Source organism: Equus caballus, chromosome 15, assembly GCF_041296265.1.
Source record: "Equus caballus isolate H_3958 breed thoroughbred chromosome 15, TB-T2T, whole genome shotgun sequence".
NCBI classification, from domain to species: Eukaryota; Metazoa; Chordata; class Mammalia; order Perissodactyla; family Equidae; genus Equus; species Equus caballus.
The window spans coordinates 72008912-72080350 of NC_091698.1; the positions used below are offsets into that span (position 1 = coordinate 72008912).

At 47.4% G+C, this 71439-nt stretch overlaps 2 long non-coding RNA genes across 2 annotated transcripts; both read right to left on the reverse strand.

The window, feature by feature from the left end:
• Positions 1-17547: 17547 nt before the first annotated feature.
• Positions 17548-20215, reverse strand: LOC111768221 (uncharacterized). The gene is made up of 3 exons (XR_002800402.2): positions 19774-20215; positions 18574-18773; positions 17548-17874 (listed from the first exon to the last, which is right to left on the reverse strand). It is a non-coding gene; the product is annotated as an uncharacterized lncRNA (long non-coding RNA).
• Positions 20216-43870: 23655 nt separating this feature from the next.
• Positions 43871-51733, reverse strand: LOC138917752 (uncharacterized). The gene is made up of 2 exons (XR_011426196.1): positions 51034-51733; positions 43871-44341 (listed from the first exon to the last, which is right to left on the reverse strand). It is a non-coding gene; the product is annotated as an uncharacterized lncRNA (long non-coding RNA).
• Positions 51734-71439: the final 19706 nt, after the last annotated feature.

Below are 71439 nucleotides of genomic sequence, written 5' to 3' on the forward strand. Positions count from 1 at the left end.
CAGACTGAGGAGTTTCCAGAAGGGTGAAAATGGCAGTGTGTGACCCAGCCAAGATAAGTCACATGGGTGGCAGAGCCAGAGTATAGATGCTCCTTGATTTATCAACTACTGGGGTGGAAAACAAGAGCAGGTGAGTGAAAGTAGGCAGGGAGCCACCCAAATTGGCTTCTTTCTCCCCCTCTCCTCTTCCTCTTTTGGGCTTGGCTTGGGGGTGAAAGGGGAGGACCACTACCAGCTTGGGAGGATCCAAGAAAGAAAGTCAATGTCCTGGTCACTTTGGCTTTTCCATTCCAATTTGAATATATTAAAATACAACCTTCCAGCTGTGCAAATCCCCAGGCCATTGAAATAAAAGGTTTTAAACTTTAACCATTAAAGATTTAACTAGCCAATAAATCTAAGTATGTGGGGGGTTGTTACCAAATGTTTATTACATTGCTCTTGCTTTTAACTTAAGAGCAAATGCCAAGTGTGGACTTCTATGAAAAGACATTCCCTTATGGTCAAAACTGATGTCAGCCCCCAACCAAAAAAGCAAGAGACCACTGTCTCCAGAAGGGTCCATTCACTTTTCTCTCAAATCCCTTTAGGAGTCAAAATGGCTATATCAGTTTTACAAACCAATTTGCTCGCTGCAAAAAGGGCCTGTAATAGCCTCTCGTTGCCATGGTCGGAACATGACTGACTAAATTAATCCAAAAGTCTACTTTCAGTTTGAGCATCTTGGTGCCAACTCTTCCAGAACCAGAGTTTATAAAGGCACAAAGGGGATATAGCTTCATTGAAGAAATTCACAAGATCTTTCCCATTTGGTATCTTCTGGGTGAGTCAGGCAATCAGCATCTTGGATCATAGTGCTTAGTTTTGCCGTTTTTACCTTTAAGGCAAGCAAGAGAGCTGCCCAGTAGTGAAATATGGCTTTTAATTTACACAGATGTAAACGTATAGAACTTAACAATCATATTCACCCTGGACTTAAAAAATGAATAGAAGCCAGATAAATCTTGGCCATTAAGAAAAAAAAAAAAAGATCTGACGTACATGTTGAGTTATACCAGCCAACATGGGGACAGAGCCACATTCCAGATGTGCTATTTTCCTGCCCATTGACAGTTGTCCAACCCACCCCAGCAGTAAAAAAGTCCTGAAGTGGATTTCTAAATCTGGCTGAGACTCCCTCTTGCCCAAGAGGCCTGCTGGGTGGGTCCTCTGGGTTTCATTTCTTGCAGAACAAACCAGCGAGCTCTGTTTGTGGGAAATACATGGTAAATCCTGGCCTTTGCTTACGAAAACTTCCCTCTGGAGCATTTTTCACTTCTAAACAGGAGGTGAATAAAGTTGATAAGCAGTTGTATTTTTTTAAAAGTGATTTTACTTTTAGCTTGAAGAGGTTTAGCTCAAGATTTTTAGCTCTGTGAGGTCTTATCCTCTGCTCCCTGAATTTTGAGCCGGAGTAGGATGACAATGGTGAAGCACTTGCTTTTCCCCAGCCAGTCCAAATTGCAGGGGACACTGACATTTGCCTTTTGACTAGAAACCCACCCCCATCTCCCTGGCTTCATCTGAAGAAGGGACATTGACTGATTCGAGGGTTCTCTTTCTGCTCACGTGATCTCTTCTTCCTCCACTACCTCCGTTCCATTGCAACTGCCTAGAAGGAAGGGTGAATTTCAGGGACCTGGGGTGCAGAAGTGTATCCCCTGGAGGTCTCCAGCAGTGTGGGTATGGTAGGGAAGGCTAATCTCGATACATTTGAAAGCCTCCTCAAGGAACTGGGAGGTTGGAGGCACTCGAGAAATTATGTCCAATCAGACTGGAATAGAAGGGAAGCGCTGGCTGATTTGCTGGGAATCCCCTTGAGTCTGGGAAACAAATCCAGAAACTCCCAAGACCTGATTCAACTTCAGAAGTTGGAAGAGCTAGCGTCATCCCTCAGGGGGCTGAGGTGGACTGTCTGCTGTCTGAGGCTTCTAAGTGGCAAGGATCACCAACCCATGTGGAAAGCAAAGGATATGTCACACCAGCCTCTCCCTGGGGCACTTCCAAATCAACTTTGCTGTCCCTCTGCCTTCTCTGATTTTCAGATCCCAACCTGTTAAACCTGGAAAAGAGAGAGCAAGAGAGAAACTTCTCAACTCTTATTAGAATGTTTTGCTTTCTGAATGACAAGCCGCTTTGGAAGGAAAATTTTTATTTGGATTCCTTATACCTGTGCAATTGTACGTGGCAGCCTTGTTTTGGGGGGTGTAATTTCGGTGTTGATGGAGAAGAGGAACCCATACTTCTTCCCAGAAGGAATACAGTTGCTTAGAATATATTCATTTCATTCATTCATTGATCGGTATATTAGCTTACCCATTCATTCCATAAAAATTGCTGGATGCCTTCTATGAGTCTCTGCCAGGCGTTTGGTTCAGAGCGGTAGGCAGAACAGGACCCAATGCCTGAGTACAGTCCGCCAGAGCCCTCTGGGAAGAGGACAGTGACCCTTGACCCTATCTCCAGGGATTACTGAGTAGGACCCCCTCCTCCGTGGGTGTTCAAAAACAGGAGAGTCTTGTACTCATTAGAAGTGCAAGACTTTACACGTGGAAAGAAGACCAGTCTTTACACGTGGCTTTTGTTGTCTCCCGGAGCTCCTCGTGGTGCTAAGTCAGATCTCCCCACCGTCCACAAGCCCCAACTCCATGGTCTCCTCCACATTCACGTCCTGTTTCTAGGGAAGGCAGGCAATATTGACTATGCTTTCCAGCTAACTTCCTCCCCCTCTGCTCCTACCAGTGCCCTCCCACTCACTGTCCCAGCCTGGCTGTCAAAACCGATCCCTCCCTTTTCCCTCCTGATCCCTCTGCTCCCACCTTCTTCAGAACCCCCCTGAAGCATGAAATTCCTGTCTCTTGAACCTGTTCAGTCTCTTGTCCCTACTAGGACTTCCAAGGCTCATCCCTGTGCTGGGGGCCTTCCCCTCCCAGACTCTCCATAGGCTGCAACCTTGGACCTGAGGGAGGGGACAGACTCCATCTGCACAGGTGGGGACCATTCTCCTTCCTGCCAAGACATTGCCCCAAACACACTTCCTTTCTTCTTCTTTTTCTTTTTCCCTTCTGAAAATAGCCATTTAAAAAGGTTGAAATGGGCTTCATGAGGTTTAAGGGGTTTATTAGTTTTAAAAACCATGTTCTCTGCTTGGAGGGAGGGGAAGCAGCCGCCTTCTTTGCACATGACGTCAATCCACAGGCGTCTGTAATTTACATTTTTTTAACTCAAATGTTCAGAAATAATGGAAAGGCTGCTTGAAAAAAGCAGATGAAATAAAAAACTGAGGGAAATGTGTATTATACAAAAACCAGACCCATGAGCCTGAGGCGAGACACCCCGATGACCTGGGGAGCTGATTAATGAGGCAAACCAAAGCAGCCCAGGTGAGCGTAGCCGCCCTGATTTCTTCACAGTCACTGACGCCCATGTGCTGGCATTTCATTTCCCACGCACGACTTCACGGATGGTTTTCATTCGTAAATTTTAGAACCACTGATGTTTCTGCCCTAGGAGAAAAGAATCCTGAGCTGTGCAAATTGGCAGGTGGGGGAATGTGGAGGAAAGGAGTTGGGGGCATGGAGACGGGGACCCTCCTGGCTCCTAGCCTCTCTTTCTCTTACTCCATTCAGTCCCTTCTTTATTCCCTGTCCCCTCCTCATTCTCTGAGAAAAAGGAGAGGAAGATCAGATGGTGAGACCACAGTAAGATGGATTAACAGTTTTACTTTCTGATAATTTTCTAATATAATCATTTCATTAAAATGAAGGAACCCAATTCCCAGTTGCAAATCAAATACCTGTTTACAAAATAACTTATTCTATTTCTGCATATAGTTTTTTCTAGGTATTACGTCTCTGAACCCTATGTCGTTTAATATTCCTTTGATAAATATTTTAAGCACATACCATCTGCCAACGATGGTTTTAGGCTTTGGGGATCCAAGGAGACCAAAACAGACATGGTCTTTGCTGCCTGTGTTGGTGGGGGCAGCAGGTTGGACAAAGCCGTCAGTGTAGGGTGCTGAGGTCTCTGATAGCAGAAGTACCAGGGGTCACAGTAGCACCTGTGGGAGTGGAGGGTTAGGGATGGGGATCAGAAAGCTTCCGGGGGGGGGGGGGGAATTGACTTCAGGTGCCTGAGAGAAGGAGTAGGACTTAACCAGGTAAAGAGGCTCTGGAGAGGATTCCAGGTGGACAGGGGACTGTGTGCCTGGCCCAGAGGCAGAGGATCTTGAATGTAAGTTCTGTTGAGTGGTGGGACAGTGACTGGCAGGAGATGGACCCTGACGGGCACTCAGGGACTTGACCATGCAGCCTCTTTCCAAGTTGCTTAGACGTAATTCTATGGGCAATGAGAAGCCTTTGAAGGGTTTGAGCAGGAGAGTTTGCATCTCTCTGAATTACTTCCATACAGTGACGGAAGTGGCCTTAGGAATTGTTTAGTCCCACTCTCCTTTTTTAGATGATGAAGTTGACGCCCAGAGAGAGAAATACCACTACTTCTCTTACTACTGTTGTTACCAGTTGGTATTTATTGACAATAGCGCTGTGCTAAATGATTTACCTGCCTCTGATCCCTCATCCTCACAACAACCCTCTGGGGGAAGTATTAGTAATATCTCCATTTTACAGATAAGGAAACTGAGGCCCAGAAAGATGAAGTCTTCCTAAGGCTTGCCTAAGATCACTCAGCTAACAAGTGTTTGAAGCCAGTATTTGCACCATCTCTGTCTGACTTCACAATCTTAACTGTACACTCTACTTTCCCAAGGTTCCATAATTAATAGTGGGGCTGGAATTTAAACACAGACCTCCCAATGTCAGTCTGCGTAGTGTGCCAGCTGCTCATGGCATACACCAGGTCCACCTGCTTTCTTAAGAGGTGGGCAACAGACCTCGTGTCATCTTCTTGGCTTCTGTTGACCATGTCTCTGCTGACACTGTGTACTCCTTTGCCATAGTGACTCTGAATATGCCCATTTTATATCCTATTCTTCATATATCTCCTTGTATGTATTTCAAGAAGTTTATAACACTGATGCAGTCATTGTTGGTGTTTCAAGGAGGACAAGAGCTAAACTCCGAGAAAGTGGGGTGGGGAGGAGTTCTGAGCAGTGGGGTGGACTATCTGTGGGATTCCCAATCCATTGGCCTAAGGTGGCAGGGCTGCGGTGGCAGGGCTACCACCCTCCAGCTCCAGTTGGTGAGCTGGCCTGTCCTTCTTGAGGTCAGCAGTCCTCAGTCCAAGGACCTCCCAGGGCTGGCCACTGTAGGGCCAGCTGTCCCCTGGGACTGTCACCTTCAGATTCTATATAGGGTTCATGGCTGCCAGATCTGGTGAAGTCCCAGCCACTTGTCATTGCTTCCCATCTAATGACCTCCTGGCCTGGCCACATCTCAGCTAATTTCTGCAATTAGGGAAGCTTGTTTTCAGAGGCTGAAACAGGAACTTTTTCTGAATTAGCTTTTATGGTTCAGAGCCTTTAATTTGAGATTTAAAAAACATCATAGCTCACCCAAACCAAATAAACTGCAGCTAATGAAATTCGCAGAAGTTCTTGGAGAATGCTTCTCACTGGTGCTCCTGCGTGATTTATTGACAGCTGGTTGTAAAAACAATCTTATTAAAGGTCATAATGTTGGGTAAAAGAAAAAAAGCCCTTTAATTTATAGCATAATTAGGCTTCCTCCAATAGCTCCGCTGCCAGGGCTGTCACTTAGGGCTCCGAGGAAGCACTTGGTGTTTTTCATTATATCACAGCGAAGGAGATCCATGCTCCTAGAGGGCCCTCTGACTTTCTCTTTATGGCCCTTTTATTGCTGCTAAAATAGTCAAAACAGGGGGTTGATTAGAGCTGACTGATGCCTACTGATTATGGGAACACCTCTTGTCAGGGGAGGGAGAAAAGTGGGAGGAGGTTCAAGACTTCAGGACGTGCCTCCGACAGAAAGGGACAAGGAACGGCCTTGAAACATGCGCAGCAAGTGTGACCAGGCTTCTGGGCTCTTCCCCAGACACTTGTGGATTGAAGGCTGACCCCAGGCAGGCGGGGCTGGGGTGATAAAAGGCATGTGGAAGGTGCTAATGCCTCGAGGAAGAGGACAATCTCAGGACAGGATGTGTTTGGGAATAAGAACCTAAAAACGCTAATGGGTCCCTAGGTGGAGCGTAGTGAGGGAAGAGGCCCCAAATAGTAGAAGGTCTTGCCTGCGGAAGGAAAAGAGGAGACTCGGGGCTTGTGTACTATGGTGGGGGTGGGGGAGGCGGGCATGTCCTGTTCTCTCATTTCCATGAGCCCCTGGCATTGTACTCTGGAGCCAGCTCTCCAGGGCTGTGCTTGTGCAGTGGGGCACCTAGGAGTGGTTGGGGAGTCATGTGAAGCCAGCACAGCATCAAGGATGTGTGTTGATGGTTAAACCCGACCAGAGATGCCCTCACCCCCACCCCAATCATTTCTGCTTCCCCAAATCTGAGGTTCTTGTTCGGGGCAGGAACTGAGAGCTGCAGCTCTGACCAGAGGACACCGGGCCCCAGCCAGACCCCTCACCAGCCTTCTTTCCAGCTCCAAGCCCTGATCTCCCACTGTCAGGCTGAGGGAACCACGGGTCCTGGAGCTGCCTTAGCTCTGCGAGCTGTGCATGTGCAGAGGACGGACTGTCCTTCCACCAGTGTGTGGTGTGGCCCTTGTGAAGGGAAAGTGGTGTGAGGCTCTGCAGTTATGCTGGCATTCAGTCTGGGCCCTGGCTGTGGCCTGGAGCTGGCCTTGCACCAGAAAGGTTGGGTGACTATGTGGGGTTTTAGCAGCCTCAGGGATTCGTCTGCTTTTTCTGAGTCTGCTTTGCTGTCTGTTCTGCCACATGTTGGAGTGAGTGCTCCAGGGTTCATCCTAGGCTGCCTTGTCTCGTCTTGTCTCGTCTCCTCCCATCCCATCAAGTCTCGTCCCCTCAAGTCTCATCAAGTCTCATAAAATCTCTCTCTTCTCTTCTGAGTTTTATCAACCACTCAGGTTGATCCACCATCCTGCATGTGACTGGTGGGTACATCTCAGTCTCCTGCCATCTGCTCAACCTTTGCAAGGCTGAGGAATCCAATTTCTGTCTCCTTGAAGCTGAAGGTCAGGCCTAGGCCTGTGGCAATCTCACCAATGGTCGCATACTTTGGGGTCTCAGCCATTCTGCCACTCTCGTCCTCTCCTTTCTCTCCCCTCTCCTTCTTCTTCTTTTGGAATTAAGTATGCAAAAGGTTTATTAGGGAGTAATGTTGTGAGAGGAAAAGGGGAGACAGGGGGCAGGGGGAGCCTTGAGACCATGATGCAGAGCGGACGAAGTCTCTACTGCATCTTTTCACAAAGTCATAGGCTTTACGCACACACAGGGGCCTGGCAGGGAAGGCTCCCCCTGTGCTGTCTGCCTGTGCTCCCCCAGGAGGGGGCAGAGTCTAGAGCTGAGCTGGGAGAACCCTGCCATAGAAACTGGCATTTTCCTGAGGGGTTCCCTTAGATTTTTTTCAATTTTAGCTCCTGTCTGAGAGAGAGAGAGAGGTCTGGGAGAGGATGACTTGCTCCTTGGAACAAAGTCTTCAGTCATGTCATTCAAGGTTCATACAGTGAACATTATTGAGCACCTACCATGTGCCAGGCACTGTGCAAGAAGCTGAGCTTACAGAAATGCACTTAGGAAGTTCCCAGGCTGAGGCAGAGGCGGGAGAGAGAGAGAGAGAGAGAGAGAGAGACATTATAAAATCAATTACATAATATGTGGTAAATGCCACGGCTGACTTAACACCAGGGGTAGAGGAGTACAAAGGAAGGAGCAGGCAACTGCCCGGTGTGTGTGTTTCTCAGTGACTGTGTGTGTGAGTGTATGCGCTTGAGTGTGTAGTCTTTGGATGTGTAAGTATATGTTGGTGTGTTGTGAGCATATGAGTATGTGAGTGGGTACATCAGTGTGAGTGGTTGTAAGTGTGAGTGAATGTATTTGTGAGTGTGCAAGCATGCGTGAGATGCTGTGGTATGGGGGTCTGTGAGCGAGTGCACACACAGTGTGTCAGTGATATGTTGTGGGACTGGCCTGGGGGGCCACTGGCAGCCTTTGCAAAGGGTGGAAGTGATGGGATGGTGCCTGCTGTGCTGTGACAGTGCCGAGCACGTGCCGGCGCACAGACGATCCGCACACATTTTCTGAGTGGACGGCTGCCTCCCCTCCCAGTGCAGGAAATAGAATCTGGTCTGTCAGCATCACTTGTAGCCTTGGTTTCTTTTCAGGAGGGTTTATCCTTTTGGACAAAGAAGGGAAACAGGAGTTTTTTCTTCTATGTATTAGCAACTGAACCTAGAGGGTAAAAGGATAAATTCTTGAAATAATTAAGTGCTGGTAACATCCTGCCCCTTTAAATGACTGTAACTCAAGTTAAGGGGTTGTAGTTAATTTTAATTCTATGGACTTTTTATACTTTCTAAATATTCTTCAATTTTTTTGATTCAGAAAAAAAGGTTATTAAAAAAGAAATCTGGCTTTTTCATGCAAACTTGTGCTGTAAGGGTGTAAAAGCTACTTGGGGTTCTGGTGTCTAGACCCGGGGATTACTTCAGACCGCTCCCCTCTGCCCCCACGCCCCGCGTGCCTGTCCCGACCTGCAGTTTCTCCGTCTGGCCTTCACTGCTCCAGCCATCCCGCCTTTGGGCTTTGTGTCTCAGCCTCGGTTATTTGTCTTGTTTCCCTTTGATTGACAGCCTGCTTTGGAGTCACATTTCCAGACTGACCCCTGCCTTTTCCAACAGAGCATAACTCTGGGACTTACCTCGGGCCTCATGCACCGAAGCTCCACTTTCCTTGCCTCACATTCAGCCCTGTGCCCTCTGGGCCACAGGTGGGGCACCTCTACCCAGCCTTCCAGGGTTGGGAGGAGGCTGGACATAAATCAGAATGAAACATGCTGGTATCTTTTTAAAAATATAGCTTCTCTTTTTGGATTCTTCCATCTTCTCTTAGAAGCTGGCAATTATTCATCATTTATAAATTGAAGATAATCCCATTTCCTGATGACTCCTGGCAGATCAGGGGTTGGGGTACAAGAGTTTCTTATGAACTTTCATCCCAGTCTGCTGTTTGTAGAGGAAATAACTAAAATGCCTCTATTTCTCAGCTATGGACTTCCAAGGTCTGGTTCTTTCCAAATAGATTTCTGTGTATCAAATCCTTTAATAATGGCAATAGACTCCTATCAGATTTTAAACCCAAAAGACAATTGTTCAAAGCATGTTTCAAGCTACAAATTGCAGACAGCTGTTGGTCAAGGCCACCAGATTGTGGGGCAACGGTGATTGTCTCCCCAAGGCCATTCCTTTCCGTCTTTCCTTTGACCTAGGGTGAGGTTGGAAGTGGAGTTGAAGTTAGGGCTGAGGGCGGCATAGGATTGATTGGAGTTGAAGTTGGTGTTTGAGTCACCTTAGTTATTTTATTTGGTGTTAGCGTTGGGTTAGATGAGGCCTGGGCTGGGATTCAGCTGCTGGTGGTGTTAGAAAGGAGGGTGAAGGACAGCGGGGATTTGGGTCAGCGTGTGCTTTACTGTTGGTGTTGGGATTAGAGCTGGGTCAGGTGCTTTGCTGAATTCTTGGAAGCTCATGGGTGGGGACTTTGTATCTGAGGGTTGCACCACAGATGAACTTTCAAGCTAGTTGGGACCAAACTTTGGTCCCACCATGGAATTTTTTTTTTTTTTTTTTTTTTTTTTTTTGAGGAAGATTAGCCCTGAGCTGACATCTGCCATTGACATCACTCTTCTGCCCCAAGTATATCCTCAAGGACAGGTCCACACCTTCCTTCTTCATGTGATTAAAGGGCACTTTTGTGCCCTCTTAGGAGGTTTTGTTTTTGTTTTTGCTGTGTTTTTTTTTGCTTGTCTCAACCCTTTATGTGCTCTTATCTTCCTGGAACTATTCATACACATCAATGTCACTTTCCTTCTAGAAACTGAGTCTGCTGGAAAGAGTTCTGGTCGGTTGTGCATTTTTAGATCTCAGGGAAGGACGTGGTCCTTCTTGCTGGAAGGCAAACCAGGGGTGATTACCAGGAAGCTAAGGAAGTATAAGCTCGCAGTCCCCACTTGTATGACTCCTTCCAAGGACCTGGGGGTGGGAACTCTAGTAGTGCATCCACGGGGTGATATGTTTTGGTAAAATACAAAAGTCGGATATTTTAATCATGATTGCTAAGATGTCTATCTCTTTCCACTCTGATTTTCTTGCCTTCACATTTTTGCTTTGGAAGAGGTGAGAGGATTTGTTGGACCCATGTAGAGGGATGCTGAGTTGGTGATGTGTTTAGTCTGGGTTTAGTGAGATGGATTTATGCAGCTTCCAGTCACTTTTGTGTGTAGTTAAATTGTTGCCAGCCTTCCGCGGTGGGAAGGGCTTCCTGGGACTTCCCAGCAGTTCACTGTGTGGAACTACCCGGCACCTTGAAGTGTGTGGCTGGAGGGCATTTCAAATTGTGAATGTGTCTTATTGCAACCCCACAAGAAATGCTTGGGTAGAGGAGGAGAAACACAGTTTGGAATGTGTGGAACCTGTGTGAGTTTCCTTGAGCTGCTGTAACAAATTACCACAAACTGGTGGTTTAAAACAACAGAAATGAATTCTCTCACGGTTCTGGAGGCCAGAAGTCTGAAATCAAGGTGTTGACAGGATGGCACTCCCTCCAAAGTTTCTAGGGAAGAGTCTTTCTTTGCCTTTTTCAGCCCCTAGCATTCCTTGGCTTGTGGCAGCATCACTCCAGCCTCTGCCTCTATCTTCACATGGCCTTCTCCTCTGTGTCCATGTCTTCTCCTTGTCTGTTTCGTATAAGGACACTTGTCATTGGATTTAGGGCTCACCTGGATAATCCAGGATGACCTAAAGATCCTTGATTTAATCATATCTGCAAAGACTCTTTTTTCCAAATAAGATGAAATTCATGGGTTCAGGAGGTTAGGACATGGATGTATCTTTTCGGGGGCCACTAGGCACTTGCTACTGAACCATAAGCTAGTTTAGGAAAATTTTTTTCATTCATCAGAAATGTAAAACCATAAGCGAGAATTTGGTTCTCATCAATGCCAAGTCAAGACGGAAATTCTATCCTGCCAGAAATATACTCAAGTGTAGATGCACACCATGTATTTTTCCTTTTTTGATGTGAAATATGATTTAATCAGAATTCCTGTGTTGGTAGAGCATAAATTTGCAGCAATGCTACAAATAGCTAGGATGCTTATCTGTAAATTTGTGTGTTTATGATAGTTGACTCGTTACTGAATCATATAAACAATATTTAAATTTCTTGGTCATTTGATGTGAAGTACTGACATCAATGAGTTAATACAAATTCATAATAAACTTCTTCAATGAGAACATCAACAAACTGGTTAATGAATATTGTCAAGTCAAAGAAAATTTAGGATGAGTCACTGTGCAAGAAAACTTGACACACCCTGAAACACTACGGCTCTTATTTGAAAGGACTTTGATAGCGGTTTTCCCAAATACGACAACAATCCTAAAAATGTATATGACATTACCAATATCAAGTTGTGAAGCTGAAAAAATTTTCTAAACCATCAATAATAGAAACCAAATTTTGATCAACCATGCTAGAGGAAAGACTGAGTTATTTTTCTATACTTTCTATAGAAAATAATACCACAAAACCTTTGACATAAGAGGAATAAATAAAAAAGTACACAACAAAAGAAATTTTTTTTCCTAAAAGTATTACAGAGGTGTGCCAGGCAGTTAATAAATATGTTATTTTTTCTGGGTTTTGTGATTGTGGAATTTATCAGGATAACATTTTTAAAAATTTTCTTGTGAATGATTTTCTTATTCTAAATAAACATACATTTTTATACCTAATTTTGCATTCATACATTGGCCGTCTTTTTCTTAAAGAGTGCCTCCATCCTCAAGTTATACCAATCTTAGGCCCATGTCTCCATTACCTCTGGGTTTGAGCTCTTCACTTTGAGTGTCTTGCTCCATCAATCAGCCTTTTTCTTTCTCATATCCTCCATCTTGCCTTCTCCCCTGGCCCACATACGTGTTCAGTTTGCTCCCAACCCGAGGACATTTCTATCTTTGCGGGTACTCTTTCAGTGGCAGTTGTCGCTCTCCTCTTGCTGCCAAAGAAAGAAAGTTGATGCCTTTGCTTTTGCTCCCTACCCTGCCATCATCCTATTAAAGCAGCTGTTTGCGGTGTCACCATCTCCTTACTAATTGCACCATTCTGAAACAGCTTTATCAGATTCAGTGGCTTGACCAGTGTGCAACAGCTCCCTCCAGTCCTCACGAGTGGTCCTGGAGCACTCTTAGATCTTTTACATTCCATTACATCGTAGATAGTCTACGTTCGGTATCATCTTCCCCAAACATCAGATCCTAGCACAGGGCCTGGCACACAGGAGGCGAGGGAAGGAGAGTGAATAAGAATCGAGTGCCAACTATGTTCCAGTCCCTGTGCTGGGCATTTTCATGTATTTCCTTTATTTTCATATACCTTTACCTAATCTTTACAGCAACCTGGGACATAGATTATACTAATGTCCCTTTTATAACCAATTGGAAAACAGAAGAACCATCTGGTTGGGAGATAGAAGTTTAAGTAACTTGCTGAAAACTTCACTATTAATTGGTAATAGAGCTGCTCTTAGACCCAAGGCTTGTCATTTCTCTTTCAAGTCCGTATTGTCTACTAAGCTTTTCTGTCTCTGGATTACTTTGGGAGCAGGGACACAATTTTTCCTCAAGTAGAATTGAACAGAGAACACCTTCCTCTTGAAGCTCTGTCTTCCATTAACTTTACTGATGCTCCACTCTCCCGATTCTTCTCTCTCTTGTTTCCTGCTGCCTTCCCTAGCTTATCCTCAAATTCTGTCCTCACCTCTCTTCTCTCCATTCTCTCTCTTGCCTATGGCATCTGGTCACGTAGCTTCAGCAGTCACTTCTGGGAGGATGACTTTGCATGTAAAATTGCTCATTGGGCTATCTGGTCTAAGGCCCAGTCTTGTTTCTACAACTGTCTACTTGATCGCTCCAGCTGGGTGTTCTGCTAGGCTTCCAGTCTCAGTGTAACCCATCATCTCCTTCTCCTCTCCAAACCATTTTTTGAATTCTCATTTTCTTTAGTCACTCATATTTTAACGTGGGGGAGGGGTGCCACCTTTGTCTTTTTACTGCTCCTTTTAGTTCATCCAAAAAACATTATTGTGTATTCGCTATGCACCCAGCACCATCCTAGGCACTGGAAATTCACTTGTGAACAAGACAGACAGAGTCCCAATCTTCAGGGAGCATATATTCTGGTCCTAGTTTGTTGATATCATTGGGTATACCCAACAGAATGCCATTTTCCACTTGCAGAGCTGTCTGTTCTGTCTGTTGGTATCTCTTTTTTTTGAGCACTTACTGCATTATGCCTTATCATGTAGGATTATGTCTTCCACCAGAAGGCAGCCTCCTTGAGGGTAGGGGTTACACTTTGCTCATTTCTAATTTTCTGTCTACCTAGCATAGTGCCTTGCCTAGAGCAGGTGCTAAATAAATGTTTGTTGAGTTAAATGTGTTTTCCGTAGGTCTCCCTTTCTTTCCATTGTTCAGTCCTTGCCTCTATACTTTGCTTCCTTCTTCTCGGTTTTGCCCTGGTGTCACTCTGTCTGTTTCTTCTCAGATTCACAGAAGGCTACCTCTAAGAGAACTTTTAGATTCCAAGTCCAATGCTTTCTATACTAGACTGATCATCAGAAATATCTGGTAGTTAAAAAAAACTATTTTTATTTAGGAAATTATATTGGGGTACATCACATAAGCAGTAAAGGTTATAAGAAAAGGATATAAGTCTTAAGTGTATGGCTGGATGGATGGACTTTTATACCCTTGTGACTACCATCCTTGTCAAAATATAGAACATTTCCCGTATGCAGAATGCTCCCTCATGCCTGTATCAAGTCAATATCAACCTCCCTAAAGATCATTGCTATTCTGATTTATCTCACAATAAATTGTTTTTGCCTGTTCTAAAAGTTCATATATATATAGCCTTTTGGGGCTGGCTCCTTTCAGCATTTTGTCTGTGAGATTCATCCATGCTGCTGTGCGTATCTGTAGTTTGTACTTTTTCATTGTTTATGGTATTCCATGGTATAAATCTAGCACTGTGTATTTATCCATTCTATTTTTGGTTGGCATTTGACTATTACAAATAAAACTGCAAGCTGGACACCCAGGAGAACGGAAACAATGGTGAGTTCCACTCCGAGTCTGAAGGCCTGAGAATCAGGAGAGCTCATGGTGTAGCTTCCAGTCTGAATGCTGCAGGCTCAAGACCCAGAGAGAGCTGATGTTTCAGTTCGAGTCCAAAGGCACAAAAGAACTGATGCCCCAGTTCAAAGCAGTCAGGAAGAGGTGTTCCCTCTCACTCAGCCTTTTTGTTCTATTCAGGTCTGCGATGAGGCCCACCCACATTAGGGAGAGCAACCTGCTTTACTCACTCTACTGATGCAAATGTTAATCTTATCCAGAAACACCCTCATAGACCCATCCAGAATAACATTTGACCAAATGTCTGGGCACCCCATGGACTAGTCAAGGTGACACCTAAAATTAGCCATGCCATATGCACTCCTTTCTGTGGGGTACGCATTTTTGTGGAGTGTACATGGTCATGGGATCAGCATACATTTAGCTTTAGTAGACACTACCAGTTTTCCAATGTGATTGTACCGATTTACACTCCCACTAGCAATGTGTTAGAGTTCTACTTGCTCTACATTCTCACACGTGGTGTAAGCAGTCTTTTTCATTTTACCCTTCATGGTGGGTGTATAGTGGTCTCAGTGATGTGCTGGAGCCAACCTGTGTGGCTTGTGGGAATCAATTGTAAACATCTCCTCCTAATTCTGCAATCCTTGATGTCACATTGATTGCTAGAAATCAGCCATGGGGGGAGTATTACAGCAAAGAAATGCTTTTATTCCTGGAAAGTTGGTTGTTAAATATTTACCAGTGTACTATGGTAGTGGTAGTAATTGACCTTTCCCTGATGGGTTATGAGTAAACATCTTTTCATATGTGTATTGGTCATTCATTTATCTTCATTTGTGAAGTGTCTGTTTGTGTCTCTTTTTTTGCCTAAAAAAATTAGGTAGTTGATTTTTTCTTTTTCTTTTTGATTTGTAGGAGTTCTTTATATATTCTGGTCTGTGTTCTTTGTAGAATATATATATTGCAAATATCTTCTCTTAGTCTATTGCTTGACTTTTCATTCTCTTTTTTTTAATGCTTTTTCTCCCCAAATGCCCCCAGTACATAGTTGTATATTTTAGTTGTGGATCCTTCTAGTTGTGGCATGTGGGACGCCGCCTCAGTGTGGCCTGATGAGTGGTGCCATGTCTGCGCCCAGGATCCGAACCAGTGAAACCCCAGGCTGCCGAAGCAGAGTGCGGGAACTCAACCACTCGACCACAGGGCCGGCCCCTCATTCTCTTTTAATAAACAGACATTTATAGTTTTAATTGAAGTGCAACATATCAGTCTTTTCTTTCATGGATAGGGTTTTTTATATGCTCTTTAAGAAATCTTTATCTACCCTAATCACTTGAATATTAAAAAATACTAATTTGGAGGTTTACTGAATCAGATTTTTGAGTGTGGCATTCAGGAATCTGTATATTTTAAAGCCCCTAGAAGTGCAGATAGCTTTTAAATGCATTAAATGTTTCTCAGCCTTATTTTTAATGAGTGAAATGCAAGTTACAACCACAATGAAATGTTACTTTTCTCATCTATCAAATGAATGTGGGTCAAAAGTTGTATAACATATGGTGTTGGCGTAAGATGTGAGGCGCTCTCATACATTGCTGGTGACTGTGTAAATAAAGACAACTCTGTAAAGAGCAATTTAGCGATATCCATGGAAACAAAAATACATGCACTTGCCCTTTGATCTGCCTGGCGGTTCTACTTCTAGGAATATACCCTATTGGTGCTCAGAAATGTGCACAAAGAAGTATGTTACAGGAATATTTACTGCAACGTTATCTGTAATAGGAAAGGATGGAAAATTACCTAAATATCTGTCAATAGACATACAATGGAATATTAAGAAGTCAGTAGAATGGAGACAGTTCTGTATGTACAAATATGTAGTGACTTACAAGTTACGTGGTTAAGTGTAAAAAGGACATCATAGAACAATGTGTTTAATTTCTTGCCAAATGTGTAAAAATGGGTAGTTTATTTTCATGCATATATATATATATATATATATATTTCTGTCTATGTGTGTGTGTATCTATACCTCATGCTGGTGAATTCAAATATACTTATTGAAGGAAAAAAGAAATTCAGCTACAATGGCAGACACTGGGGGTGTTGAGTCCTCTATATAGCTTTTCTGTACTGTTGACTTTTATGTACCGTGGGCATTTGTTGCCTTTCTTTTTTCAGAGCTCCCCAGCTGATTTGGATGGTCATCATATATCTCACGTGAGGAGACCGAGCCTGGAGAGTTTGGGCCCAAGCAGGGATTGCTCAGGACTCCTTCCCGAGAGTCTGTCAACACCCTTCTTCTCCTTCTTCCCATCCTGGCTTGGCCTCTGGCTCTCAGAACCACTTTGTCCTGCACAGTTTTTGCCTTCTGTTGGGGACGTCAAGCTATGAGCCAGACATTCCTCTGAGGGTCTCGGTGGGTGGGAGAAGCAGCCCCATGTGCTGGCCACCAGCCCCTCCTGCCCTCTCTGAGGGTGATCTATGGCTTGTCAGAGGTGTGGGTTCTCGCCATTTGCTGAATAGAAAGCTTCTTTGTTCTTGGGAGTGAAAATAACCCTAAGATAAATGTGGGGGCTGGAAGAGCTCAGGGAATGTTGGGCTCTAGCTGCCTGGAGGCTCCTCCCTGAAGCAGAGGGTCTAAGGTTGGGAGAGACAGGAGCAGGTAGATCATGGTCATGAGTCCTCTGGGGACTGTGAGCTGTGGCCCTTGGAGGGTGGCCATGGGCTCTTCTCAAATGCAACCCAGCTACCAACACCTGCCTGAAACTTACTTCCCTGGTCAGTAACCTTCCGTCAACCCATGGAAATTTCCTATCCTTCGTCACTTATTGGTTAAACAGGACCAACCTCTCCATAACTTCCTCTACTTCCTGTCACCTGGAGGCTGCCCTCTGCTCCCCTAAAAAAAACTCCCTTTTATCTTCTCTCTACTATTTGTCTTCCCATCCCCTTGCCTTCCTACTTGCCCCACGGAGCCTGCATTTAGTTTTTCTGGCTCTTGTGGAGAAAGGACAGGACCCACCTCTGCACCTGGCTGCTGCAAACCCCATAAAGTTCAGGGTATGACTCTTCCATGGACCGTAACCCCTCCCTTCCCTAATCCGGCCCAGGCAGGCCTGAGTTGGAGGACGCTGGAGCTGGCAGAAGAGGAGAATGGGGAGGGGGATTGTTGTTTTGGGATGTTAGTAATCTCAAAATAAAGTCACAGACAAGGTTTCAAGCTCTTTATTTTTCACTTTCATTCCTAAAGTTCTGGAGAAAGTATCCATTTTTAATCCAGGAACTCTGGGAGGTGGCTTAAGACCTTCCGAGGACCCCTCAGGTACAGAAACCCATGAGGGACAAGGATAAGAAGAGCATCAGAGCCTCCAGGAAAGTCAGGCGCTGTGGTCCCCTGATGCAAATCCTGGTTCTGGCTCGGAGAAGAGGAACTTGGGGGCTCAGAAGTCAGAGCCACAGAAAAGGATTTTAGAGAAATCCTCACGGGCCCTGGCCCAGCTCCTCCCTCTTGATGAGCACGTTTGTCTGCGTGAGGCCTGGTGGGAAGGGGTGGCAGGAGGTCGCAAGGAGAGAGAGGGGAAAATGGAGGGAGCCATAAGACACCATCTGTCCAACCCTCCTATTTTCTGCGTGAGAAAATAGAGGTACAGAGAAGCCCAGGACCATGTCTCCAAAATGAGGTCGGAGCAGCCCCTCTCCTGGCACTGTGCTTCTGTTTGTTCTTGCTGGCACCTTCCTGGGGCCTAATGGAGTGGGAGGTTTGAGGAACAGGCTTGGGGACTGCTTGGACCTACAGTACAAGTCATGCAAGGTGACAAGAGGTGCCCTCCCAGCTCCCCTCTGCCCTCCTCGCAGTGGGGATGGCGCCTCAGCTCTAGGGCTTTCCCAGTGTCCCACAGAGACTCCTGTACCACTGACTCCTAAAGACAGACAGTGGCTACTAGGTTTAAGATTAAGAGCATCCTCTGCCCACAACCCCCCACCCCAACACTAGATCAGCTTTGTCTCTCTTTGGCTCTCCTAGTCTGGACGGATGAGGTTCAGGATGAATCGTGGTTTTGGGTTTGTGTAAAAGAATGGAAGACAAAAAGGGATAGGAATGGCAATGACCACATATTGAATCCTAAGTGCCAGACCTTGAACCTGTGCCATCTTACTTCAGGCTCACAATAGCTCTTTAGAGTAGATATGATCGCTCTCATTTCATTGAGTCTTCATGAGGTTCCGTGACTTACCCAAGGTCGCCCAGCTGTGTAGCGGTGGACGGGAGGCTGTGATTCCAGCTGTGTCTGGCTGTGGGCATATGACGTGTTGCTGTCATAACCAGGCTGCCCTCATGTGTGCTGGATGCTGCCTGGCTCAGTGCACGAAGTGTGGGATGTCAATGCGAGCTTCAGGCCTGAGATAACCTCTGGGCAGGGTGTGGGGAGAGCACCTGTGGATGGAGGCTTCACAATCAATCAGAGCATTCCTGGAGGCACCAGCCAAATTCCCCAGAGACTCTTGAGGGTTGGCCTACCCCAGTGCTGACCTCTGCAGCCTCATCCCACCTGATCCTGACCCCTGGCAGGGATTGCTCAGGGTTCCTTGTGGATTCTTGATGTCTCTGGTTCTAGGCTGGTGAAGGGCTGACATTGTGCTCAGAGGCTCAATAATCTGTGAAGGTATCAGTGCATTCCCACCTCTTCCCCTGGCTTCAACCAGCACTCAACAGAATGAGTTGTAATCACATCCGTGTCATTTGCTCATACCGGGCAGAGGCATAAGGGTCGGCTGGGAGCTTCAAGTTAAACTTTTCTAGACTAATAAACTTCCTCCCATTATAACTCAACTTTCCTTGCCTTCCCCTGCCAGCCCCCCAGGCCTACACCCCCCCAGTCCCCTGCCAGCTTTCCTTTCTCTTTCACTGAGGCTGACATCACACTCACATTTTCCAAAAATTCCCCAAATTACCCACAGTCTTTTTAACTCCTGTTGTCGTCTGGAATTACACATCCTAGACGCTGCCCCTGTCATTCCCTCCCACCCTCAGCCCTGAACATCAGGACTCCCAGCTCTGGATCCTGGCTGGCAGTGAAGCAGCAAGAAGGCTCTGACCCACTTAGGAGCTCTTCCTTCACCAGGTCCAGCGGGAAAGGGACTGCTGGAAGGAAGTTCGCCTGTGGCTCCGTGTGCGTGTGTGCCTGTGTGCATGTGTGCCTGTGTGTGTGTGTGTGCGTGTGTGTGTGTGTGTGTGTGTGAAGGGGCAGGCTGGCTCTGAAAGCCTTGTTCTGTGGGGAGGGGTTGGGCCTTTCTGAAGCCCCAGTAGATGGGTCTGGAAGGCACATTGTTCAGTAGAAAAAGCCCAGAGTTTGGACTCAGAAAACCTGGTTCCAAGTTCTGGTTCTGCCCTGGATGGGTGCTGTGCTCTTGCACAGGTCACGTAGCCTGCTCACCTCAATGTTCTCTTCTGTAAATTGGGGCTCTGTATATTTTCCAAAAAAGGCCACAGCAGTATTTCCAGTGCCACATGCTCTTCCAGAACATTACAACTTTCCATTACAAGGCGGAGTCTACGTCCCCTCCAATTGAACTTGGGCAGGTCCCTGTGGCTGCTTCAACAAATAGAATATGTCACAGATGACGCAGTGTAACTTCCTGGGCTAGGTCATAAAAGGCATCTGGCTTCTGCTGGTTGGTTCTCAATCTCTCTCTCTCTTTCTCATGTTGGAACTCAGCCACAGTGCTGTGAGGAAGCCTAGGCCACATGGAGAGGGCATGTGCAGGTTCTGATCGAGAGTGCCACCTGAGGTCTCAGTCAAAAGCTAGCATCAATGGCCAGACGTGAGAGTGAGAGCCTTCAGATATTCTGACCCATAGTCTTCCGGCTGCCCTAGTGATGACGAACGGGGCAGAGAGGAAGGGCTTCCCCACGGAGCCTGCCCAAATGGCAGATTTGTGACCCAAGAAATGTTGTTGTTTTAAGTCACTAAGTTTTGGGGTGGTTTGTTACATAGCACTAGATATCTGCAACAAGATCATAAGAGCAATACTTGGCTTACAAAAGTTGTGAGGCTTAAATGAAGAGATCCATGTGGCAGTGCCTTATGGAGCCCTATAAAAGTATAACACATTGTCATCATCATTGCTGTCACAGCACTTCAATGTGTGTGTACATGACATCAACATATGTATCTATAAGGTGGCAAGAGCTGGGTTAGATGCTTTCCATATATTACTTCATTTAATCCTTATAGTGTTTCCATGCACATAACCTCCTTCCCTCTCTAATCCAGGTCGGGCAGGATTGAATTGGTTGCTGTAAGGATTAAATTAGGTTGGTATTATTATTTTCATCAATTTGCAAATGGGAAACAGAGACGCCACTAGTTTAAATTTCAGTGGAACTGGAATTTGAATCCAAGTCTGGCTTACTGCCAAGTTTTTACTCCTCTTTCTCTAGGAGCTAGACCTGGGCGTCACCTAAAGAAAATGGTGACACTAGGATATCTCAGCAGATCCTAACCTGGGAAAATCCTTCTGCTTGCTTTATCTAATTTTGTTTTCATTTCAACAGCATGTATTGAGCACCTATAATGAGACAGTGTGTTAGGTAGGCCCTGGACGCACAAGACATGGCCCCTTCTTTGAGGAGCTCATAGTGTCTGGGGGCAAATACATACTTCCTGGTTATGTAGGCTTGGGCAAGCTACTCACCATCTCTAAGCCTCAGTTTTGTCATCTGTGAAGTGGGGATAATTATAGAACGCATCTCATAGGATCATTGTGAGAATTATATGATATATAATTCTACTTAAAAGCATTATGTATATAGAAAGTGCTCAATAAATTTTAGTTTTTATAAGTATAGAAATAGAGGTTTACAATATAATGAGATATATGCCAAAATAGAGGGGGACATAAAGGGTTAGGGACGGGGAGAGGAGAAGGTAAGTAGTTCATCCCGGGGTGGGTGGGAGATGGTACAGAGAGGAGGTGACTTATGTCCTGGGATTGCAAAGGCCAGTAGAAGCAGCAGATGGTCTGTGGAAGGACAATGTTTAGTGTGTCCGGGAAAGAGAGCAGCCCCAGATGGCTGGATTGCGGGGTCCTGAGGGCAAGAGAGTTGAGGCAGTCTGGGAAGGGGCTTTGTGACTCAGCTCGTGGTGTAGCGCTGGCCAAGCTGTTCCACGGACTCAGGCAAGAGTCTTCCCACCCAGGCTGAGAGATGAGGCTTTAGTATGCAAATGCCTGGGGCGGCAGGGGGAACCCCAGGCTCCAAGGTGCAAAAGCTTGATGTGAGACTTGTTCTCGTTTTGAAGGAGGAAAGAGTTGGGGAGAACATGGGAAAGCCCAGGGTACCTAGCCCTGGGGCAGAGGGCTCAGAAGGGGATGTTGGGGTGTCAAAGAAATACTTTCACCCCTCTCAAATATCTGCTCAGGGTGGGCCCTACTGAAGCTCAGTTAAGTCAGATCAACAGAATCTGCTCTCGCCAGCAAACCACCACGCCCCCTTGCCCAGAAATGTCATCACTGATCAATGAATGGCTGCTTGGGGAAATTCACCCCAGGAGGCCCAAAGCCTGAGAGTCAACAAGGGGCTTCCTGACTGGTGCATCTGGCCCAAGGGAGAAGTCTCCATAGGAGCCTTGGGCATGCTCTGGGCTCTGTGTGTGCAGAGAACAGCTGCTTTGGTTTAAATATTAATAACGCAAAATGAAATGTGTGGGGTGCCCAGCGCACCAGAGCCCAGCCAGTGTGCGTTGCATCTAATGTCCTCCGCACTTGGGTTTGGAAAAATGTGGTCAGTGAATTTAATATACTTTTTGGCAAAGGGAAGACGACAGTTAACTTCTCTCTGGAGCCTCACTAAAGTGTTTTCTCCCTGGAAAGCAGAGGAGGTAGAGCGGTTTCTCCCAGTATGCCAGCAGGCCTGCTGCCCAAATTCTGTCAGAGACCCTCTGCTCTGCCCACCTTGACACTTGCAGGGGGCTCTGGGGGCCGGAGCATCCCACTGAGGGGAATGGAAGGGTAGTCAGACTTGTTCAAGATCCAGGAGGGCTTGTGTGGGGCGGAAACCCTAGTTTCCGCTGGCTAGGGCTCCTCCCTCCAGGATGTTCTCTTGCCGTTTCATGCCTCCTTCTTGGGTCACCCCCCTGCTGTCCATCAGAGTTGCTCACCGTGAGAATGTCGGTGCCACGGGGCTCTCATGGGGCCCCTGAGGTTGACAACTGATCCAAAGTCTCCAAGGGCCAGATGTCAGCCCCTAAGTGCTTCACTTCCTTCAACCCCACTGCAATTTTAAATCCTGAGGAGGTTCTGACATGGCCGCTATGAAAAAGGATTTCCCCTTCTGCTGCCTCCCCGCACCGTCTATTGCCAGAGCCTCTGTGGGCCTGTTCTCCCTTCCCCAACATCCTAGGCCCTGGCTTCTCTCTTGCCAAATGCCACAGCTCTCGACTGGCTTCTTGAAAAGTTAATAAATGCTTGGTGACATCACAGCCTCAGAGCTGGGAAGCCAGAGAGTGTCAGAGGCCGATGTTTCTGAGGAGAAGTCAGAGGCTCTGGGTTTGCCCAACAAAGGCGCCCTGTGCAAGCATGGTCGCGGTAATGGCCACTGCCACCACAGAACTGGAACAAAGCTGGCCACGCTCTCTCCAAAGTCTGTCTTTGGTTTTATACGACCCGATAATGTTCCCAGTTGAAGCATACCATCCAGCAGTGAGAGCAAGAAGCCCTTGCTAGTGGCCTGGTTGTGGCCCGTTCTGAGGGGCCTCCCAGGCTGGTAGGGAAAACAGTTACCCCAAGACCCCTCAGCGGGGTGAGGAATAGGCTCTGGGCTGGGCCGGAGAGAAGTAGCCCTGCCTGGGAGAGGGTGGGGGCTGCCCTTGCTCGGGCTCTGGGGCTTCAGCTGTGCCCCAGGCTCCAGCTCCCCCCAGTCCACCCGCCTTGGCGTCCGGCCCTTGGGGAAGCTGAGAGAAAGTCTCGCCTGTTCTGGATGCCGCAGGCAGGATCGGCCACAGTGATCTCCTTCATGTGTCACCGCTGGCTGTAAGCGCTGTGTTTGGTTTGGCAAAACGGCTATTTAAATAGCAGTGAAATGTGTCACTGGAAAAAAATTAGCTCATGTTTCCTTTGCCATTTCTTCATGATTTCCATTAAAAGTGTAACCACGGGTAATAAATTAACAAGATCTGTAAAAGCGACCTTAGGAAACCATGGATCCAGAATTCCTATAAACTTCTAGCCGGTGATGCTAAAAAGCAAGGCTACTTGGGGGAAGGGGGATCGGATCACCCATACTTCAGCTTCTTTGTGTCTGATTCCTACTCCCTCCCCCCAAAATGTGAAAGGCAGCCCTCCACTTCTTTCAGGGGTTGCTGTGGTTATCAGGGAAGAAAGTCTTTGCTTGGAAAACCCAGAGCCTTGGGGCACTGCTTGGCTCTTCCTGTTTCACAAAAAAAGCAAGAAAAGCAAAACTAAAAAGTTACCTCTCTATCAAAGTATAATCTTGTTCCCTGACGTGTGCCTCCCCCTGGTCCTCACCACAGTCCAGTTGTTGAATCTCAACTCCCTGTGGAAATCAGACCCTTTCCCATGGTTACTGGATAGCTTGATGTCAAACTGTAGCTCAGTTTCACAGATGGGAACACTGAGGTCACAGGAAAATATTTGCCTTGAGCACAAAACCCAATCAGTGGAAGGATGGGGGAGCCGGGAGCAGCAACTCTTTCCGATGGCTGCCATCTCCGACACACACACACACACACTCACACACACAGCAATGCTTACTTGTTTGTGCTAGGCTGAGGGGCAAAAGATGGTTGTAGGGTCCTGGAAGTCTCTCTGGAGTCAGTGGGGTAAAAAAGCTGCTCCCAAGGAAGGCAGCCCTGAGGAGTGGGTTTGGTTTGACACACAAGAGCTGTGGGGGTACCAAGGGAGTGTCCTGGCAGTGCTTTACCCAAGGGATGGGACAGTAGGGGACAGGACGGGGGGAGTGTGTTAGTGTCACACCCAAGACTGGGGAAGGGGAGAGGACCAGGAGAGGGTGTCAGTGTTACACCCAGGGCTAGAGGAGTGAGGGAGACTGAGCCAGTGTGTTTAGTGCTACACCCAGGGGCTGGGAAGTAGGGGACAGGATTGGGGAGCATGTTCAGTGTTACACACAGGGACTAGGGAGTGGGAGAGAGGACGGGAGGAGTGTGTTTAGTGTTACACACGGGAACCAAGGGAGTTGGGGAGAGGACGAAGGAGTATGTTCAGTGTCACACCCGAGGCTAGAGGAGTGGGGAGAGGAGAGGGGGAGTGTGTTCAGTATTACTCACAGGCCTGGGGGAATGTGTTAGTGTGACACACAGAGTCAGGGTAGAGAGGATGGAAGGAGTGAAGGGAAGGCAAGTGGTAACCAACTAATCTCCTTTTGCTGGCCCTCTGACCCTGTCCTTCCTCAATTATCCCTTTCACAAGAATTTCCACCCCTCTTTATTAGTCTAATGTGACTGCCCCTTGGTCTCCCGTTAGACAGAAGATGGGACGAGAAGGGGGACTTTTGTGCCATTTTCTAGGCCCCAGGTCATCCAAGCTCCAGGACATCCTCTGTCCCTGGACCCGAACTCTTCTTGCGTATTGGCCCCAGGGGTACGGAGGAGGCCATTTCCCTCTTCAGGAGTCTCTTTTCCTGGAGCCTTCCAGTGGTGTGGAATATGGAGGCTCGGAAAGCCCTTTGTCACAGTGAGATTAAAGAGGGATTTGGCGTCAACTCTTTTCCCCACAGATTTGGATTCACATTAGGACCTCTCTCTTCCTATCCCTTCTCCTACGCCCAGTTCCCAAACCTTCCATCCCCGTCCACACAGACGCTATTGTCCGTTGCCAGCACCTTTTCTCTAGGGGTGTCTGGCTTTCTCTGCTCTTTCCTCTGGGTGAGGCTCAAGTGACCAGCTCCTTGATAAGGGCAATGGTGTGCAGCCCTCTCAAACCCCCTCTGGGTCCTGGACTCCAGAGGGCCCTTCCCTTCCAGCCCGAGGCTGAGGGCTCTGCCAAGGCACCTGCTGGAGTGAAGGAGAAACATCTGCTTGTTTTATTTACATCTCATCCAGATGTTTGGGTGCCATGTCAACGCGCAGCCTGTGGACCGTCTGAATGCAGTGGCTGGAAACTGAGCTTCCCTCTGCTTGGAGCTGGGAGTCCGGGAGGGAGGGCCTCTGAAGTGAGAAGGGATGGGGCTGGGCAGCAGACACTGCCTGGGGATGGGGAGAGGCAAGACACAGAACTGGAGGCAGATCACAGCGTGGCAACAACTGGAACAAGAGTCCTCATAAACATTGGATCTGTTTACAAAGCCACCAGTGTAGGCAAGCACTTGCCAAATCGTGATTTTTAAAAATTGCTCTTTATAGTGTTTCACACCACTTACCAGATGCCGAGGAAGGGCCTACTGTGTGCTCTGCAGGCCCCTCCCAGGCTGCCTGCTGTGTCTTCCTGCTCTCTGCACACCCTTGTCCGTGGCTGTGAAGCAGAGAAAAGCAGTGGTCCCAGAGGCTCCGACCCAGAAAGCCAATTAACAATGCCGGGCAGCAAGCATAAATCACCATGCCCCCGCCCCCCCCCCCCCCACCCCCGCCTTTTCCTGGGCTCGGGGCTGGAAAGTATCAGAACTGTGCAAATACTTGGGATGTTTCTCTTTATTAGTGATAAAATATTGGACGTCAGCATACACCATTTCATGCACTGCCTCCGACAGTTGGAGCAGTAATTGTGATGAATAGGGGTCCAGGGGCAGGGCTGGAGGCGTTTAAGAAGGCTCTGTGGATTGAAAATATTAGGATTGATTAAAGGTCAAATACTTTATAAATTTATCAGAGCTGGATACATTCTTCCGAGGTGGGGGCTACCCTTGCAGCCTGATGAAAAGAACTCGACATGGTCGCATGCTCGCCCCACTCCTCCCCTCTGGCCCCACCACATTTAACCTACAAAGCTGATTAAACAAGCAGACATTTTCCTGTAATTTGTGCCCTTTTGCTTCTCCTGCCAGGAGATGAGTTCGACGCAGACATCTGTGGGCAGAAGTCTGCCCATTTCTGACTGGAAAGAGAAAGGAGACCCTTCCTCAGAGAGAAGGATGGCATCGGCTGGGGTGGAAGCTGGTCTCTGGCGGGTAGCTGGGACATCAGCCATCTTGGCAGAGCCTCCAGAGACAAGTTATCAGGAATAGCTCTGTTACTCACCCAAAGACCCTCAGGGCAAAAAGGAGGGTCTCGGCTGATTCATCCTTTCCAGGAGTGTCCGATTTCCTCTTATTAGATAAAGAGATCTTTGTAACTCTGTGACTGCCAGGACCTCTGGGTGAAATGCTGCTTTATCACTGCAGCGGCCTCACCTGCCTCCTTATGATAAGGTTCTTTGAACAAAAACGTATTGAGGAAAGAGCTATTCTGATGCCAGGGATAAGGCAGGAAACAAAATAGATGAAAAGCCCTGCCCCCATGGAGCTTATATTCTAGAGGGGAGCAAGAAAACAAATGTAAAACTTATAACTTATATGGTACATTAAATGGTAATAAGTGCCAAGGAGAAAAAGAGTTGGGGAAAGGGAGTAGGGAGGAGACTGACATCTGGGAAACGGCCAAGGAGACCTGGAGGAGGTGAGTGTGGCTACTGGAGGGAAGAGTACTGACCTGTACACGGGTTTCAATTGTGCCAGTAGGTGAGTATTTTAGCGTTGGCTGTCCATATCCTTTCCTTTTTGGGATTGGGTGTCATATAATTAAAAACATGTCCAGAAAATGAATGAGGTAGAATAGAATCTGTTCAGAGAACGAGATTGCCAAAACCCTAGACTAAGGGCTTGCATCCGAATCACTTGGAGGGCTTGTTAAAATACAGATTGCTGGACCTCACCCCCAGAGTGTCCAGTTCAGTTGGGGTTTGAGAATTTGCAATTCTAGCAAGTTCCCAGGTGATGCTGCTGCTGCTGGTGCTGATCCAGGGACCGCCCTTTGACAACCTCTGCCCTAAACCGACAGCGTGCTCTGGTTGGTCAGGTGAGGCTTCTCGGAAGAGGGAGACTGGGAGAAAAGTTTGAGAAGAAGAACAAATGGCAATTTTTCGACCTCACTCTTTAAAAACAAGGGACAGTAAAAATTAAATCAGCTAGTGGCTGCAGACGAAGGGCCAAACTGTAGATGATGGGGAAGGGTCAGTTGGTTAATGTGGAAACTGACACTCCCCCTTCCCTCCTCCAGCCTCCTGGGCTGGGACAGAGAAGGGAAGAGCTGGCAGAAAGGGTGAACACCTGCACCTGGGCAGGTGTGTTGGCTGGACTTGAGAACAAGAAAGCAGAGGGGGGAAAGTTAGAGGAGTGTTCCTCCTCCTAGACTATGATAAGCCTCATGAAGCCCTCACTGGAGGGGTGGGGAGATACCCACACCACCAAAGGCAGGTTTTCCAAAAATGTACTCCAGGTAATACACCTACCAATGGATGCTCAGAGGTGTCACCAAAAGAGGATTCTTTTGTCCAACATGTTTAGAGCACATTGGGTTAAACACATTTCTTTACTGCAGGACTTCTCAGGGCCTTTAATATGCAAATATGCATTGTGAAGCTTCCCAGAGGAGGATATAGTATTCAGTGTTTCTTAAACTCTTTTTTGACTACAGCATCTCCTTTACTTTTTCATGGAGAATCTTACGAGACCAGTGTACAGTGGGATATGCTTTGGAAAACACTGGCTCTTAGGACTAAATGGTCTCCAACTCATACTGATGGCTGAAATGAAGGAACCCTCACATAGTCAAGAACTCAGAGGACATCTCCAGCAGCCCTTTGTTCCCTTAAAGACTTCTAGGTTGCTTAGAAAGGCCTCCAGATGTGCCCAGGGTTTGATGCCCATTCTTAGGTCCCAGTGGTCCTTTGAGAGGAAATCCTGGACACTTGAGCACCTGAACTATGTGCACTTGGCTTGAGCAGGACTAGAAGACACCACCCCTCCCACAGATATTTGAATCTTGCTTAAAAACATTTCCACTAAACCAAATGTGTAGAAGCAGCATGTGCTGTGCTGGCTGAGCTGGCGGAATTGGTCAGACAGGGTGTGGGTACTGCACCGACTCTGAGCGCAGGGCTCATGCCTACGAGCAGGGCCTGCAGAGCTGAGAAGGGGAGGGGCCAGGACGCCCAGCTGTGTCTGGAGAACAGCAGCCCTGATATTTACGACTATGATGGTCCTTCTCTAGTGGACCTGCTTTGGAACATAAATAAACTTAATAGGCTTCAAATAATTGTGACAACTGAGTTTAAACCCCAGACTGTGGTCCAGGGCAATGGACGTCTCTCTCTCTCCCCTCAGCGTGATTCTGTAGAGCCAGTGCTTACTTCTGAGCATAGCAGCACCATTGACTTGGTGGGTCTTCGGTAGTGAAGAGATGGTGAGTAAGGGTGGCTTTGAGAGTGAACCAAAAGAAGGAGGTCCATTCTTGCAGAAATTCCCAGGCTGAGAAGTGATACTGACCTCGTGCAGCCCCAGCCTGATGGGGCAGATGCTGGATCCCTCTCCTTCCCTGGGAGGAAGGGTGAGTCCATCCCCTGCCCCCTTCCCAGCCATTCTCAGAAGCTGTGGCTGACACATGTAGAATTATAAATTTGGTTCAAGACACTGGCATATTTTGAATGCTTTCTATGCATGAGACATCATACTATCTCGTGGGAAAGAAAGACACTCAGATGTAATATGCAGCAAACTGGGATAAAGGGCCGTAATATAAAGTCATAAAGAAAACGAAAGAGATAACAGATGAGGTTGGTTCCTGCCGAGCAGGGACGGGACTTTCCAGGAGAGGGAGAGACCTAACGAAAGCACGGAGATGGGGGGAGTACAAGCAACGTTCAGAGAATGGCCCAGGAGAGTGAGAGAGCCAGCAGGAAAACATGTTGGAGCCAGAACTCAGAGAATCTTTCCTTTCATACTAGGGATTTGGACTTTATCAAATAAGCACTAGAAAATCAGGTTTTATTTTAATGTTTTAAAGTAATACATGCCTAGAGTAGAATCTTCAAAAGATATAAACATATATTCAGTGAAAAGTAAGTCTCCCTGTCATCCCTGATTGCCAGTGACTCAGTTCCCTTTCCAGAAGGACTGCTATCACCAGTTTCTTGTGCATTCTTTCAGAGATATTCCATACCTTTGCAAACATATATGTGAATATATCTCCCCAATACTTCTTTTTTTCTTTTGAGGAAGATTGGCCCTGAGCTAACACCTACTGTCAATCCTCCTCTTTTTACTGAGGAAGATTAGCCCTGAGCTAACATCTGTGCCCATCTTCCTCTACTTTATATGTGGGATTCCTAACACAAAATGGCTTGATAAGTGGTGTGTAGACCTGCGCCCGGGATCCAAACTGGCGAACCCCATGCCACTGAAGTGGAGCACACAAACTTAACCGCTATGCCACCAGGCCGGGCCCCTCCCCAATACTTTTGAAAAGCGAATATTAGGGGCCGGCTCCGTGGCCGAGTGGTTAAGTTCGCACGCTCTGCTGCGGCGGCCCAGGGTTCGGATCCTGGGTGCGGACATGGCACTGCTCGTCAGGCCATGTTGAGGCGGCGTCCCACATCCCACAACTAGAAGGACCTGCAATTAAGATATACAACTGTGTACAGGGGGGGTTTGGGAAGATAAAGCAGAAAAAAAAAATTAAATTAAAAAAAAAGAAAAGAAAAGTGAATATTAACATATTGCATACACTGGCCTGCACTTTGCTCGTTCTACTTAACCCTAGATCTTGGACAATTTTAGGTAAAGGACATTGTGTTTCATAGTTTATTTAATGACTCGACTGGTGGATATTTGGTGTTTCCAGTATTTTGTTACTTCAAACAATGATGCAGCAAATATCTATCCTTGTATGTAAATCATTTTGTGCATGTATCTATAAATTCATAGACATGGAATTGCTTGGTCAAAGGACATTTGCTTTTTTTTTTTGGTGAGGAAGATTGACCCTGAGCTGAAATTTGTTGCCAATCTTCCTCTTTTTGCTTGAGGAAGATTGTCCCTGAGCTAACATCTGTGCCAGTCTTCCTCTATTTTTGTATGTGGGATGCTGCCACAGCATGGCTTGATGAGCCATATGTGGGTCTGCACCTGGGATCCAAACGTGTGAACTCTGGGCTGCTGAAGCAGAGTGCACAAATTTAACCACTATGCCACTAGGCCAGCCCCAGGACATTTGCATTTTTAATATTGATAGACTTCATATGAGAAAAGTTAATGGAGGTGATGCTGGGACCAGATCTATTTTAGGAAGATCATTTTGGAGGCAATAGGATAACGGGCAGGAGGAGAAGAGACAAGTTGGGAGGGTGTTATGAATACACCAGGTGAGATATGATGAGGGCCAGAACAGAGCACTGGCTGAGGAAAGAGAGGGAAGGGGATGGTGGAAGAGACACTAGTGACTGATTAGATGTGTCCATATGGGAAGGGAGAAATCAAAGACAGTCAGGGCCAGAGCCCCATATGCGGAGGGATTAACCAAGAGATAAAAGGAGTAGCTTTGCTCAGATTCTTAAAAACCAGGAATTTGTCTGCATAGATAGGAAAGTGGAAAGCTAAGAAATTAGCACATCAGGCCTGGTAGACTAGGAAGAAGGATGAGGCTCAAAAGAAGTTAGAGGGTCCTAACGTTCCCTGGGGAGGGTTGATCAGACCCCAGTGTAGTTCCAGACAAGGAAAGGGCCAAGAGCACCAACTTCGGAGTCTTTGAGTTTAGAAGCAGCTTCGGATTGTGTTATTCAACTTAGGCTTTCTGCTGGCACCAACCTTTGCCAAAGTTCAATGGTTTAACACAATAGAGGGTTTCTAGCTCACATGACTGCCCACTGCAGGAACGGCGAGGAGGAAGGGGCTCTGCTGAGAGCAGTCATCGGGACCTAGATTCTTCCATACTCAGATTCTATCTGCCTCTAGGTCTTCAGCATCCTCTCCAGTTAGCCACTGGATAGGAAAAAAGAGAATTGCGTATCGGCAGGTGTTATGGGCCAGAATCGGAAATGACTTCTATCATTTCCACTCACTTCCTATTGGTCAGAATTGAGTTACATGGCGGCACCCAACTGCAAGGAAGCCTGGAAATGGCATCGAGCTATGTGCCCAGGAGGAAAAGGGAAATGCTGATAAACAGCTAGCTGACCTTTACCCCCAAAACTGTGTGTCCTGGGTAAGTCATTTAATATCTTAGATGCTCAGTTTTCATATCTGTAAAATGGGAATACTCATCTCATAAGTAGGATTGTTATGAAGACTAAATGAACTGACATATCTCATCCACTTAGCCTGGCATGTGGAGATGAATAAACAATCACTGTAGTGAATATTTATACATATTCTTCGTGCTTGCTCTTTGGTTGGGATCCTATGAGAGCAATTGTGGTGGTTTTCCTGTCTTTCTCTGCCCACTCCAGGTCTACACAGACAGCGGAAGACTCAGTCTGTTTATGACTGACCTGGATCATTCTGGCCCCAAAGTAGATTTGTTTTCTTGAAATAAATCATCTGTTTTGGCTGACTCCACAGATCAAATTCAGATTATTTCCAAATCTCACTATGCCTGGTCCGTGTAGACCCAGCCTCAACGTCTGCCAGACAGCTCTGCTCCTAGCATGTGCAGCCTGCAGAGTGATTGTGTTCATTCTTTCATGTTATTCCCACACTTCAGAAGTCTGGAGGGAAGCTGAATGTTTGCTGTTCTGGGATCATTTGAAGCTGGGCATGCAAAGAGTTCCGAGTCACTTTTAAGTCTGCCCGTAGGAAATCTTTCTTGGCAACCAGACAACTAGAATTAGTTATTAAAGGCATGTCAAATGAATAAAGACACCTCTGTGAGGGAAACCGCAAGAGCAGTTACTTTTTCTAATATGAATAGGAGGCTAATATCAAATCACCTTTAATTTTCTACTCTTTCTGTGCAATTTCGAAGGTAGATCAAATCTAATAATACAGATACAACAGAAAACCATTTCTGTTTTCATCTATCACAATACATATGCCCTCTGCAGATGTGTGTCTTAAAAACCAGAGTCTGGAATTTAAACGAAGACCTGCACACTGACAAGGCTGTTTCCTCCAGGAACATTCTCCCAGATGCCAAGCCTGCTTTGCCCTCACAGGCTGTAAGAAGCCAACGCATGAAACGGAATAAAGCATGGTCTTGTCTATAAACCATGAATTCCATGAGCCCAGGCCACGGCATTTGCCAAAAGGCAAGGATGGCCATGAAGACCCAGCTGTAAGGAACAGGGGAGAAAGTGGTGTGAAGGTATTTTGAAAACATGGGCCTGCTCTCCAGATGAGAGTCATTGAAGGCCCATTGAACTCTCTTTTCCATGTGGCCTAGATTTAGGGTCACTATGGATAGATTAGCAGACAGGGGAGCTGGTGACCAGCAGGAAGTTCTGTGGTTAGGAGGATCCAGAGTTTGCCACACTCTCTGGGTTCAACCCCAGTGCTGCTATGTTTTGTTGTTATAATGGGCAAGTTATTCAATTTCTCAGGGCCTCAGTTTCCTCGTCTACAGAGTAGGGACAATAATACCTATCTCACATGTTTGTTGTGAGTATTAAATGAGCTAGTTCTTACAAAGCACTTAGAACAAATGTTTGGCAAAGAGGAAGCTCTCAGTGAGTGTTGACTGTTATCGCTAGTGTTATCAACAATATTATTATTACCCAATGGGGAAAAGGATCCATGAATGATTTTATGTGTGGGTGGGTCACATAAGCCTGAGCAATATGGACTTTATATGGAAGGGAATTTGGTTGGTTGAGAGAAACCAATCCAGCCCTTTAAGTTATAGCTACCTTGGAAGCTCTTCTGTTGGGTAGACGTGACTTGAGCCTTCACGGTCAAATGGTGCCGTTTCCCCACACAGACACCCTCCTGGGCAGATAAGTCCATCCTCTGGATGCCGAGGTTCTCATCTAGGATCAACAATACAGAAACCATTTAACTGATCAAGCTCCCTGCAAGCTCATAAAAAACAACCCCCCTCAGGTGGGTCCTGTGGGACAAGGCTCCTTTGAAAGCGTGCTTATATCATGTGTTTTGGGTGTCTAAGATATTTGGGTGGCTTTTCTTAAACTAACTTTTAAGGGCCGAGGGGTCATTTTGCAGCATTTGTCCCTGGATCTAGGTGCAGGCCACTAGTGTGACCTCTCTGCCCCTTGTCCTTACCTTCAGGTTAACCCCACCCTGGTCCCTGGTAGCCTCAGGCCAGGGCTTGGCTCTCAAACGTCCTTTCCATGACACTGAAGCTGGATCTTCAGCCAGTCTTGGATCTGTGCCATGTAGCTGCCCTAGGGTGACGGAAGTCCTTTCCTTGACCAAACTCTACTCAGGCTCCTCTGAACTCTCTTCTTAACTAGGCTCTGAATTTTGGGCTTCCATGTTCGTCCCAGCACTATCCAATTTTACCAAGAATCCTTCGAAGTCAGATTAGTCAGAACCCCCCACTCTTGATATCTGATCACCCTGGATGTCTGACCAGGCTCCTCATTCTCCACCGTCCACCAGTGACGTCTGATCACCCTGGCCTGCCTTCAAGAGGAGTCCTGTTAGGTCAGTATAGCCAGAATACCCCCTTAGCCCTGATTCTTCCTCTTAGTAGTCTCCATCCGCTGACCTCCACTCTGTTCCTTGGCTATAAACTCCTACTTTTCTTTGTTGTTCTCAGAGGTGAGCCGAACCTCTCTCACCTACTACAAAACCCCGTGGTAGCAGCCCCCTCTGAATGAAGTCTGCCTGACCGTCTTTAACTAGTGTCGTGAATGATTTGTCTGTAATAGGGGTTTCTGGGTTTGTTCTGGGAGACTGAGATTGGCTGATGTCACAGGACCCCAAATTACAGGTACCAGTCGTGGGACTGGCAGGAGACCTAGCACCTCTCTGGGGCAGTTAGTAAAGTGAGACTGGGGGAAGCAGGCAGAGAATTCAAGAGAACTCTTAGCCCTTTCTGCCCTTGTTATCTCCATGTTTCATATTTTTAGGTGCAATCACTGTTTAATTAACTGGCCCATCAACAACAGTGTGGCCTCAATTAGGTGCATGATTTTCTTGATCAGAACTTCGGAATGCAAATTAACCAAGAAAAAAGTCACTTTGTCTTTTTTTTTACTTGCTTATATTCCCTCTTTGTTTCAAAAGAGAGTCTAAGGTGGCTAATTTGTCTATATAGAACTGAAAAGGAAGATAGAAGTGGAAAACTTCACTCAGCTACTGAGATATGGCCATCTGTTTGAATGTTTGCCTTTGTGAATCAAGAAAAGCAATCTGTTGACTGGACTTTTCTTTTTCAACTAATGGTGGTTCTCTAGAAACACAGCCTAAGGCCTTTGACGAGGATGGAGCCTGTGTGTATGTGGGTGTGCACGTGCATATATTTTTGTGTGGAGAGTGGTGTGAGAGCACAGACTGGTGAAGGGGAAAATGAAAGAGCAGAAGCCTAGATGCCTGCTCTGTGCCAGCGGCTTTGTTTCATTTACTTCTCATAACAGACTGATGAGGCAGATATTATTATTACATATGAAGGAACTGAGGTTAAGAAAGGCAAGAGAGTTCACCCCACCTCCAGTACCACGTAAGAGAAAGAACTGTGACCCAAACCAGTCTGCCCGACTCTGAAGGCTGGGCTCTTTCCACTTGAGAGGGGAGGGAGAGGAGAGGGAGGAAGAGAGCTGACTGGGGGTGGGGGTGGGAGTACTAAGGAGGGAAAGAGAGAAGACACCCCAGGGACAGGGTCTAAAAATTCTGGAAAGCTACAGAATGGAGTCTGAGCTAACTAACTCTTCCCCTGGCACCCCTACCTCTTGGACACCTTAAAGTCTGCAAATCTGCCCTCTCCCATCCCTGCCGGTCTTCTCTCCCTTCCTCTTCTTGCCTGATGGTGGCCTGACCTGCCAAGATGACTGTCTGGAATCTGGATCTCCTGCATCTGAAACTGGGCTCCCACGGTGTTGGTGGCGAGCTCAGGACCCTGTTTAGTGGCCACTGCCAGGGCAGGGGGCAAGTCCCCCAGTCCTTGTCCTGAGCTGGGTCACCTGTGAGAGGGTGCCCAGGGCACAGGGGTGGAGCAGGGCTCGAGGGGCTGCTCTGCCTGGGGCTGAATGCTCCCAGCAGTTCTGCCACAGCCCCCCCGCACCCATCTGCCCCCTTTCCTGTGCATCCTCGCGCAGCGCAGCACAGAGTCTTGGTGGCAGGCATTTCGTTCTCCTTCACCAGTCACCAGGGCTTGGTGAGAGTCATCCAGATGTAGCTGTGACAATGCGGCTTTCATCTTCCTCAGAGGGGACCCTATGGGAGGGGGGACCCTATGGGAGGGAAGCCCCCTCGCCCCCCACTAGCCCACAACCCTCTTCTCAGGGTGGCACACTGTCACCCAGGAGGGAAGCTTCCTCCTGATGCCACTTCCCTGGCCTGGGAGCCTTTGCAGAACCTCCCCGCCCCAGTGCTCCCGAGCAAAGAGCCAAGCCAGGGTAAGGCTGTGCATATAGGGCCTCAATTTCAGATCAGATTCACAAATTTAATTTCCTATTCCTTAATTTAATTCTGCATTTTAGTTTTGTTTTTATTATTTACATGGGTTCCCTTTAATGATTCCAAATTGCTGCTGCCCTCTAGCAGGATTTTGTCTTAGGTTAACTTCTTGAAAACCGATCAGCGTTGGAGTTTATTCCGCACTGGGTTTAGTTATTTTCTGAAACGAAGCACAATTAAATTAGAATAATGAACATGCTCTTTAGAGGATTAATTCATAATAAGCAGGCCATGTGCTACAGCTCACAGAAGAAAGGGCTTGAGGACCAAAAGCTGTTTTTTCTGCCTAAATACGAAAAGTACATTCTGCAGAGCAGAACAAATCAGCTAATGACATCCAGAGCGCTGGCCAGCCCCAGAGCGGCACGGAGCTGGCATCTCGAGTTAGCGCAATCCTCACCGATGCTGCTGCCTACCTTCCCTCCCTGAGAGGGCTGGCAGCCCGTGATTTGCCTGGCTCCTTTCTCCTCAGCACAGCTGACAGAGGACATGCTGGGCCTTCTGAGTTCTAGCCCAGGAAGCCCCAACCTCCCACAGCCTGTAGCTTCACGAGCTTCACCCTCAGAGCTTCCCAGAGCCCATTCATTCATTCATTCTTTCATTCTTTCATCCAAGGAATGTTTAACTGAGCTCCTGTTATGTACCAGGCATCCATGGATACACCCTTGGGATCCATGAGTGAAGAAAACACACAGAGACTTCTTGCCCTTCTGGAGGTTACATTCTAGCATGCAGAGACAGACAATAAACAGTAGAAATAAGAAGAAAATGATGTGGTGTGTTAGAAGGTGATGAGTGCTAAGGGGTAAGTGGGGCTGAGAGGGCTGTGTGGGTGGTTTGCCATCTTAAATATGATGGGTCAGGGTAGGCTCATGGAGAAGGTGTCAACTGAGCCAAGACTTGAAAGAGATGAGAAAGTGGGCCACTTTCAGGAGTGCCCCAGGGGTCAAGAGTATTCCAGAGGAAACAACTGGAAATAACACAGGGCAAAGCCCTAAGGTAGGAGTGTGGCTGGCGAGTGGAGGAAGGACAAGGCCAATGGGGTCTGAAAGGAGGGAGTGGGAGGTGAGTGGGACCAGATCCTCCGGGGCTTTGGCTTCTGCTCCGAGTGAATGGGGAGTCATGGCAGCGTTTGAGCAGAAGTGGGACATGATCTGATTTACACAAAAGGCTCTCGGGCTGCTGGCTGAGGATAGACTTTCTGGGGCGGGGTGGGGTAGCTGGAAGCTGGGAGACCTGTCAGGAGGCTAACAGGCGTCTAAAACTCTAGCCCCAGTTTCTTCCATACCATGTTCTCCGGACTCCCCAAAGTACTGAGAGCAGGTCTCACAGCCAGGCCTGGAGGCTAAGAGGCCCCTGTAGGGCCCTGCCTCCCAGAATAGTGGTTTGCAAGCAGTTGTGAGGCATGCCCAGAAGCATTATTCCTTGCTTTGCCCAGCAGACCCTTCTACAGCCCCTTCTCAATCCTCCCACTGACCCATGGACCAGAAGGACGGAACCTGCAATGGAAGGAGCCTTTCAGGCAGGGGCCAGCTCTGCACTGTCCCTTTGGTTGTCTCAGGCTCCTCTGAGAGGGAGATACCCTCTGAACCAGGTAACTGACAAAGTGATGTCAGAGGGCCTCTGCTGTGCAGCTGCCACAGAAACAGGGGACAGATCAAAGCAGGAGAGGACCAACATCTGTGGCAACCAGAGCAAGGAAGAGGTCCAAACAAACGGAATGAATAAATAAGCAGATGAATGATTGATGCGTGGGGGGATGAATGATTAATGAATAAATGAATGATTGATGAATAAACAAGTGCACAGCCCAGAGCCAGCTCCACCTCTCTGCTCTTTTCTTCCTTTCTCTCCTGGGAACCAAGGAGTAAAGATCCTCCCATGGCCCTCGCCTCTAGAATTCCCTGCTAGAATTGGGATCGCACTGTTTCTGATCCCAGAGGGGGCTTTGGCTCAGGAGCAGGGGCCTGTGGCTGCAGGGATGGAATGGAGGAAGGAGGGCAGAGAAATTGGAACTGGGTGGAGGATACCTGGGGTGGCCTGTAGGTTCTCAGGGAGGAGAGCTCTGAGGCTCTCAGAGGAGGGGAGGATGTGGAGGAAGAGGGTGTTTTAAAATGTAGGTTTTATTATTTTTCAGGTACGGTGAGGCCAACAGATCAGGAGATGATTGCCATTTAAAAGATGGTTTGTTATAGATCCCAAGAGAAGGGGGCATGCCACACCATGGAGGTGGCTCCATGGGGAAGCACCACAGTTGGTTAGGAGGCAGAGGGAGCGAGGGGAAATGTGGGCAAGAGCCTTTATTGTGGTTTCCACAGGAAGGAACGGCAGGCAGGGTAAGCAGCTTTAGGATTGGCCAGTTTGAATAATTTCACTGGGTTCTGGAGCATAGGGGCTGTTCCTAGTGGTCCAGTCCCGGGCCCTGGGGGGATTAGGGTAGGGGATATTGGTTTGGAGCGTAAGAGCTCAGTAAAGAAGGTGGTTGGGGGTATGGACTCTGGATTGGTTGGTTTGCACATGAAAGGCTACTGGCAGGTGAGTCTTTTACTATCTCTAGGAATTGGCTAACCCTGGGAGGGGCAGTCCCGCCAGTGTCCGCAAGGCCAATGTCAAAGCATTAAAAATAGAGAAAATAAAATACATGTTTACTTCAGAAGGAAACAGTAGAGATTTGGGTTTTCCTTTTCTTAGTCTCACGCTAGACATTCTACAGACGCTGAGCCTTGAATTAGTCTCATTTTAGGGCCTGTTAGGATAAAGAAGTCCATTTCAACTGAGTGTGTGACTCTGTCATCCCAACAGGCAGGACCATTCTGGTGACTGAAATTTTCAGATACTTCTCTCCAAGAGGCAGGCTGGCGATAACTCCAGCTCACGCCCAGGCACCTCCTCCACTACACTGGCACCCCTCCAGACACCTCTCAGAAGAGTATGTGTGTATGTTCCACTTTATTTTCTGACCTTTAATAGATAATCATAATAAAAATGGCTCCTATTTATTGAAAGCTTTACTAAGGGCTAAATGTGGGGCTATGAGCTTTGCGCTCTTTATGTCATTTAATTCTCTCGTCAACCCCAGGATGTAGGTATTTTTACCCTCATTTTACAGAGGAAACTAAGGCTCAGTGAGGCTGAGTAACTTGCTGGTAAGTAGTGGAGCCAGAACTGTGCTCAGATGGTCGTGGCCATTTGGAGCTGAAAACTGAAGGGACTTTTCCTGCAGCCTTCTTCTAACAATGCTGCTGATCTTTCACTCTTCTGATCTAGTCGTTCTTAACCCCTTGGGGGCTGCAGAGCCCTCTAGGCACAGGATTAGTGTAGAGCCTCTTCCTTGAAAATGCACATTTTGCATTTTGCACAAGTACATTTCCCAGTCAATTTCAGGGTCCACAGATCCCCTGAACTCACGAAAACCTGTTTTGGGCATTCACTTTCTGCAGCGACTGTTTTTCTTTCTCATAACCCTAGGGCACAGGGCAACCCTCAGGGCCCCAAAATCACCCCAGTAGGGAGTGGAATCAGATGGGACACGTTAATCAATGAAAGCTCACTGCATGCTCCTTCCATAATTGCATTCCTGCCTTTTCATCCTAACAGCCAGCACTTAGGGTAATTGCATTCCAATAAGGCTCCCAGGTCTGGGGCCTCTGGGGCCTGCCCTGGAACCTGTTGACACACCATCTGCTTCCAGAGGAGTTCTGGAGACCAAGACAGCCTTTTAAAATTCTTCTGTGTTGTCTTTGCTACAAGAGAGACGAAGGACTCTGTAACGGATCTTGTCCAAAATCCCACTTTCTTAACCCACTCACATCATCCCCAGAGCCAAGAAGTCTTCCTCCCGCCCAAGCTGTCTTTCCAAAGTCAAAACAGCAGCACCTGTTATTCCAAGTGGATGACCTTTGGAGACACCTGGCACCTGAGCAGGGTGGCCACCACCAGCCCAGCTGGGCAGCACTGGCTCAGGACTAAAGAACTGAAGGGCTTGAGGGCTCCCTCAGGAGCTGGGTGTTGTGCTGCCACAAACACCCTCAGAGTCACTCACTGATTCATAAGATTTATTGGAACCTCCCTAAAGGGCTCCTTCTCTTCGCAAAGAAAACCCACGATACAACGAAGTAGGGAACCCCCCAAGAAACAGGGAAGTTTCATGAATCCAGAGAGTCTTATTTCTAGAAACATAACTTCCTCTAAAGAAAATTCATGTGTTCTCCAGGCACGTAGAGGTCCATACAATTAACAGAAAAAGTGCAGGGTTCAAAGTGATTTGAGTTTCATTGTTTCCCAAATAGAGATGGCTCTTCTGCTTGCCCCCACCAAAGGAATGAGGTATAAAATGGAGAGGTCTGGTGTTTGTTATATGACTTACAGATGCCCCTTCCCCCATCACAACCCTCGAAGCTTCTTTCCTGTGGAGAAAACTCTCCTCTGGGGCTCTTCTTCCTCTCGGGTTTGAGCCCCAAGAAGCCCCCTACAAGCCCAGCTCCCTGGTGCTGCATGCTGAGGGCTGAGAGCTGATTCCCTCATTCCTGTTGAGACCTTCCTGCTCTCGCCCAGAGGAAATGGATTGTTTCAGGATGGAACTGTTCTTGCTGCAGGAGGAAGGGGAGAGGTGATGAGTATTTTTGGGTGGTTAATCCCCCCTCCAACATTATAATCCTTGTGGCTGATCTGTGGTTTAGCAGAAAGAGCATCGACTTTTCAGTGTCGTGGGCCAGTGTTTGAATCCTGGCTCTGCCAATCGAGCTGTGTGACATTGAGCAAGTCACTTCACCACCCTGCATCTCAGTTTTCTCCCTGCTGGTGGCGGAGAGGGAATCAGATTTACCTTACAAGGTTGAAATTGAAGAGACAATGTGCCACGGTGCTGGCCTTTGATACTTGATTGCCTTTGCTTCCTTCCCTACATGAAGGCGCAAACTTCTAGAGCATTTTGCAGATGTTAGAAGGTACTCTCGTTGGGTTCAGTGCTATCAGTGCTCTTGGGCTGGCCCTTCTCCCCAGCCTTGCCCCCTCCCCCATTCCATTCTTCCTTTATCCTAATCTCTCCGTCTACCTGTAGCAGATAGCCTAACCTCCAAACCATTGCTTCGGGCTTTCCCCAGAGAACCTGATGCTCACTAACTAGGTTGGTGTCCCTCCTGTGGTTCACAGCAGTGGCCAGTGCAGCCTCACAAACGGGGTCACCCGTGGACGGGTCAATTGGCCCACCCCTGCCTCTTCTAGTTTAACACAAGGGTCCTTACATCCAAGTCTGTTAGGGCTGCCATGCTCTTTTTGATGGGTGGTAAGACTGCAGACTTTTCACTGTGTGGGGTGGATCCTAAATGGGCATCAGCCTCCTGGGGATGAGCAGGAACCAGTGGGACTCCTCCTGTTGAGGGCCATGCCCACTCCCTCACTTCACTGTTACCACCGCCCTTGCCAGTGTCACCGCCCTCCTGCTCACCCTTGTCGTCGGCACCCAGCACCCAAGTCAGGACTCTCTGTGCCTCAGGAAACTAACACCCGAAGACACAGTGACCAGACTCTCAAAGAGGACCCCAGACCTACCATTTTGGGGGGATGTTTTTCATGCTTACTGGTTAAGTAAACGGAATCTTGAAATTCCCAAATCAGTTCGGGGGTGGGGTGGGGTGGGGGTGGGGAGAGAAGGGGTCAAAACAAGCCAGAGGAGATTAGGGATTTAATTAAACTGCCTGTTTGGCTAAGAGCTTTTACGTGCAAAGCTGCTTTGCATGATAATGGCAGTTTATCTGAACGAAGGAAGTTCTTTTACACTTAATTACTGTAGCCAGGCCAGAAAGCCTGGCTTCTCCTTAATTCTCCTCCCCAGGGTGGGTGGGGCAGCTTCCCTCTCAGCTTCAGCGTGCTGGCCTCTGCCAGGGACAGACCCTTAGTCATCTGTCCCAGTACGAGGCCTGTCCACTCACCAGGTGATACCTAGGTGAGTAGAGGGCCTTCGGAATGACTCAGCAAAGTCAGGTCTGGTTCGGGGTTGACCCCTGAAGGCCCCTGTAGGGCTCCCCAGCTGGCCAGGGCAGCAGAACCCCCAAACACCAAACAGGACCGACGTTCACCTGGTAGGCTCCTGCTGCTGAACAGCAGCCCTGGACTGGCAGAGGTTTGGTGGCTGTGTGTGCTGGGTCAGGGCGGGTCTGGACCAAAGGGAGACTCTCTGGCTGACTTGTGAGGCCGGCCTGAAGGTGGAAGGGCTGCATTTTAGCGTTCGGTGGTGGTAGTAACTGTTTTCCAGGTAGAAGAATAGCATTCAATGACTGGACAGGATAAAGGGAGAGGAAGATGGAGAGGTTGGTGGCGGGAGTCAGACAGCCCTGCTACAGATAACAGGAAGCCACAGGGAGATGGATAGAGACTCCAGACACAGGGGCAGGCTAGGGAAGGGTTAAAGGGCTTGGGAACTCCTGTTTCCAATCACTTGTCAGCCCGCTTGCTCTCATCCTTATCAGCAGGGATAGGGCTGCGCGGGAGAGGCTCCGACAGCTTTAGTTTCCAAGCTCTTCCCCAACTCCAAGCTCTCAGCATTCTCATTACCTTCTAAGGGCTCCCCGGCTCAGTCTAGGGGGAGGGTGGCGGGTAGGGGCTGGGAACCCAAACACATTTAATGGAGTGGAGTGTGAGTTACTAAATACAGCCCGGGGGTGGCTGGGGGCTGTAGAATCTCAGAGTAAACCTTCAGTCAAACTGCCCCTCCTCCACTCCCCCAACGTAAAGCCAGATTAGTGCAGGCTGCGTCCTCGCTCCTATTTAACTCACCATTGGCTAAAACCCTCCAAAGTTTTTCCCTTTTGCAGTTACTGCCCAGTCAGAAATCTCCATTGTTTATTTGCACAGTGACTTTTGCAACTCAAGCAAAGGACCTTTCATTTCGGGTGAAATTCATCTTGGTAGATTTGACCAATGCCAGCCTTTGGAGAGGTGTGCGGTTTTCATTTCTGCCATCTCGCTATTTACTAACCGTCCCTGTTTCAGCCATTAGGGAATTTCATAAACCTGCTTTCTATATCTTCATTTAAGTTGTTGATTTAAAAAGATGTTGCCTGGGAAAGGGCAGAGCTATTGGTCACACCAATATAGATTGTCTTCTGGAACTTGACATCAACCTGTGGTCCGTATCCTTAAAACAGCTACTAGTCTCCCAACCTGTGCTTCTCTAACTGATAATCCACCAATGTATCCAGAAGGCTACCGTGAGAAAAGATACATGCCTTTCTGAAATCCAGTACACTTGGTCCCCTGAATCTCTCTAATTTGCCATTCTAGTAACCCTGCTGAAGATGGAAATAAGATCCATGTGATATTTTGCAGTAGACAAGAAATATTTTATGAATGCAAATGTCAACATTATAACTACAATTTTGTAAGGAGCAAGCGTTGCTTGCCAGGAAGAACTGGTGTGAGTTTCAGACATGCCAGGGAGCTGGGTCTGTAAAAGAGGACTGACTGAAAGAAGAAATGGGGATCCAAAGGGGATTTGAGTTAGTCGAAAGTACGGACTGGGGCAGCACTGTGTGGAAAAGCCATGAGGTCCAGTGATTTTTGGGGTCCTGGGACTGCAAGAGCAGATCTTGGGCTGGAACCAAGATTTTCCCCTGGAGAACCAGCCACAAGGCCTTGATTTTTCTAGAAACTCCAGGCAGGTTCTGAAGACCCCAGACTATTGGAGTCTCCATGCCTCTGCTAATGCTGTTCCCTCTGGAATCCCTCTGCCTGCTGCCCACCTGGTGAACATGTGGTCGCCCTTCATTTCCACTGCAAGTCTTACATCCTCTAACAAGTCTTGCCTGCCTCCTTCTCACCTCTGATTCCAGACTTTCCATGTAGAACTCACTACTTCTCCTGCTGTGACCTTTTGTTCCCTGTATAGTTGTCTACATTTGCACTAAAAACACTTTATTGAACAGAGGAAAGAACACAGCCTTTGAAGAGCAGAAGACTTAGATTTCAGCTCTGGTTTTACTTCTTATTTTAACCTCTTTAAATCCCAATTTCCTCATCTGTAAAGTTGGGACAAGAATAAGTACTCAATAGAACTGGTATGACGATTCAATAGATAATGAACCAAAGCACTGTATTAGTTATCTTTTGCTGCATAACAAATTAACCCAAATTTAGTGGCTTAAACCAACAATCAACAGTATTGCACACAGTTTCTGTGGGTCAGGAACTTGGGAACGGCTTAGCTGAGTGGTTCTGGCTTGAGGTTTCTCCTGAAGTTGCAATGATCTGAAGACTTGTCTGAAACTGGAGGCTGTGCTTCCAAGATGAGTCACTTGGCCTTTGGCAGAGGTTTCAGTTCCTCGTTGGTCAATGGTGGGAGGCCTCAGTTCTTCTCCATGTGGACCTACCCATACGGCTTCTTGAGTGTATTTACTACATGGCAGCTGGATTTTCCTGGGGTGACTGATCTAAGAGAAAGCAAGGTGGAAGTTGTAATATCATTTATGGCCTAGCCTCGGAAGTCACACACCACTTTTTCCATAAATTCTATTAGACACGTGTCAGCCCTTTTCATTGTAGAAGGGCACTATACAAGCATGTGAATACCAGGAGGTGAGGATCATTGAGGCCCATCTTGGAGGCTGGCTATCATAAGTACTTAGCCCAAAGTTTACCAAAGCATGTCATATTGTAAGATGGAAACAACCTAAGTGTCCATTGACAGATGAATGGTTAAAGAAAATGTGGTATATATCTACAATAGAATATTATTCAGCCTTGAAAAATAAGGAAATCCTGTCACTTATGACAACGTGCATGAACATGGAGGACATTACTCTAAATGAAATAAGCCAGACATGGAAGACAAATATTGCATGATCTCATTTATATACAGAATCTAAAAAAGAAAAAAAAATGGTTGAACTCATGGTAACAGAGAGTAGAATGGTGACTACCAGAGGCTTGGTGGTGTGTAAAAAGAGCAGATATTGATCAAAGGGCACAAACTTTCACTTGTAAGATGAATGAGTTCTGGAAACTTAATGTGAAGCATGATGACTGTAGTTAATAATAATGAATTATATACTTGAAATTTGCTAAGAGAGTAAATCTCAAGCATTCTTACTACGCATGAAAACATAACTATGGGAGGTGATGGATAGTGTGTTAACTAGTTTGATTGTGGTAATTCACAGATCTGTATTCTCTACTAGAAAAATAACCTCTTGAGGATAGTGACCATGTCTTGGTTATTTGTATCCCAAGAGCCTAGAGTAGCGTCAAGCATATTGGTAGGTCCATACTAAACGTTGACGGAGAATACCTGGATGAAGGCTTGAGACAGTTGGTCTAGTGGCAGGCTCAGAGTGACTGGAGAGAGTTCACACCCAGATGTTAAGTAGAATTCTGTAACTCAACCATGTATCTGTAATTATCAACCTATATAGAATCAAGACCTGACAGTTCCTCACATTTTGATGCTTGGGTACCAAAGATGTTTGACATCAAAACAGCAGGCAGGGCAGGCAAAGTTCATATGATTTTCTTTGGAAAAGAGTCTCTGAGCAGGAATTTGGTGTGGAGCGATGATCCCAATCCTGAGATTTAAACAATGAACCCACTGCTGTTTAATTCCCCGGGCCGAGGCAGACATGGGAAACTCTTGATATTTTTGTCATACTCAAATTCCTATCTTGATGACTCCTGTGTCCTTCAAACAGGCAGAACAATCTCCCTTTCTAGGAGTCTCTGATGCACATTTTTTTTGAGCTAATTAAAAGGTGCACAGAGAGTTTCATGTCAGAGACTGGCCCGGCTACTCCTACCCTCTGAGCGGCAGAGGATCTGAGTCTGTGAGGTAATCGATACTCTGGGCAATATTGAGTTTCCAGACATCTAGCTCAAATTGTAAGCCTTGCCCCCAGCCTCTGGGCTTGAAAGTTCACCGATTGTCCTTTTCCCACAGACAGAGCCCTCTGTCCCTATGCTTGTTTGTCCCGCTTCCCAACAAGAAGCCACTCCCTTGGGGCTGCACCTCCTGGAGCCTCGGAGACAAAGACCGATGGAGGAGCAGGTGTCCTCTCAGAGATTTCCCATGTAGATCACATTCCCACTTGCCTGAGGTCCCATTTCTCCCCAGTTCCTTGAAATCTCAAACAAGTGGCTTTAATTGGCTCTTTCTTCCCTTCTTAAGGCTAGGGTAAGTGTGGCAAGAAGAGGGAAGCTCTTTTTCTGTTGGGCTGGGAAGAGCCTGGTTGCAGTGATCAATATTTCCCCCCTGGATAATAAAAAGAAGATTGATACATGAAAATTACAGATGGGACACACCAAGGGAGACAGATGATATTTGAGTTGCATCTAAACCAAACCAGGTCACCATATGGGACTCTGAAAGGAAATTAAAAATGCTTATTGATTAAAATTAAAAATACCATAATTGCAGGGCCAGCCCAGTGCCATAGTGGTTAGGTTTGTGTGCTTTGCTTTGGTGGCCTGGGGTTCATGGGTTCGGATCCTGAGTGCAGACCTACACACTGTCCATCGAGCCACGCTGTGGCGGTGTCCCGCATACAAAATAGAGGAAGATCGGCACAGATGTTAGCTCAGTGACAATCTTCCTGAAACAAAAGGAGGAAGATTGGCAACAGATGTTAGCTTGGGGCCAATCTTCCTCACCAAAAAAAAAAACCCCCAAACAAACAAAAAAACCATGATTGAGTCTGATATTATGTATCAGGGACCATTGTAATCCCAGGCAACTAGACTCTGGAATGACCTCCATCTTGAGCGAGCTTCTTTTATGCTATTTATTTTACTTTCCATAAGTATTTAACCAGAAAGAATATTTTTCATAGAGACAGCATTGAGAAATATGGCCAAGGGAGAGTTGGGGACTTGTACATATGAGGAATTCTTTGGGTGTAGGATCAAGACGATGTGACTCTATTGACTTTCAAATTCTCCCTCTGCATAGCTGTGGAAAGAATTGTGTCATTCCTGGTAGAAAACCCAGCCAAAATATTCCCTTGGAGATAAAAACATAGAATAAGAGTTTTAAGAAACATTTTTGGGGAGTCAAAAGAATGTTAATGAGATGGTTGATTAAGTTATACAAAGAAGTTGGAAGTAAAATACTTACGACCAGTTGAAATATTTAAAAAGATACTGAAAGAAAATGAGCTTTCAGAGAGGAAACAGGGAGTGGGACAGAAAGAAGCCAATAAGAGGACAGCATGGAAACCAAATTGAAGAAGCAGGAATTTTAATCAATGATTATTAGAAAAACAACCATTGTTGATTCTTTTAAAAAACAAATTATGTTTCCAGGAAAAGGGACACAAAACAATTAGTCAGCCTTGGGAAGACTGCACCATGTTGGATAAACTGTGAGGTTTACGGATAGTATCTCTTCTTTCCTCTGCGATGAGGAATACCATTCTTTGGATCATTTCATTCCCTTGACAATCATTTATTGAGCCCATTCTACGTGCCATTGCTTGGCATATAGGCATGCAATAAATATATTTTAAAAGTCCTTACAACTCTTTGAGTAGGTATAATTACTACCCTCATATTGTAGATGAAGAAACTGAGGTCCAAAGAGATTAAGCACTTGTTGAGTGCCACAGTTAGGAGGAAGCAGAGGGACAAGGATTTGAACCTAGGAAGTCCTGTAAACCACCACAAAATACCGCCCCTTGATAAGTTCATGAGTAGCTGAAATACAGGACAGAAAGTGAAAACCACTCCATGGGTGATCCAAGCCAACTGCAGTCAAAGTTCTAACCTTTGGCAAGAGAAGGGAGTGATGGGAAGGACTCCCTGGAGGGATAGCATTTGAGTTGGGTCTTAAAATGTGGGCGAGATTTCCTAAGTAGGTGTAGGGGGAAGCCACTTCAAGATGGAAGGGATGACATGAACCAGTGCTCAGAACTGGAAAAACGAAAGGTGAGTTTGGAGAATGTCACAATTTCAGTTTGTTGGGGAAACAGTTCTCCTCCATGGGTGGCAGCAGATTAGCTGGAGTGGGTTGGAAGCACTCAGGAACAGGGCTTCTCATACTGTCAAGCGCACATGGGTGACCTGGGCATCTAGTTAAATGCAGCTTCTGTTCCAGGAGTCTGTGGTGCCAGCCCCTGGGGATGCCCAAGCTGCTGGTCTTGGATCACACTGGGCATCTGGGCTCTTGAGGACCTTGCTTTCCTGGCTCAGAGTGTGGACTTTGTTAAGCCCAGGACTGCACAGATCGATTCTGAGCATGGAAACAAGGCGTTAGAAAGATGCTTGGTGGTACTGTCGAGTGCTCTGGGGGGAGTTTGGGCTTTGGTTCCTTTAGTTCCTAGTTTGTAATCCTCAAAGCTCAGAACACTGATTCAGTCGGGGTTCAGGCAGGAAAACAGAAACCACCCCAGCTAGTTTAACACAGTTAACCTGGCCCCTGGCTTCAGATTGTCACTTATTCCCCAGAGCTACCTAGAAACTATTCCTCCTCTTCCTCCAGGACTGGCCATAATCTGTCCTATTTTCTAGGGGTTCACAAAGGAGATGAAATGTTGGCTTGACCTTGGGCCGTCCTTGTGGGCCTGTCCAGGTAAAGGCTCAGCCCTGTCCCCGAGCACACTTTGGATCAGTTTTCTGCAACTGGCAGATCTGCTCAGGGAATGAAAAATGCTGCTAATATCAGCCTGAAAAAAACATCATCAGGAAATTAAATCTGTGGCTTTAAAAAATCCCACACTGCTTTCTGGCACTGCTCCGTCTCCCAACAGGGATCTCTCCCTCTGCCTAGGGGCCTCCTTCCGGCCTCCTCCCCTCCCTATCTGGTCCTCCCACCCTCCGTCCCCTCCTCCCTTCCTTTCTTTCTTTCTCATCCCACGGGACCTCTAGCCTTTCTTCTTTCTTCTCACTGGGCTCCTCCTTTGTGGCCTCAGGCTTCCCTTCCTGTCTCCAGGCCTCCAGCTTTTCCTCAGCTCCACGGAAGCATCTGTCTGTCTCCTTTTCATTTCCCATCAGGGAATCCTAAATGCTGAATAGGCCCTTCAGACTAGGCCCTGAAGGAGACTTGGCTGGGGCACTGGGGAAGAGGGGAGGGGTGCCGGGGCCCTGCCGGGGCCATACAGAAGCCCATTGATAGGCAGCCCCTCAACACAGACAACCCAGTCCAGCCTCCATGACTCCAGGCAGAGAAAGGTGTCCCTTGAGGCCCTAGCCAACATCCTGGCCATCATGAATGACCTCAGTGTCTGGCTAGTGGGGGACCTTCACGCTGTACCCTCCAAATCCTTCAGGCCTATCAGCTCCACCATCGGTGTGAATGCATTCATCTTGAAAATAATTTGTCAGTACATCTCCATCAGCAGTGCTGATTGCATTAATTGGAAGAATTAGCTCTTTGTGGCCAATGGAAGAATATGGAGCCAAAACACACGGAACGCTTTTCCCCAGTGACCCAGAGACCCTTGGACGAACTCCTGGGTGCCATGAAAATGGATCGTTTTGCAGAAAGAATATCATTGGATGTTTATTTAACATCACTCTCCATCCCCCCACCCCCCACCCCAGGACCTTCGAATCCCTCTCACATCTGGCTGCTTTTCTTCCTTCACTTTTTTGTGCAAAGCCAGGGCAGGGAGGAAACTTCATCAGTCTGAAAACATCCAGCAGCAAAGTGTAAATTTAATGTGCAGAGAGGCCATGGGAGGGGGACTCTTACATCCTGGGGGTGGAGGAGTAAGGATAGAGCTGTTTCTGGACCACGTGTCTGCCACCAGGAGCTATGTGACCTTAGGCAAGACACTTAACCCTTCCGAGCCTCAGTTTCCTTACTGGTAAAATGGGGGAAAATAATAAACACATGCTCATAGGGCTGTTGGAGGATGAAAGGGGATAATACATGCAGAGAGTCTGGCACATAGTGGACAATTGATTGATGGTAGCTACTATTATTGTTGCTGGGATCAAAATCAGAACAGAATCCCAACTGTTCCTATATCTCAGAGACTCACTGTTGCTGGCCCCATTCAGGGAGACAGATGGGCAGAAGTATATCCAATGAGGGGAGACAGGTGGACAAAAAAGCATGATCAAGGGGATTGGATGAAATGACAGGCCAATGGGATGATGGACAGATGGAACATCTCATGGGGAAGGCGGATTTATGACGATCCAAAAGAGATACTGAGAGACGGTTGTCCTGTGGGAGGGACAGGTGGATGCGGGTCCAACAGGGGAGACAGAGAGATGACAGGCCAAAGTGGAAGACAGATGGTGGCAATTTCATAGTGGAGTGGGGGGTGGGGGCTAACTCTATGACTGGGAGAACAGATGGACAACATGCTGATGATGGGGTCTGGGCTTCCTGTTTAGTCTCTATTCCTCAGACCCGGACATCCCTGAATTCATAAGAACCCCAGGGGCTCTGTGGGCATTTGAGAGAGAAGGGAGGAGTGTCACATGACCTGAGAAGACACTGAGCATCAGGGTCAGCCTGGCCTCCGTGCCTTCCCCCTCCCACAGCCCCTCCCTGGGTGGCCCCTCAGATAAAGGCTCATCCATGTTGAGAAGGAGGAGGAGGAGGAGGGGGGAGGAGGGGGAGGGAGAAAACAGTGTTTTGAAAGAAAAGGGAAGTAAAAACTGGCTACGAGTTTTATTTATTTAAAATAAAGGTTCAGTTATGCTTGACTGTAAACATGCCGGCCCATCCCTCTCTCCCTCCCTCGCTCTCTTCTGTGGCAGAGGCCTCAGACCACACAGCAAGCTGGGGGCAGGAGACAGAAGGCCAGAGTAGGCCCTGGGGAGGGGTGGGATGAGGGTGCCCCAGGGGTGGGGAGGGGAGAGGAACCTAGAAACTCGGTGACCTGGTGAGCACAGCTGTACTGGGCTGGCCCCAGACCTACTGGCCCTCAGCTCCCAACCCTTCAGCACACAAACCCGTAGTAGTCCAAAGGGCTTCAATTCCACATGCAGCACACACGGCCCTCAACATACGGATGGGGTAGCATAGACACGCACACAGACACTCACAGGTGCACAGGCCTTTCTCTCACCTGCCTCTTGCCTGTGTTTCTCTCTTTGTCAGAGATAGACGGCAGGGTCCTAGAGGAGGTGGGCAGAACTCCAGTGGTGAGTCACATTTTCTATTTGAAGTAAAAATCCTTACCTGCGTTTTATCTTCTTTCTTTCCGGTTCCACCTGACTTCCTTCTGTGGTTTTCAGTGATTGAGCCGTTTTGGGTGGCCTGTAAGAAACCATGAGCTCCCTGGAGAAGGGAGACAGTGTGGATGGAGAAGAATCTGGAGTAGAGACAGGTTTGGGGGACCCTGCCTTGCAGATCCTTTATGAAGTGGTTGCTGGGGCCGATGCTGGTGGCCCAACTGGCCAGGGAAGGGCTGTAGTATGCAGGGTCGGGAGGGACTAGGCAGGAAGTGTTTCTGATAAGAGGTTTCCCCTCTTGCAAGCTCCCCTCCTTTCCAGACCCAGCTGCGGGATAAGGGCAGGGAGCTTCAGAGGCGACTGCTGCAAGAGCCAGCCTTTGGGACTGCAGCAGGAAGGGCTGCGTTTGCAGGGGCCCCTGGGGCCTGAAGAAAGGCAGCCTTTCGGGATAAAAATGACCCAGTGACCCGGGGAACCCAGCCAGGGCTGCCTTCCTTTGGGATCAGGAAGTTCAATCAGACTTCACAAGGCCAAATCAGTCTCTAAAGAAAAAGAAAAGAAAACGAACAAAAAACCCCCTCTGGGTTTGTTAATCCAAATTGCTGAGAGGAAGGAGAAGGTCTGGCCTCAGGGCGTTTCGTGCTCCAGGTTGGTCCCACTTGGAACTCTTCATAACCCGTTAACCATTAATAGAAAATGGAAGAGTGCACCGACAAGGACCAGGCTGGAAGCTCTGAGAGGGAATCCAGCCCAAGGGAGTCTTCTGCTGGGGATGGAGTCTCAGGAATATGTGTCATGCATCTGTTTGCAAAGCGTGGAGCTCCTTGGGCTCCTACTGTCTCCTGCTTGCTCGAGGCTCAGTAACTTGGCCATCTGTGGTTGACTTGGACAGCTCACAAAGGAGCTGGATGTACTGCAAAGGAGCACTCACTGGTTGGGGTGAGGCTTCGGGCCTTTCTCTATTGTACCAGTGCCCCTTCCGAAGGATTAGCAGCTTCTATCTATCCCTGGGGGCTGCACTGTAAATGCCTGTGGAATGCTAATTTGTGGTTGGCAGGAGATTGATTGGGAAGGAGTCGAACAATGGCAAGAGGAGGCTGAGCTCCTACTTTCTCCAGGAGCACGTGTGTATGTGTGTGTGTGTGTGTGTGTTTCTATCTTCCAGGAGGAATATAGCCACAAGGGCACAGAAAAGATGATTGAAGGAGAGGATGAGGATTAAGTCACCGATGGCCAGAGTGGAGTCTGTGAAGCACAAATTCAGGGAGATTTTTGATAGGAGTATGTGACATCCCATCACTTTTGCCAGATTTTGTTAGAAGTAAGTCACTAGGCCCAGCCCACATTTAAGAAGAAGGGAGTACACAGTAGAGCCATTTCGGAAGCTGCCTATGACACATAGAAAGATCCCAGCAAAGTGCCTGGTACATAGTAAGTGCTCAGGAAAAGATATTGTTACTTGGTCTAGTGATATGTTATTCTGGGCTCTGTGCTAGTTTCCCCTCAGTGGCCTGGGGCTCTGCTGTCCCATCTTCATCTCTGTTGGAATTGCTGGGTTTTCTCTAATGGGTTTTCCCTCTGCTTTCTGGGTGAGGGCCAGCAGAGGATAGATGCTAACTCCTACTCACACTGTCTTCCTGACAGCCTCTTCATGAACGTGTGTGGTCTTGTGTTGTGGTCAGTGTACAGATATTTTAATTTCCTGCTCACCTGCTCAGTGGAGGATCTGATTTCTTCTTGCATCTATTTTTTTTTCTCCGGCAGCCTGTGGACAGGTATTTCTGTCTGACCATCTGGTAGCCATTCGCATTTATGGCGGCTTGAGAAAGGAATTAATTTCACTTGTTTCTTTAGCCGTATCTGTCTTCTTTGACAGCATGTTACCTTTATCACCTCTTAAAATTCTTACTACATTGGTCCTTCTGGTACCTAGGGGACTCTTTAGATCCCCTAACTTTGTGCAATGGCATCTCCTTCTTCGCTTTAGCCTCTCACACCTTTCTTTTTGCACCAAGGTTTTAAGCATCCTAGATATCCTTCTATGTCTGTACCTCTCCCCACCCACTGCCCACTGACTGATGGATTCAGCTTGACTAGACCAGGCCTAAAGTAATCAGAAAACAATCAACTGAAAGAGAAAATCTGCCCCCTGCCCCCTGCTGTCCCTTGGAGATTCCTGAGGCCTTTGGTCTAATTCTGGTGGTAATTTGGAGAGGGCAGGGTATGGGAAGATAGAAGCAATTTCTGGGCAAGAATGAGGTGGGTGGAGCCTCTTCCTCCTGCTCTGGTTTTGTATCCTGAGTGTCTCAAGGCCCTACTGTCTCCCCTAAGACTCCCAGTAGGTAGAGAGATCATGGATTGGTATCCCACTTAACAAATGGGACACTGGGGCTTCTGTTCAGGTGTCTCAGGTCAGCCCACCATGCTCTGTTGTATTTTTGTTGGAAGGAGTGTCGGGAAGGCAGTGGTTATGTACTGAGCTATCTGGCCATAGAATACAAGCACTTATGATAAGAGTCATGATATGCCTTCCCTGAAGATGATGCTGCGTGGAGTGGAGGACTAGGATCCTAGTCAGAATGAAGCCAACCACTGTCTCCTAGGATCTTATAACTCCTCCCAACACCATTCACGTACCACTTTCTAATTGGTTAATGGACATGGTCACCATTTCTAGGACCTGTTGCTCTAGGGTAGTGGTCAAGAGTGTACACTCTGGTTAGACAGGCCTTGGTTTGAATCCCAGTCTCTTCATTTGCTAGCTATGTGACCTTGACTAGCTTTACAAAGTCTCAGGTTACTCATCAGTAAAATGGGTATGTGATGGTTTCTATTGTTATAGGGTTGTTATGAGGATTACATAAAGTAATAAATGCAATAGTATACATAGCATAGAGTGCCTGGCACATAGTAAATCCTCAGTCTGTTATTAGTTTTATTATCTCTGCACCCAGGACCTTCCACCAGCCGAAGCCTCCATTTTTGGAGCTTACCATCTCTGCCATACATCTTACCTGCTAGGGACTGTCTCTTTCCCCCACTCCCTTGAGTGGGAGCATCTGATGACCCTTACATCAATCTCTCTCCTGGACGCTCTGTCCCTGGGACCTGGACTCCCCTCCCTGCAGCCCCCACTCCACACTCCTCTCAGCATGCAAGTCAATCTCCAAGTCCTGTCAGCTTGTCACTGTGGAGTGTCCTCTCAGGGCTGAGGGACAGTCCGGCTGGGAGGTCTCCCTCCTTATCATTGATGACCTCATCATGAACCTTCCTGAGGCACTGAGGAGAAATGTACAAAGTTCAGACCAGTTGTTATTTGTTACCCCTCTCACCCACCCACCCCCGCAAAGTTAACAGAATTTAACTCCCTTAGACACAGAATTGAGTCAAAACCCTTTTTGTCTACAGACATATAGCGAATGTTTCACTCAGCTGGGGAGCTGTGCTGTGCTGAAGAAACTGCCCAGGAGGCCAGATGGGATGTCTGTGGTGGGTTGGGTCTCTCAGTGTGAGAGGAGGTCAGACGAAGGGAAGAGGGAAGCGTCAGTGTGGCCTGAGGCTCCATGGAGATCCCAGGCTGTGTCTACAGCCGCTCCAGGCTGGAAGCTTCCTCAGTTTCTACAGGACACCCTGGCAAAGCAGTGCCCCAAGAACAGCTAGTCTCTCTTATTTGGAAACTGGCACACTGGTTTCCACAGCAACAGGACTTCTCCACTCTGTCCTCTCTGAGAGCCATCTCAGAAGCGTTTTGGCATAGATATCAAGGCCCAGGGTGAGCAGACTTCTCAGAGAGGATGAATCATCTGCATACTTCATCCAAAGGGAATTGGACTTTCTAAGCCCAAAGGTCTCATGTGATGTAAATAGTGAAGCTGAGGCTAGGATGTCAGGGTGTTAGGGAGGCTGGCTATACTCAGAAAGCAGGAATGCTGAGTCAGGTGATGGAGACAGATTTTGATGAGTGTTGTGAATTACTGGTTTGGCATGGAACATGCAATGGCTTTGTACCAAATCATCGAGGGGGAAAAAGGATTGGCACCAGCAGAGACCCTGACTTGCTCTAGATAGAGTGATGGTGTCTGTGAGCTCCTGCTCAGAGACCTGGAGAGCTTGTGAAGTGTCACACAATCCTTCCGAGGAGGGCGAAACTGATAAGCTGTCCCCTAAAGGGAGGAGGAGAATCATTCTTCTGGCTCAGTGACAACCGTCTTGCCCATCAGGGGTGGATAAAGGCTATTTCTCAGATAGGACAATGGAAATGAGGGGTTAGGGGTGGGGGTGATCTTCAGGTGGGTAGGAGTGAAATATCTTGATTTGGAGTGAAGGTAGTTTTCCTTTCTGATTGTTCCAGAAGAGGACAAAATTGACTAGATGGTGGATGACAGTTGCCCTTTGCATAGAGGCTGGATGTAGAAGGAAAAGTACAGTGCTTGAGAGTTCTGCACAGTGGTTAGGTACTGGAGGAACTGGAACTTACTTTGGGAAACTGACCATTGATAGGGTCTTGTTTTTACCTTGGTTATTTCCCTGTTTCTTTTCACATTTGTAACCAACAAAGGAAGAAGGATGAATAGATCTCTGCAGTTTTTATATTAGAAGATCTTGCTAATTGCTTTGTGATTTGAGCAGGTGGATGAGATTCCTGATTTCCATAATTATCTGTGCCTGGAGGTTTATAGAGGAAAGGATCACTGGGTAGATGAAACGCAGTGCCTACGAGTGGGGAGTACACTCCAGGGCGTGGAAAGAACTTCCTTCAGACAGCTGGAGACGACCTTCTGTGTGGGTAGGTGGGGACATAATCCCTTTTATCCCGGCTTTCGTTTGCTTAATTACCTCCTTAGCAGTACTCTTCATGGCTGCAACAGGTGTCAGGCTTTGTAAAGGCAGACACTGAGAGCTGGCCAAGATCCTTCGTCAGTCCTAACTGTGTGGCTGGACCTTCAATACCATGAGGTCTTGTTCCCAATTGCCGTCTCTTGTCCTGGGGATGAGAGATAAAGTGTTGTGTTCATTTCTGATAGAAGTCCGGGAACCAGTCAGGAAGGGCCGCCCCTCCTTCCGCATCCAAGAAAGAAACTACAATGGAAGAATTAGAGTGGGAGGACAGGCATGGGGGATGGATACCAAGGGCTTTGTCCTTGCCTTGGAAAATTGTCCTATACGTTTGCAAATCACAGGGAGTTAGCAGAGAAGAAACAACCGGATTCTTTTCATCACCTTAGCCCACATATTATCTTGAGATAATGAGCACTACACTACACTTTGAGGGAGTGCAGAAACATGGGAAGTGCATGATTATGTGATTTGGGACACTGGGATTTGAGACTGCCCTGGCCAGTTGTGGAGCCTTGGGGAAGTTTCTCTGGCTTTCTGGGTCTCTCCAGTTTTCTCCTCTCTTGGTGGGGGTAGGGAGAGTGGGTGGACAGGGATTAGGTGGTCTCTATTCTATGACTCACCAGCTACAGCACAGCCACGTCTCACATACCCAGCCAAAGATGTTGATTGCTCTCAGCAGCCTTGCACTCTCCCCTCTCCTGCCTCCCCAGTGGGTTATCGTGCTGACTCGACTAACACAACCCCCATCTGGATGCAGTCCAAACGCCAGATGTGCCCCCGATTAGCGTCGGTCTGGGGAATGTTTCCATGACTGAAAGGTCAGTGTCGGCTGGAAGTGCCCAGAGTGGGCTTCTGCCCCCCACCCGTGTCAGCTGCAAGAGCTGAACCTTCCATTTATCTCGTTGGCCCAGGATCTTAGTTGGGGCAGCAGGGGATGGGGGCAGGGGCTGGCCAAGTCCAGGAGGGGCCTTGTTTTACTGGCCTTCCCTTTTTGCTCTCCAGCGAAGGACAGAGTGTGATTTTCCACTTGGAAGAGACTCCAGGGGTGTGCAAAGAGGGAAGTCCTGCTGGTGTGTAACTGAAAACACTTTGTTCTCCTTTAGATCTTCAATGTGCTCATGTCTCTTCTGATTTTCTTAGGGGGCCGTCACCTCCACTACGGAAAGAAAAATGAACGATAATGTTGTGATGGGCTGGGCTGCCGTGTTTTGCCCTATTTACAGGTCATTTTAAGTATCGTTTCTACACTTCAGACGGGCTTTCATGTTTAATTTCATTCGTGTAGGGCTATGCTAGGCTTTCCTCTAGGTAGCAATGAAAATTAAACACAATTGAGTTTGATGTGTACCTTATTGATTCCAGACCGTTTCAGTAGACTGTGACACTTCAGCGACCTGCAAATTCTACACATTAGAGTTCATATTTTACACAAATGCTGTACACCCAAGACGTGGGCTCGCATTTCTACCAGCAACATTTAGCTCCCAACAAAAGACACAGGCCCTGTCAGAGATGAAAGCTACTAATGAAGATGCATTACAGATGATATTTATGGTCACTCCCCCTAGGAAAAAAAAAAGATTCATGAATAATTTCATGGAAATCACAGCAAAAAAGGAGTAACAATTTCCTCAATTCTACATTGTCCTTTTGGTTCTCTGTAGGCTGCTTCTTGTCCCATAAGTCATCACAATTTTATTTCAAAAGGATGAGGTAGGAGAGGGGAGATTGTATGTTAACCTCGCTTGGGAACTATTGAGTAATGAAAACTGCTCAGCATCTTGATTGACTGCATCTGGTCATGGCAGAGTTTCTCTTCTTTGTGTGTGACTGTACCGGTGAAGTGTACACTTCTGTGGCCTGTGGTTCCTCTGGCAGAAGCATGCTTGGAGAAGGACACCTGAGCAAAGGGAACAATTGGTAATAGAACAAGGCAGGGTGGGTGGGTTCTGACCAGTCCTTGATTTCAGGGTATTGTGTCAATCACCTTTCCTGTGCAGCTGAGCTGGGAATTAGAGGCTTCATTCAGCCCCAGGTGGGAGAAAGGGAATTTTTACTAGAGGGCATGGCCTTCTGAGGCAGGGGAAGAAAGTATCTTCTGCCAGCTGGGGCAGGGAACAGAGGTGAGTCAGAACAGCTTGTGGATTGTGGTATTCCCCTCTGGGGGTCACAGGGCCACTTGTAAAATGACGCCTAGATGTTGGTCGACAGCCAAGGTTCTCAGCCTGGGCTGCACATTAGAATCACCTGGGAGCTTTAACAGTCCTGATGTCCAGGCACCGCTTCAGACCAATTACATCAGAGTCTCTGGGGTGAGACTCCGGCTGAGTGGTGGTCAATGCTCTGTGGGCGATTCCCATGTACATCCAGGCTTGAGGCCCACTGAGCTAGGACCTTGCTAAGCAAAGTGTGGCCTGAGGACTGGCAGCATTGATATCACCTAGGGTTTGTTAGATATGCAGAATTTCAGACCTTACCCCAGATCTACTGATTCAGCATCTGCATTTTAGCAAGGTCCCTGGGAGATTTGAAGTTTATTAAAGTGTAAGGAGCTGTGGTTCTCAAACTTTGCTGCACATTAAAGTCACTTTGGGAGCTTTTAAAAATCCCAGTGCCCAGGCCACACCTCATACTAATTAAATCCGAAATTTCTGAGGGTGGCATGCAAGCATCAGTTTTTTATAGGTTGTCAGGTGACTCTGATGTCCATGGGTTCTTAACCCTGGCTACATATTAGAATCACCAGGGGAGCTTTTAAATACCCAGATACTTGAGCCCTGCTCTCGGAAATTCTGTTTTAATTGGTTTGGAATAGGCTGCAAAAGGCTTCCTAGGTGATTCTAAGATGGAGCCAGCAAGAGCCTCTGTTCCAGTATGTTAGTCCAGCTTCACTGAAGGGACAGCCAGCTTAAAAACCTTGCTACAAGTCAATGGATCCAAGAACAGTTGAAGGAAAAGAATGACCAGACCATGTCTAGACTTATCTGGTCTCAGTGTTTTGATATTTGATCACCTTACATGTGACGACTGCTGTACTTTTTCATAATTTCAAGTATTTGTATGCTCCCTTACTGTTCTAATAAAGTTCCTTTTGAAAAATTCAACCTCAATTCAGCTGAATTAAGAGACAAAAGCAGTGGTCTACACCTGGGCTGCAGGAGCTAGGAGCAACTGAGGGATCAGGTGGGATAGAGGCAAGAGAGGGCAAGGTGGAGAACTTGGGTGAGCTGGGGCCAAGAAGAAAGAATGAAGAAGCCCCAGGGGGACAAGAAAGAGGTGAGCTGATTGTGATTTCCTTCTTTTTTTTAAATTTTTAAAATTTTTTTATTGCAGTAACGTTGGATTATAACATTATATAGCTTTCAGATGTACATCGTAATATATTTCGAATTGTGTGTAGATTACATCATGTTCACCACCCAAAAACTATAGTTCATCACCACACATGTGAGCCTAATCACCCCTTTCACCCTCTCCCCTTCCCCTCCCCCTATGGTAATCACCAATCCAATCTCTGTTGCTATGAGTTTGTTTGTCGTTGTTTTTATCTTCTACGTATGAGTGAGATCATACAGTATTTGACTTTCTCCCTCTGACTTATTTCACTTGGCATAATACCCTCAAGGTCCATCCATGTTGTCACAAATGGCCAGATTTCATCAATTGTGATTTCTTGTCCCTTTTACCCTATGATACTTTCTCATCATTTCCAACATGACTATAGAGTCAATTAATTCTATAGAGTTATTGGAAATCCAGCAAGTAAAAACACAGGGTACCCAGTTAAATTTCAGATAAACAGTGAATTGTTATGTATGTCCCATGTGATGTTTGGGACTTATACTAGAAAATGATTTGTTGTTTATCTGAAATTCAGTTTTAACTGGGTATCTTGTATTTTATCTGACAACCTAGTCTATGGACAACCCTAAATTCTCAGTGTTGGAGTATCTGCCCTGAGAACAGGGCTTTCTCTGGGCCTTGAGTGGACTCTTACCATCTGAGGTGAGGTCCATGCGTGTTTGTTTGGACCCTGGCCCCATGAGGTCCACCATCCTGGCTTCTACAGGGCTTGGTTAACAGCCTTAAACTAGCACTGGCACGGGTATGTGGGGAGTGACGCTGTGCCTATGGACAATGTCCTTGAACTTCATTTCTTTGGCTTAACTGCAGTCCTTGGTGTTGAGGTGGTTCCTGGGAGTTCCTCATAGGTACCCTCTTTTCCCACTGTCACTTGCCCAATTTAGGCTGCGTATGCCCAAAAGAAAGGGAGCTGAAAGGCCTTGATGGGCTGGAGGTGATAGTGATGAGCTGATGGTGACTCAGACATATGTAGGGAAAGGAGGGTTGAAAAGGAAAGTATGGTTCTGAATCACAGCCATGGCATGTCCCTCAAGAGGCTGTTCAGTGTCTGCGCCTGGGTGTCTGGTTTTCAGCAGAGGCTGCTCCACTGAAATATCTGAAATGTTCAGAGTCAAAAGTGCAGTTTCCTGTTCCATTCAGCTCTGAACACGCCATCCCCTGCTGGCTTCAGAGTATTTGGGGGCTTGAGGGAGGGGAAAGGGAGGCAGAGACTGGGAAAGAGCCAGCTGCCAGCAAGAGACACACATACCCAAGAGATGTGCAGGATGAGAGACATGGAGGGGGAGAGGGAGAGGGGAAGGGAGGAGGAGGATAGAGAGAGATGGAGAGAATAGAGAGAGGAGGGTAGAGAGAGGGGAGAAGGAGGGGCACGGGGGAAGGGTGGGAGTGGGAGGAAGTTGAGAGAGAGAATGAGAGTGAGCGAGTGAGAGAGAACTAGTTAGTTACAGGGGGATGTTCAGCAAGATGCAGGATGATGAGGAAGGGTACCCTTTGCTCATCCCTCCGGCCTGTCCCACTAAAGACCTAAGCTGGTGCTGGTCTCTTTCCTGAAGCAGAGTCTTTCAACCAATTAGCCTCAAGAAAAGCCCAGGAGGGCTTGTGCAGGCTGGGCCAAGCTCTGAGGCTATGGCTCATTTTCTGTGTGCTGCAGAGGATCACGCGCTGGTCAGACCCTGCGGGCATGGTTGAGGCTGGAGAACTGCATGCCTCCTGGGAGGAACACTCACTTACAGTATCTACTGTTGGAAGTCTTCCCCATCTCCCTCCTGACACCACCGTCTTCCCAGAATAATAAATCACCGCGGTTTAAATGGAGGTCACGGACTTGGTTTTGTGTTTCTTCTGGGATTCAATTCTCGAGAAATCCAGGCTCTTCCCTGTCTCTTTCTCCGTTTCCTGTTCTCTCTTGTCTCCTTCCTGATGGGCTGCAGTGTGGAGAGCTGGTTTTCCAAGCACATCTTCTCCCACAGGCACCCTAGACATGGCATGGGGAAGACTCTCCAGAGAAACCTCAGTAGCTGGTGGCAAATTAAAATGATAAATAGGCTTTTGGCCTCCCTGTCCACCTAGTTGAGGACAGAAACAGCCAGAGGCCCTATGGAAGACTGGGAGAGAAGCCAGGGGAAGAGAGGGAAGGAGGAGGGAGGGAGCAGCTTCAGAACAGGGCGGCCTCCTCAGCTTGTACTTGTGGGGACCCATACTCACATAGGATTGGTCCTGGATCAGATTCTGCTGAGGGCTGGGGATCTGAGCAAGAGGTAGGTTTCCAGATGGACTGTACTGGCTAGAAGATGGAGCTAGGCCTGAGCATTGATGACTATTTGGGGTTTGGCTTATCAAATCTTGGCCAGGGCCTGGCCACTAGCTCCAAGCCTGTTCTCCAGGACCAGAGTGTACTTTCCTTGGAGACTGAGAGGCCTGGCCACTGGAGGAAGAGTTGGCCTGCCCCTATGGGCCAGTAGCTCACTCTGGAATCTGATTTAGAAACATAGCCTGTTGGCGAAGTCACATGTGTTGTGGACTGTCAGTGTGTCAGGTCCCAGGAGCCGTGGAAGATGGGCTCAGATGCCTCCTGGGGCCAGGCTTACATTCTTAGCCCAGCTCTAGGGGAGAACAGCTTGCCCCATGAGATTCCCGTGGGGCTGACACACCTACTCCATTCAGGTGATGGGCTGGTGTGGGCCTAGCTGGCAAGATCCTGGCTGGCTCTCATTTGTCCACCTCTGACCAGGCTCAGGCTTGGCCTGAGGGTCCTAAATCTCTTCCTGGTAGAGACATCACTATGGAAAGAGCCAGGGCCCAGGAGAGACTCATGGGTGAATCTGTATGGGGTTGTGATGTGCATTTCTTCCCACGGAGCCGAGGGGTCTGAACACCTGGCTAGTGTGTGTTTTGGTGGTCAAGAGGGGAGAGCTCAGAGGAGGGGGCACGGCTGGGATGACTGGTAGAGGGGCCAGGGCTTGCTCCTGATCAGCCCCTGCTCTGCGTCATCTCCTGGCCCCTCTCCCCTGCCCTTGGCATTTCTCAGGTTCTAAATTGGGCACTTGGATGAGACATTCCCCGGGAGCTGCCAACCTTCCAGGTCCAGGGTGGTCACAGGACTCACTGGCTCCACATCTCCTCGTCTCGGTTTGGCCCTTGCCCTAATCCCCACTGGTGCCTGATGCCAATATCTCACTCCCTGCTGAGCTCCTTTCTTCTTGTGCCCAGTCCAGGCACTATTTGGAGCTGCTGAGGTGGGTCTGCCTGTGCGCGCATGTGTGTATGTGTGTCTATATGTCCTCTTTGGATGTTTGACTAATTATTTATTGGCCCCGAGTGAGGCACAGATTCCACAATCCTTTCCAACCCTGGCCTTAGTGGTTGGAGAAAGTGCCCGAGTACAGTTTATTAACCACGTATGATGCTCTCCACCCTTCAGGGCATAGCCCACGCTGCCGCTCCTTTGGGAAGTCTTCTCCCAGGAACTCGGCCTGTGTCCCCTCCTCCCTGGGCTCCTAGGGTCCAGAGAGTGTGCCTGGCACAGCCCAGCCATGAGCTCTTCTGCCTTGGACTGGCTTTGAACAGTTAGTCTGTTGCCTTCCAGAGCCCAGGCTTAGAGTTGGCCAGACCCAGGTTCAAATTCTGACTCTCTTGCTTACAAGCTGAGAACCTTCAGCTAGGTGATTTCTCCGAGACTCAGTTTCCTCATCTGAAAAGGGAAATAATGCTGCCTTCCTTTTGGGATCATTGTGAGGATTTGTGGGCTCACGGAAATGAAGCACCTGGCACAGGTCTGCATTCCCATTCTCTGTTCTTCTCCGCTCACAGTTGTTGGAACAGAGCTGGGCTTGTGGTCGGCACCCAGAAAAGTGGTGGTGACTGATTAATGATTATGGAGCCTGCAATTATTGGGATGAAGTCCCTAAACAGGGAAACAGCTCTGAGCAAACCCATTAATTAGGGGCCTGTTTGCAGTTCTTTTGTGCGGCTTGTCATGTGTTAGCTCAAGGAGGGCTGGGCAGCTCTCAGCCCCAGAGGTCATTCTGGGAAAATAATGACCAAGGGGAGGCTCCGGCCTGAGGTGTGCAATTCCCACCCACTTGTGACCTTCACGCCCATCCTGCCCTCCCTGGGCCCCAGAGCTGGTGCAGTAAACAAGTTACCAGGTGCTGAACACAGCCCTAATAAAGAGGACCACTGGCTTTAGGACTGCCTTAGGCCTGAGCTAATGGACTTTGCTAGGGAGCAAGGACTCCCTGAGGCGCAGGAGGGCTTCTGACCCGGAGTGACCTCTCAGGCCAGGGAGGCCTGGGTTCGCAGCTACTCTCTGAGAAAAAAGGAAGATTAAAAAAAAAAAAAAAGAGATGAAGAAATGCCAAAATAAAGCATTACAAAATCATGTTATAACTTACATGTTTACATTTATGCAGTTAACAAGTTGAAACCCCAAATACAATATAACTGTGTTATTTCACAATAATTTCAGGCCTAATGAAAATACTGTGGTGCACTGCGAGCAAGCAGGTAGAAGATAAGCTAACGGGATAGAAGTTGAAAGTAGTAGCATGATGGCCATCTGTCTGTCCTGGATCAGCCCCTGCCCCACTCCATGGGGATGGTCCTATGGGGCATCTCAGAGCTGGCCTGAGGAGCAGGGCCCTGGCCTCTGCTGGGCACTGTGGTCCTCCCAGAGTTGGGTGGGACTCTGGTGACAGAGACTTGGAGATGACCTCATCCCACTGGGAAACCAAGGCCCATTCATAAGCCACAGACCTGTAAATGAGAGGGGGGCCAGCCTCCTTTAAAGACCGTGTGACTCGTGGCTGGTGTGCATCCATGCTGTGGGTGCCGGGTAAATACTCTAGAGTCACTTGCTGCAGGCATAGTCATTGGGGATGATTGCCTCTCTCCCTATTTGATGGTAAGTACCATGGAAACGAGAACTACATCTGATTCTTTCCCTCCTCCATCCTCAGCATGTAAGCACTCCATAAATAAATGTTGAACTACAGTGAGTCACATCTTCTCTGAGAAGCACCTGATTCCCACACAGACTGCCAGGCCTCTTTTCCTGGGCTTCCTTCCTCCATTTCAGACCATAACATATTATGTTGTAATTATATTTGTTTCCTTGCCTTTGAACTGCACAGGCTCTGCGCTTCTACTTGGTATCCCAAGTACCCAGCATAGTGACTGCCACAAAGAAGGCACTGACCAGAGTCCTGCGGGAGGACTGAATGAGTGGTTGAGACAGCCCGCCTCCCGCAACCCCGGGCCCAACATGCTTGGAAGCTATGTCTCCTGATGAGTGTTTTCCTGTTTTACAGAAATCTTTGTCCCTAGAAGCCCATGTTCTCTTCTCCCGGTCTCAGGGCACATCTGGTTGTTGGTACATGTTGCTTAGTTAGAAACTCTTAAAACAGCATGAAATTGTTAGCACGTTGCTCCTGCCTGCCAAGCTGCTCTCAAGACTCAAGCTTTGGTGGATTTGGTTTTCTGTTTGTTTTCTGTTTTCATGCAGTTTAGAAAATTGGTCTATGACAACCTTGGGGGAAATAAGCCTGCCTTGAGCTCCGCCAAGGAAAGGGCAAGGCTGAGATGAGGGCTGGGGGAGGCGGGGAGGAATCAGCGTGGAGAGGCCCTGGGAATCCTTGCTTGTGTTTCCTTTCCTTTCATTTTCAATTAGATGCTCAGGCTAATTTGATGTGCAGGGAGAAGGGTGCCCAAAGAGGTAGGGCTGGACTGAGGAGAGCCTTGTCTCTGTATAGGTGCTCGCAGGGAAGCCAGCACAGACTGGGACAGTACCTCTGGGTTCCAGGGGACACAGACATGTTCTCTCCCAATAAATGCCCTCAGGGCAGGGGCTATGAAGGAAGATGCCCCTTCTTCATGTGTTTGATTTCTCTGCTATCTTTGGGTGTGGGCAGCGCCAGAACTCAACTTTTCCCACATGGCCCCAATATGCCATCCCCCTTCCCCACTCTCGGTAGCTCCTGTCTCTTAGCAGATTTCCTTTCTGGAAATAATCTCATCTGGGGAAAAGCCTGGGCTGGTCTATTTCACCTTGGGTGGTAGTTGTTATCCTTGCTGGGTGTGTAGACCCAGCCAGGCTGCTCCTTGATGGTCAGACGGGGCATGGGGAAAGGCAGGTGGGACAGGTCTCTGGCACCCCTGGACAGGACTTGGTTCGGCTCCCAGCAGTGGAGATGGAACTCAGAAGCTGTTCTTCGGTCAAAGTGCCGATAGCAGCATCCCCACCTCCCCGCCCTTCTCCAGCACTTTGCCTGGTCTTTGCTGCTCTCTGCTCCATCTTTCACTGCTATTTAAAAATCTTTCCTTTCATCCTTTTCCACAAGAGCGTGGCCTCCATTTCAGCCTCTAACCTCTCCTCAGAGAGTGGTTCTGGGCTGTGCTGCTGGGTTCCAGGTCTTTGTGTCTCAAGTCTGAGATTTCCACTCTGGTCCTAGCATCCTGAACGAGCCTCAGAGCACAGCCTTGAGGACCCCGAGATGGGCATTCTGCCTCCTTATTGCCCTGGGGCTCTGAGGGCGTTGTACCCTGCTATGGACTGAATGTTTGCATACTCCCCAAATGCATATATTGAAACCTACCCCCCACTGTGATGGTATTAGGAGGGGGGCCTTTGGGAGATGATTAGGTCATGAGGGTGGAGTCGTCGTGAGGGAGATTAGTGGCCTTATGAAAAAGGCCCAGAGAGCCCCCTTCTCCTTCTGCCATGTGAGGACACAGCAAGCAGACAGCCGTACATGAACCAGGAAGCCGGCTCTCACCAGACGCCAAATCTGCCTGAGCCTTGATATGGGAATTCTAGCCTTCAGAATTGTGAGAAATAAATGTCTGTTTTTAAGCCACGTAGTCTGTGGCATTTTTTAGCAGCCCGAATGGACTAAGACACACCCCTACAATCTAAGTTGTCTCAGGGGACCCTTGCTTATTTGGTATCTACAGTGTGCCAGACACTGAAATGTGGCTTAGATGTAATGACTTGCCCGGGCCATACAGGCAGTAGGTGACGTAGTGACAAAGAGACATTTAAATACATGTCTGTGTGACGTCCAGGCCCTTCCTTGCTGCTCTGCAGCAGGGCTCCATGGCCTTGGAAAGAGCAGGGATTAGAGCGTTTTGCTTCTGTGTGTGTCACCCTGCCCCCAGCCTAGCCTTCTGGTCTCGCTGTCTTCATCTTTCACTCCCCAACTTGAAGCCTGCGGGATGCCCTTGCTATTAGGTCTAATTCAAGGCAAAATTCCCTTTGTTACCACGCTGAGTTTTAGTTAAATACATTAAAAATGGGTCTTTAATTTAAAAGGTGGGGAAGGCAGAGAAGTACAAAAAGGAACCATCAGAAGAGTTTATGAATTTTAAATTGTGAATGTTTGGTAAATCTTAAAGGCACACAGTGCTGTATTTCAACCCAGCCAGATCTCGGGGATCACTGGCCACGTCTCAGAGGATCCCCCTGATCCTCCCTATCAGGCCATGGGAAATCCCCCCACCCTCCCCCTTCTTTGCCCCCTCCTCACCTGGAAAGGACTTGAGGCAAGTGTCCCTGTCACGCCCATAACCTCGACTGGGGTTCCTAAACTGGGATCCCTGGATGAGCTGCTGGGCCTGTGAATTTCCAGAAGCTGCATGAAAAATGTGATTGCATTGTTGTATGTGCTGCTTTTTTCTGGGGATGTCACAGATGTCATGAGATTCACAGAGAAGTTAGTGACTTCAGACGTTTAAGCCGCCCTGGAGGTGAACATGGAACTCCAGGTGAGGCATTTATTTTAGAGCTCAATGCTGGGACAAGTTTTGCTTTCTCTGAAGGAGCTAGTGTGTTTTCTCCGGCTGTAATCAATTTTCTATATGGGACACCATTAAAGTGTGTCTGATTTATTCCATTTTCAGTTTACTGAAATTATTTCTACCTGGATCAATTCAGCTTTGTGTAGATATTATAGGAATAGTTGATTCATTGATCAGTTTCCTTTTTTTCACTACAGAACATTCTTAGTAATTGTTGTCTGTGCTGTGGGAAATTTTCTGTGGTAGCCATGATGTAGAGTGTGGAGTGACAGAGGCAGAAGAGAGGCAAAACATCAAGAGTGTCTTTACTGAGTGTGAGTTCAATGCCCTTGGGGGACAAACGTCCATGGGCTCCAGCAATGGGGTCAAAACATCCTGTTTCAGTATCTCTGCCAGGAGAAGGTCTTGAGGTAGGCGGAAGCAAGCCCCTTAGAGAGTAGAAAGAAGTTGCTACGGGCTGGTGTGTCTTCACCAGGAAGGGCACGGTTGACGGGAAGATGCAGACATCAGCAAATTCAAAAGACCCCTGCGGGCAGTCTCCCGCTCCTCATCACCCAAGGGAGGTCCCGTGTGACTCATCAGGAAGTCATCCTTGTCTGTCAGATCCTGTAGGCGTCCCTCCATCACTGAGTGACTTCGAACACTTACTCTCACTGTCGTGCCAGGGTGGCTCCTGGCTAGGATGGCACGGATGCTTGCAGCAATTCTCTAGCTGTGGAAACATCTGTGCCACTTAACCTCACAGGCCCCATTTAGTTATTTGAATAAGTACTGGAGGATAATGTTGGTTAAAAAAAAAAGTTGGTGCAGTGGAAAGAATATGGACTTTGGAGTCAGTTAACCCTTGTTCAAGCCCAAAAGTCACGAAACCTTTGCTAAAAAACACACTTAAATGCTGTTCTTCCTCACTCTTGCCCAAGGGTGGGACACAACTAAGGATGTTTACTGGGCACCTAAGGTAGGGGCATTTCCTCTTGCTTTTTGCCATGTAGCAGCTGTGGCAATATAGGACTTGTAGAAAGGACACAGGGAGGCCTCTTGCCTGTTTTGTCCTAATCTAGGCATTAAGCCTGTCTGCACTAGGCTCATACTTGGTTCAGTCCAGCTCACCAGATAAGAGTGTTGGGCCAAAGGCCCAGCTAGAATAAAATTTTCTATGCCTAGCATGGTTGGTTTTTAGGAATAATCTTAAAAGACAGGTGCTATTTGACCTTTGCTTTTTTCTCTATCTTGCTAAAACAGATGTGATGGCTGGAACTCTAGCAGCCACCTGCAGAACATGAGGACAAGGGGCTTACTATAGCATGGGAGAGTGATTAGCTGCCTCCAGAGGATCAAAAAAATGCCAAATAGCCTTGGATCATCAGCTTCTAGCATTATTTTCAATTGAAAAGAAATAAACTGTCTTGTTTAAGTCACTTTGATGTTGGACTTTTCTGTCACATAGGATATAACCCTAACTAATCCAGTGGTCACACATTTGGTTTCTGGAGTCAGATTACCTGGGTTGAAATCCCACTTCCATCATTTTATGGCCTCCAATGTGGGCAAATCTCTTAACCCCTATAAGCCTCCAGTTTTCTGGACTGTGAAATGGGAGTATCATTATACTTATTGCATAGACTTGTTATATGTATTAACGTAATATAATGTATGCAAAATGGATGGTGTGTTTTCAGTACTCAATAAATGTTTCTGGTGTGTTGTGGTTGTCATTACTATCATCATCATTATTGGGGCATCTATAAACCTTGGAGAATTTCCCAAGGGCAGCTATGGGAGGCTGTAAGTCACATGTTCAGGATCCTAGAGCCTAAATCTCTAGATCTCTTTCCGTAAGAGAAACAACTCATAAATTCAGGGAAGTCACTTACCCTCTCTGAGCCTCCCTTTCCATGTCTAAAATGGGGCTAACAATATTTTGTAGGCTGGTTGGGAAGATTAAATGAGAAAATACGTGCAAAGCAGCCAGTACAATGCACAGAGCATGCGTGCCACAAATGCTGGTTCCCTTCTCTTTGTCCAGTTGATACTTGCTTTCACACTGTAGAGATAAACTGGGAGGCCCCTTCGCCTCACCTCTCCTGCTCGACTCCTAGTCCAGGTAGACTGCAAGTTGACATTGGCAGCTTGGTGGCTGTGGGTGGATCCAGGCGATGAAGGGCCAGTGGTCCAGCCAAGGCAGAGTTATGCAGCCCAACTGTGAGCGAGGGCAAAAATCATGGGTGCAAGCCAGATGGGTGCAGGTGACAGGCAGTCTCTCTGGGTCAAGGGCAGAAGATGGAGGGATTAGGAGGCAGAGGGAAAATGGACAGGGTGTAACAGCGTCGTTGGAGGCCTTGTTGAGAGGAGGTCGGGAGTGAGGGCTCTTCTTTGCCCTCTTTAAGCGACACTGCTTTTTTTTTTTCAGATCTAACGCTGCAGTTTATGGGGGAGAGGCCACGGGCAAATATTAATTTCTTCGAAGACAATAACACTCATCTTAAAGAGCTGTTTACGAGGCTCTAACTAAATGAGATAATTTATATAAAGGTGTGTGTGGCACAGAGTGTAGGCCCCTTTCTGCAACCCCATCTTCCATTCATACCAACAAATTTTTGCCTCCTAATGAGTTTGCTGTACCTACAGGTGCCCTTGGGGTCTGCAGGTGCCTGAGGGACAGGATGACTTCACGTAAGATGAGCACAAGCTGTTGTAGAAAGTTGTATATAAAAGCGACTGGATGCAAAGACCGAGGCGTGATGAGGTCAGGGCCCAACACCAGCAGCCCTGCCCTTCAAGCCTCTCCCCTCCCTGCAACATCTGGATGCTTCCCACTGGGCATCCTCCTTCCAGCACAGGCAGGCGATGAATTGAAGTGGGTTCCTATTCCTCCTCTAGAGTCCTCGAAGTAAACACAACAGCCTTTTGGATTTGTAGCTCCTTTCTTTTAAAAAATTTTTATTTGAAAAAAGAAATTTAAGTTACAGAAAGGGATAGAAAAACAGTACAACAGCATCCCACTGCTGAGTTTAAGTGAACGTTAACATTTTGCTTTGGATGTTTGCTTAGGTTTTATTTTTTCAAGAAAAGAAGAAAAGTTATTGATAACGCTAAAATCTTCATTGAACTGCTTTCCACTCCCTTCTGACGGCAATCTCTGTCGTGAAATTGGTGCACAGCCCTTTGGTGCATGTTTTTGCACTCGATCTATGGATATGTATCCATATTGAGATTTTGTATTTCTTCCCCTGTCTCACCCACTTTGGATATTACACATTGTATTTCTATTCTTTTTGTAGTTTCCCTAACATTTTTAACATTGATATATATTTTTTGAATAAATTTTGAAGTAATTGATATCTCTATTGTCTTCCTAAATAAGACATAAAACTTAGAACGTTTTGACTTTGCTCCCCATCTTCTATATTACTAAGGTCTAGTATTTAGTTCTACCAAGGTTTTTTTTTTTTTTTTTTTTTTTTTTTTGCTGAGGAAGATTCACCCTGAGATAACATCTGCTGCTAATCTTCCTGTTTTTGTATGTGAGCTGCCACCCCAGCATGGCCACTGACAGATGAGTGGTGTAGGTCCGTGCCTGGGAACTGAACCCAGGCTGCTGAAGCAGAGTGTGCTGAACTTAACCACTAGGCCACCAGAGCTGGCCCTAGTTCCACTGTGTTATTACTCACCATTTATCATCATTATTATTTTTAGAACCTATACCTATTTAGATTTACCAATGTGTTTATAATTTTTTTTGCACACAGTTGCCTCTGGTATTCTCATCTCTCTTTTCATTTTTCTGAAGTAATCCTTTGGTAGTTATTCAGTAAAGATCTCTGTTTAGTTAACTCCTGATCTTTTTCTGAAAATGTCTTTCCCTTGTCCCTATCTCAGATGTGCTTGGCTGAATAGAGACCCACAGATGGACACCCCCCTTAGTGCTTTCGCGACATTATTTCTGCATCCTCTCCAGCTATTGTTGCCAATAGGAAGAGTGACATCAATCTGATAGACATTTCTTTGGAGATAATCTTTCTCTACTCTCTAATATCGTTAAAAATAGTATTTTCCCTTGGTGGTGTGGGGGACTGGAATTGGCCACCCCAAGATATGTCTCTTTGGCATGAGGATTATTTGGGGCTGGTTACTTTTAAAAACTGCAGACGGGAAAGAAACTCTGAAAAGTAGAATTTACTTACCCTTTGTTAAGAGACATTTACATTGTAAAGGAAATCTTCATCTGCAAAGGTGTCTCCCTCTCTGTACCAGGAAGGAGGGATGACCTTATCTCTAGAAACTCTTATCAATGTGGAGGGCAAGGATTCAAATCTGCATAACAACCTGACTCTTGTCTACTGTACTTGTGTGGTAATCTCCCATGATCAACTCCCCCTCCATCCCCAACATCCTCCTTTGCCTTTAGCTGAAGATT